Below are 72,089 nucleotides of genomic sequence, written 5' to 3' on the forward strand. Positions count from 1 at the left end.
TTCAACAAACTGCATAGTTTATATGAATGCGGTTCACTATTTGTGAGTTATAGCTCAATAAAGTTGATTTACAAGACAAAAGTTTTCCAAAACACATAGAATGAATGGAATGACCTGAAGAAAGGAACATTTATTGGAAGATGATATTTAGTACAAATCAGAAAAAAAGCAATATTGTTGGACACTTGTACAAAATAATTTCCTGCTTTAGAAATCAACATTATACAGAAGATGGAATAATTAAGTATGTTTTTTGTTAATTTTACTATGTGTTTCTTTGTAAATTCTTACTTCTGCTCCACATTTCTTTTTCCATTCCTTAGCTAAACAGATTGATATTGCTTTTTCTTCTTCTTTTATTGTCTCTCCATTTTCCCCTCCATTTCACACACTGAAAGAAGTTATGTTCTTTTTGACACTGCTGATTTCCCTTTTTTAATTTGGGAAAGAACTTTCAGGTATGAAATTAAAGCACTAGAGGTAGTATATGTAATACCATTAAAGCAGTTGGAAGTATGGACAAAAAATGAATTAAACATTTTAAATATTCTTTTCAGAAATCAGTGAAAGTACTCCCAATTTCATGGCTACATGAAATTTTGCTCACAAAAGCTCATGAAATCCAGACCTAATTTATTGCAGCTCCAAAGAGACCCTTACTAGTTTCTAGTTGCTTATCCTTAATATTAGCACTTTAAATCTGTAAATTGATTTTACATTCATTTTTCTTTCTTTGCTAATTAAGGAGCTTACTCGGAACAGAGTAAATTCTTTATTTTCTCCAGTTCACAGTTACTAGAAAGCTTTTAACAGAACAGCTTCTATTAGTTCTAGCTAATTTAATTTTCAATCTTATTATATCAAAGAATTAATATTAAGGAAGCAAATTAAATAAAGTCAACATCAGATTCTTTTGCATAATAATAGAAATGTATAATTGGAGATTTTTAGAAGAATTGCCATATATCTGGAAGTACATGTGTATATATAATCAGCATTTTTAATAGATGATTTTTTGGTTCATTATCCAAGTCTTTCACAATCCTGTTTTCTCAATACTGATATATCCTGGCATGTAAATATGAGGAAGTGTGTAGCATTCTGAATATATACCAAAACACTATTAATATTCTTTCCCATCACTATCAACACTTTATTTGAATTCTACCATTTGTGTAATAAGGCATCCATATGCTAACACCCTGAATGTGGACACCAATGAATCCAAATTATGAGTTGAAGACTGAGTGGAAATTTAAAACTTGATGTCCTGTTATATAGCCAGAAAATAACAAAATTGCAATGATGGTTTCTTGTTGATGGAGATGCTACTTTGCTACTTGGTTCTTGTTTCCACAGACTAACAACTATTTCTTCTCCCATGACTCACTTACTGCCCTCTCTTTTCTACCATATATCTTGAATTCTCAACTGTTAGATCAAAATTTGCTTGTGATGAGAGGGAGCCTTGGAGTTTTACATTGCTAGTACCCCATTTCCCTCTCTGACTTTTAGAAAGGAATAGCTTCAATGGCTACACATGAGGTCAAGAGTGACAAATCAACTCTCCCAGCTGCTGCATTGAAGGTTTAGGAATCCACTGGCATTAAAAAATTGGCACATTTGAAGGAATATCTTCAGTCTTAGCAAGCAACATTGGATATTCACCCTCCACACTGTCATTCTGCAAAAATAACTCAAAGCATTGCACAACTGATAAGGGACTTTCCAGTTTTGAAAGTGTGAGAAAATCAAATTCTTCATGCCATCAGTGACAAAGCAATGACATACAAAATTAAGTACAAGAAAACAGAAACTCTGTGATCTTATAACATGATGACATCACAATGGGGAAAAGATCCTCTACAGAGTGTGCTTTTTAAAATGGTTACAAGAAACTTGTGGCTGTTTTTAAAATTAGACTAGATTTTCTTTATAGATTACATCGTAGGAAAGAAAGTAAATTTCAGTTTGCACTATGATACTTAGTACCTAATAGGCTACAAAATATATTTGAGGATAATTTCAAATGCATTTTAGTTGTAATTTAACTAACATCTACAGATTAGTAGGGACTACATTGTACCCTACTTTAAGATACACTTTTCAAAGTGTGGGAAGAAAAGAATCATTAGAATATAAACCCTAGTAGGGATACTCCCTTTGCACTCATAATTTCTGTTTTAATTTTTACAAGCATATATACTACATGAGATAAAGAACACACTAAGGATATAAAAAATAAATTTTGAAATTATTAAAAAGATTTTTTAAATGGGAAATACCCAACATACCTAAAGAAGACTTCACACAACATTCTTCTCTGTGTCCACTACTCACTATTAGCAGGTATCTACTTGGAGTCAGCCCTATTTATACCTCATGAGTCCCACCAAAGTACTTAGAAGCAAATTGGAGACAGCAAAGCATTTTCTTTAAATATTTGAGCGCATACTCTTTTTGGGGGGTGAAGTGTGGTAGTGGGGTTTGAACTTAAGGCCTTCCACATGGTAGGAAGGGGCTCTACGAGTTGAGACACACCTCCAGTCCTTTTTTGCTTTAGCTGTTTTTTAGGTAGAGTCTAGCACTTTTGCTTAAGGTAAGCCTCAAACAATGATGCTTATGATCCATATCTATGCCTCTTGTGTAGCTGGAATTACAGGTGTGTGCCAACAAATCTTAGCTGTTGATTGAGATGATGGTCTCACTAAAATTTTTTCCTGGCTGACTTTGCACTGTGATCCTCCCAATCTCTGCCTCCTAAGTACCTGAAATTACTGGCATTGAGCCAGTACTCCCAGAAGTAATTAATTACCTTAAAGATAATGATTTAAAAAATATATAGCCATAATACCATTTGTCTACTAATATTTAATAATTATTTTATATTGGCAAACAATCAGATGGTATTTAAGCAAATTTGTCAACTTACTTCTCCAATTTCTCACTTTCCTGCCCAAAGTTTGAATCATGATCATTCTATGAGTTATAATGTCTGACTTGCTTCCTAAGTCCACTTCCTGTTTTTTGTTCATGATTTATTGGAAGAAATTCAAATAGCCCAAGTTTTAGCAAAGCATATACAGTAGTGAGTTTTTCCTCTACCCTACGGTGATATGAGAAGAAAAATACCTTTGCACACTTTGTGAGGGCAAAAATAAAGGATGGCAGCTTCTATTTTCTTCCATGTAATTATGAACGTTTCCTACTATGTTAATTTCCTGCATCAGAAAATAGCCACAGGTAAATATTTTGAATGACACCAGCACCATGGTGAATTCTCACATTTACTGACATACATAACTACAAGCTTCTCTCATAAAAAAGACAATCAGATGTACTTCTGTGTTTCAGGGAAGAAAAAGCAGAATTATGCTTGCATTAATAAACAAGGTAGGGACTACATAAATATTGAGATGTATGTTCAAGTTAATTGTGGGGGATGGCTGGGCTGGAAGTGTAGTGGTACAGTGTGTATGTATGCATAAGGCTCTACAACCAACTCCCCAACACACACACACAAAAAACTGTAGAGGATGGGCCTACTGGATGGGAAGAAGAGGTCCTGGGACCTCAACTGTCCACTGACTTTAGGCCATTTGCCTTACAATGTGACACATGTGAACAGTGTAAAAGTAAAATACATGGCATCTTTTAGTGTTGATACAAAATACCACTTTGGAGTGTTTTCTAGCATCATGGCCAGAATTCAAAATTTTAGGGTTGGCAGAGTGGCTCAACTAAAAGAAAACATGCATAAGAAGTGTAAGCCTTGAGTTCAAATCTCAATACTGACAAAACAATTCAATTTTAAAATTTTTATTTATAGAGGTATGAGGTACCTTGCCAAGATGAAGAAAGTATTCCTTGAAAGAAGCCCATTAAAAATATGCTAAAATGTTCTGACATAGAAAATCACAAAGCATACCTACTGCCAACACCATGGGTCTGCCTGACAGCCTTCCATAAACATGAGAGCCAAATTTTCAACCTTCATGATTGCTTCTTTCACAAAGCCCACCTGGAGACCAAAGTCAGAGGCAGAATATGGGATTTGTAACTATGTTTGGACACAGACACACATAATCTCACCTTACATAATCACAGAAAAGCCTCATCATTACAGTGATTGCCTTCTATGTATAAGAAAAGGCACTGGACTTGGAAACAAGCCCAGTAGGGATAGGGCACTACACTTTCTGTGCATGATACCTGCATGAGCAACTAGCAGTATAGAATACCCAAAATGACTAACTCCCATTCTTCAGTGGCCAGTTTCAGTCTCCAAAGGAGTTAGGAGCTTGTGCATATCACCATGTCTCACTTTGATTTTCTAATTTAAGAGTAATTAGTGAAATTCATAGGGCTAATATGAAGATCAAATAAGATAATAGATGAAAAATTCATAGGTCATTTCTTGACATGTGGTTTACATTATACATTTTTTTTCCTTTTTTGTAGTACTAGGATTTGAAATTAGGGCCTTACACACCATCTGGCCCATGGCCCCAGTCCTTTGTGCTTTAGTTATATTTTAGATAGTGCCTTGTGCTTTTGCCTAGGCTAGCCATGGACCATGATCTTCCTATGTCTGCCTCCTGTATAGCTGAGATTACAGATGTGTATCACCACACCTGACTTGTTATTTGAGAGAGTAATGTTTTTATTCACTTGAATGTCAGTCCTCCTATCTCTGACTCCCAATAGCTGGGATTACAGTGGTGAGCCATCACTAGTCTCCCTACTTTATACTACTTAAAATCAAAGGGGCCTTCCAAATGTTAATATGAATACTCTTCGGAATAATACTGTCCCACAGCTTCTTGGAATTGGACATTTAGAAAAGACATATTCTGAAAGGTTTCCTTTCCTCTTATTTCTCAAAAATTGATGTGCAGAAGTCATACATTATATCTCCAACTTCCACTAAGAAAAAGGTTCTCATGGCTTGCAAGTACTCTATCAACCTGAATGGACACAACATAAGTAACAAAAAGTATTTTAATATATGACATGGAGTTCTTGACCAGTGACAGGTATGTGCATTGTTATGTTTAGCGTGGACACTTACTAACATTAGAAATATTAAAGACATTTTCAATAAAGACTTTTCTAATAATAAAATTTTTTCAATAATAAAAGTAGCATATGTTTCTTTTTAATAACCAGAAAGAAATAATATATCATTATATAACATTATAGAAAATTGGGCATGGTCACAAAAATGAGACAAACAAAAAATCAAATCCTACCACTCATACCACATTTCCTCTGGTATATTTGGAATATTTAATTCTAGTTGTTTGGTTTATTTTAAAAAATTACAATGTTATACATCCTGCTTTTTTTTTGTAATAAAAAAAAAGACTCATGGTATACCACTTGACCCACACCCCCTGCCCATATTTTGGCTTTCAAGTTATAAAGACATTTTATGTAATTATAAATCTGTGCCCACCTAATTCCTATGAAATTTACAAAGATCACTTATAAATAAGGATATGCCATAGCTTAAGGAGACAGTTATCTATTACCAAGTAATGTTTTTCTTCTGACAGCATTTTTTTTTGTTATACAGTTATTTACATGAATACAGTGTTTGGGTTACTTCTCCATCCTGCCCCAGTCCCCACCATCTCCCCCCTCCCTCATCCCTTCCAGGCAGAACCTGTTCTACACTTTTATCCAGTTCCATTGAAGAGTAGACATAAGCAATAAGAAAGACAAAACACTTTTGCAAGTTGAGATAAGGACAGCTATACAGAGAGATTCCTAGCATCACTTTCATGTACAAAGGTATTACAACCTAGGTGGTTTCATCTCTACCTGATCTTTATACTGGTTCTTGATCCCCTTCTCATGTTAACATCTGTTTCTTTAAGGTTTTGTATTAATTCCTCTGGAGTGGGGACATCAAATGCTGTCATGTTTTGGGTTTTCTGTCTAACCCCATACCCCCTGTATACATTCTTCCCTTGTCATGTAACCCAAGTCCTACAACATTGTTGTATTTACCCCAGATCTAAAGACCGCATATGAGGGAGAACATATGATTTTTGGTCTTCTGTGTCTGTCTAAACTCGCTCAGAATGATGTTCTCCAGTTGCATCCATTTAAATGCAAATTATAAGATTTCATTTTTCTTCATGGCTGAGTAAAATTCCATGGTGTATAAATAGCACATTTTCTTGATCCATTTGTCAGTATTGGGGCTTCTTGGTTTTTTCCATAACTTGGCTAATGTGAATAGCACTGCAATAAACATGGGTGTGCAGGTGCCTTTGGAGTAACATGTATCTCATTCCTTTGGGTATATACCCAGGATTGGGATTGCTGAATCATATGGTAGATCTGTGTTTAGATTTTTAAGAAGCCTCTAAATTTTTTTCCAGACTGGTCACACCAGCTTACATTGCCACCAGCAGTGTACCAGGATTCCTTTTTCCTCACATCCTTTTCAACACATGTTGTTGGTGATGTTTTTGATTATGGTACTCTAACAGTGGTGAGGTGGAATCTTTGTGTGGTTTTGATTTACATTTCTTTTGTGGCTAGAGATGGTGAGAATTTTTTCATGTGTTTTTTGGCCATTTGAATTTCTTCTTTTGAAAAAGTTCTATTTAGTTCAGTTGCCCATTTCTTAATTGGATCATTGATTTTGGGAGAGTTTATTTTCCTAATTCCCCTGTATATTCTGGTTATCAGTCCTTTGCCTGATGAATAGATAGCAAATATTTTCTCCCACTCTGTGGGTAGTCTCTTTAGTTTACAGACCATTTCTTTGTTGTGCAGAAGCTTTTTAATTTTATGTAATTCCATTTGTCCCTTCTTTCTCTTAGTTTGGCATTTTTAGAAAAAAATTCTTTTGGGATAGATTCTCAAAGGATTAAATTTCACAACATGTTTAAAGAAAACATTGATGGTTAATCAATCTTCTTAAAACACAGTTGTTTACTACACATTTATTAACTATTCTAATTAAAATTTTCTTGAAATATAGAAGTTTAAAATGACTCTGCAGAAAGTTCTAGGTTTAATCCCTAGCATCCTGACTCCAAACTGTTCTTAAATTGACTACTGATGACTTCTAAAACTAAATTACTCCTTTTTATTGGTAAAATATTTTAAAAGTTTGCATGTGATTTCCACAGAAATGTATGATTTCCACAGATTATCAATATGAAAATAGAGGCAATATCTCAGAGTTAATTCAAATGTTTGGCAAGTCACAGATTCTGATAATCTGTCTATGCATATGTCACAACCTGAAAATATTTCATGAATGTCACTCAGCTCCAACTACAAACTTTAAGATAAAAGTGAGAGTGTTCTTGGCATTATATGAACTGCTATAAGCAGAATCTCTTAAATCAAAATGCCAGAGTTCCCCTTTTCTTTTTTGGCAAATTCACAACAATGAAACAAACTCTGTGGTTGGAACTCAGGGGCTCAACCTTGCTAGGAATGTGCTCTATCAGTGTCCCATTTTTACCTTTAGTCTGAAAATTATTCATTATTAGACAAAGAGGAAACATTTCCTCATAAAACACCATTTCAGAGTTGCTGCTGCCTTTAGGGACAGACACTTGAGTTGAGTTACAGTTCACACAGTTAATGCTTGCCATCAGACAACATGGCAGTATGGGGCATTAACAGTTTATTCCACTGTGGATAAAAGGCTAAAAGCAACCTAAGCCCAGATGTACACTCTGAGTCAGTGTTGTATCTTATGCCTACACTGACATTTAGAAGCATATTCTGACTGACAACAGCCCTTCAAGGAGTCTGTAGGCACAGACCATGCCTGTAAACTTTTACAAACCAGGAGGAGGCAAAATTATACATCTGAAGTATGTGAACATAGCATTTCCTTGTATTTTATTTTTATAATGTATAGTTTTCTGTATTTAATGCTGGAAAGCCCTACCTGGCAGAAATAAACAGTTTAAATAAACATTGTACAGATGTTTTATTTTAACCACTGAAAATCTTGCAGGTATGTATCACCTTGCACAGTTAATGGCTAGTACTGGGTGATGTACAGCATCCAGTTCAAGATGCCTTTCAGCAATGGATTGTACCTTCATTAGGCTCTTTCTGACTGTCTTTGACTCAGTAAGCACCCAAGGAGTGGAGTCTTCTCCATGTTAAAGATGGGAGTGTGTAAGCATTTTCTGTCTGCCTATAAAACACAAATATGAATTATATAAAATATGAGTTATGAGTTTACAAGTCAACAAATAGTAAGTAATTACATCTTAATAGAGCCTGGTATTTGATTTATGAAGGACTATCTATGCTCTATGTATCCTCTGTTAACTGCAAAGTTCATAGATAAATACAAGTTAAATGATACCTGAGTAATACCTATAGCGAGCACTGGAAAGTTACGTTACTACCATACTGCATAATGCTATGATAAGACTTCTAGGATCAAATTTCTTTGGAAGAAACACTGCCCAAACTGGCCTTGAAATGCTCATCACAGTTTCCTATTCACTTTAAATGGAAATATTCCAAAAAGGAAACATTATTATTTAAAGCAATTAATATAAGCTACGAGGGTCCACTGTCCTCAAGAGGTAAAAAGTGCACCAATTAAGAAATGCCACAGCATTTTTTAAAGGACTAGTCCTAAGGAACTGAGTGACAAGAAAGCATGTGGAACTTATCACTGCCTTTCCAAACACACTGCTAAAGGCTTCTGATGAAGACAGTTTTATCAATAAAGAGCAGCATGATTACTCATTCAATCATAGTGGTAATTTCCATGAAAATAAAAAAGTTTTGATCATCTTCAAGTTACAAAATAATTAGATATCTCAGTACAAAATGGTTGCTGGAAATCCAAGGGTTGAAGGAGACATGTAAGAAAGGAAAAGGTTACCTCTGGCTGTTGCCTAGCATGTGGTGCTCTCTCAAACCTCAGATTCTTAGAAAGCTGCAACCACTTTTTGGCCATAGTAATGTGCTTCAGGACAGTCTTGAGGAAGACATTATGGTGAGCTGCCTACTGGAGGGGTCTGGGTCACAGCAGAAATTGTACTAGCACTATCACTCCTTTTTCTTCATTTTCTGACACACCATACAGTGTAAGTTGCACACCAGTAACCTCTACAATTTCCTGGAGCAGTTTTGTTACTATGGAGATTCAAAATAATTTTTAAAATTTTTCTTCTATGGAAAAAACAGAATACATGTTCTATCTTAGTCTAGAGACATTACAAAACATGATAATATCAATAATTACTAAGGTAAAGCAAGTTTTAGGTAAAACAGAGCAATTTTGATCTGACCCAATTTAACATAAAAGAGCATCATGAATAAATAATTTCAGTGGGGTAGGAAAATATAAGTGGAAATTCTTTCTTGAATTGGAATTAAATGACATATGATTAATTTTTTCTTTAGATGATCCTTCTGTGAAGGTTCTCTAACTTTATTCCCCCATGTGGATTCTTTTTATTCCTTTTTGTTGCTAGACATTGGACACAGGGCCTTATGCATGCTAAAACACATTCTCCACCACTGAGCTACTCACAGTTTAATAACTGGATATATTTTAACAATAACATGATTGTCACGTATCACGTTAGAAGAATAGTGAGAATTCCATTATCACAAAAATTCTTACAGGCGATTGATGAGACATGACCCTGCAAGAGACGTAAGATCTACTTGAAGGAAAGCCAGTCCATCCAGTAAGCATGTCTTCCTTTTTCAGGCTGTAAGGACTTAAAACTTCCCTTTCCTATGCATTTCAATACTATTAGTAGAATGCACACATTTCAACAAACTGCATAACTGAAAATTGAGTCAAAAAAGAAAAAAGAGAGGTCCACTGCAGTATTGTATGATTCTGTTCAGAATCAATTAACTAAAGAGAAATTATCATAAATGAACTAAGGTTTTCTTTAACTGTTTTATAAAATATTGTACTAAGATGATTAAAAATTAGCTTATTATAACAAAAAATGTACTAGAGATATACATGTATTTGTTTCTTATCTTATTAACAGTTGAAAATGGTAATAGTTGAAATCATTTGATGTCATCCAGATTATATATGGGAAGCAGTATATACTTTAATTCAAAAATAAAATTTATTATGAAAAACTATGAACTGACATAAAACTTGGACAAATATATATTTAATTTGCTCATACCTGACATCATCTATAAAGATGCAACAGAATATGCCTAAGCTATACTGGCAATACAGCTCTGTTGCTTGAATACTGCTGCTCAGTACCACATGAAACATTTATTATTGACAGGAGATCAAATAAATGATGCCAGCACCCAGCATCTCCTGCACTCCCTGAATAACTTGACCCCTGCATGATGAACACCTTGGTGCTTTCCCACAGGTGCCCATGGATGATTCACTCATCTACAGTCTGCAAATAGGGCCAAACTGTTTCAATACAGAGAAAGAACAGGAGAAAAATCTCATAGTGATGACATACATGGTCACCACTCAGAGTTCCTATCACAAGATTAAGAAGAGGTTTAAACATTTCCAAAATATCCTTTTAAAAGTGATGCATCTTTTTCATATTTTTTTGAAAAAAAATTAAAATTTTCAAAATATATTTGAGATATTGATGAAAAGTTCATCTAAATATGAGAGAACAATATTGTTTGCCATTCATATTAGCACTCTCCAGATCATGAAAACCAGTCAGAGACACAAGAAACACCTGGGACAGCCCAGGCAATGGGTATGGCCACACTGTCTGCACAGTACCAGTAACAAAATGTTCATAAGGAAAGAGGAAATGATTTAATTCTCCTATGATTCAGAGTAGGAAAAACTGCACAGTTGGAAAAACCAACCTTCTTTGCACTGAATTGCAATACTGAAATGGCAAGAAAATGGAAGCACACCTATAGTACACACCCAAACAAACCTGGAGTTTGATAACATACTGTTGATAGAGTGTGAGGAAACAGGTATACATGTGAAATGCTGACTAGAATATAAAGAGCATCTGTACCTTCCTAAAGAGCAATGGACCAAATCTAGCAAAATTCTACATGCCATTACAAACTCTTTGACCTAACAATTTCATCATTAAGAATTTACCCCATGGAACACAAGTAACAGGTGTATAATTATAGAAATGTGTCAGTTGTTCACACTGCAGCTCTGTTGTTAACAACAAAAGGTGGAAACAACCTAAGTGCCCATTAAGGAGAACTGGCTATGATATAGACCTACAGTTTGTAACTCAATTGTTAGAGTGTCTGTCTAGCCAGAGCTAGAACACTGAGTTCAAACACCAATACCGCAATAGAACAATAACAAAGAGATATGAGAAAATCCTAATGTCACTTTATGGCATACTTTTCAAATTTTAAATTAGAAACAAATTTAAAGGTAGTAGTGCAGTGACTACCAGGTATGTGTTTATGTTTGTGTATTGCCTGTGTATGTCTATGCATTTCTGGAAGTATGTACAAGAGCTAAGGCCATGGTTTGCCTTTGGGGAGAGTAACTGTCTGGCTCAGGAACTTGAGAAAGAGTAAGAATTTTACCTGAAAATTTTCTGTATGTGTGGGTTATTTAGAAATGTGGATGGCTTAAAAATATAAATTTCAAATAACTCCCAAAAAAAGACATCCATAATAATTATTTCTTTCTCTTGTAGTTCTCTTCTTTCTTCCTTGCTCCCTCTCTCTTTCCTTCCTTCCACTTGAGTCCATGTCCTCCCTTTTTGCTTATTTTTCAGTTAACCACCTTTAGGTTATTTTTCAGCTAGGATTTTGTGCTTCTGCCCAGGGCCAGTCTTGTACCTTAGTCTTCCCACATGCATTTCGGAGACCACCACCATGCTCAGTCTGTAATTTTTGCATTTTTTATCAATGGAAAATTTCAAAGGCATTCAAATATTGTTGGAGTCTAAAGGTCAGGCAGTGGGTACTAGCTGACACAGTCCTTGGCTCCAGCTCGGAAAATCAAGAGTTTGCACAGCTCTCTTGCAAAAGTTCCAGAGCTCTATACTGACCTTCAGCCCTAGAAAATAGCTAACAACATCCTCATATTTGTTCCCTGGTGCAGGAAGATAAACAACCCTTTACCACCTAGTGAGACTTCCTGACCTCCCTTGATCTGATGACCTGAAGATAACCTTTACTGCTGACACACCTTGATGAATGAAGATTTGCCTGCTTTCACTTCCTTGTACTTACACATTAAATAAACCTGCTGAAATAGTTTGGAGCTCATGTTTCCCATCAGAAGTGTCTTTTCTCATTCCCCATCATCCACAATCAGGTCTCACTACCCACTTGCTTGGGACATGAGAAAACAGGAGGTATGAATCTTATGAAATAAAGAATATTTAAATACCATTATCGATGATCCACTTCTCAATTTCTGTAAGTTCCTCTTTGATGTTAATCAAGTATTTATAAAGGGCCCATATGATAGCCTGATATGTTCTAAAGGGAGCTGCAGTTGACTTCTTAGGTACAGAACCATGTCTAGGTAAGAGGCTTTCAGAGCTGTGCCTCATGACATCATCCATGAACTCCCAGAGTGAAAACACAACTGGGCCATAAACTGCTATTTGTTCCATCACAGATCATAAACAGATCTACATTGAAGGGAAGAGCAATTACTTGAATTTGGCCTTTTCTAAATGTTTGAATGGTGAAAGGTCAGTGGCTCTGAGCCTTGGCAACCAACTGAATCACCTGGAGAGCTTTGAAGACTACCAGAGCTTTAGTTTCTCCCTTCACAAATATAGCTTTCAATGTATGCAGGTGTGGACCCAGCTCAGGCTTTCATAGTTTAAGTGAACCTAATGAGCAATTCAGGTTAGGAGTCTTTATGACTGGCCAGCAGTGAGGGAGGAAGAAATGGAAGAGGAGGGAGGACATTCTGTTTCGAGCTTCTTTATGCAGTGCTTCTCCTTGTGTCAGCTAAGAAGTACCAGTAAAGGCTAAGTGGAGCTTCCAACCCTTCTTCAGAGTCTCGAGAACTTTCCTCCAAATTCTAAAGGTACTCGTAGCTACCTAGCCAATTTCCATCAAAAATCTGAGCAACCATTTTATAAATACTGACTTCTGAACTCCTAGCTCCTGAGACCTAAACCTTTGCTTTACTTCTGCTGTTTTGAGGGTGGTAACTAATAAGTTCAATTATTTTCTTAGTTATGGTAGTATCCCCTTTTGCTTTTTCAGCACTGCAAAACTTGTGCAACCTATTTCCTGTCTTAAAATGCTTGTGGAATGTGGGATACAATACATATATACGTGGAACTGTAATAACAACACTCTGTATAGGTATCTTAAACAAGTTTCTTTTTTCAAAAGCAAAGGACAGAATGTGTTTAGCAATGAAAAATGAAACACATGCTCCCTTTAAAAAAATAATGAGAAATTGCTGAAGAAATGAATTATAATTAAAAATATGTGTCTGAAAATATCATAATGAAACCCCACTGGTACAATTAATATATGCTGATAAACAATTATAAAAACAAGTAAATATTTAATTTTAAGACTGTAATTCAGGGAATTAACTAGATATTATATTAACTCTTCAAATCTAGATACTACATTTAAATGTTATTTGTTAAACAGGTCAAATTAAGGCCAATATATTCTGTTTTTTATTAGTGTGTATTACTTGAATGAAGGGGTTGCCCTGTAGGGTTTCATGCATGCATTTTTTTTTGCATTTGTCAGATTAATTCCCTCTATTCTCTTTTCTCCATCTCCCCTCCCCTCCTCACTTTTCAACAGCTTTCAGTGGGTTGCCTTGCACCACCTTCATTCATATACATGATGTATTTTCACATTTTTCCCTATCTCATCATTTGCTTTCTTTCTCTCCTTTCCTCCTCATCCCCCTCCCTAGAAATTTCCTCTATTATAGTCATAGTTATGTATATGTGCATGTATATCTCTCTATATATTTTAGGTCTAGATTCAGCATATGAGAGAACATGTGCTTGGTCCTTCTGAACATGGTTTGCTTTGCTTAACATGCTTACATCCGGTTCTACCCATTTTCCTGCAAATGTCATATTTCATTCTGTTTTATCACTGAATAATTCTCCATTGTGTAAATATATCAAATTTACTTTATCTTTTCATTGACTGAAGGGCATCTTGGCTGATTCCAATACTTTGCTATTCTGAATAGTACTGCAGTAAACATGGGCATGCAAATGTTTCCATTACATTCTGACTTACATTTGTTCTCAAGAGTGGTATCCGTGGGTCATATGGTAGCTCTATATTTACTTTAAGAAAACTCCATACAACTTTCTGTAGTGGTTTCATTAAGTTTATATTCCCACCTACAGTGTATAAGGGTTCCTTTTTTACAAGAACCTCCTGGCATTTGTTGTTTTACTTGTTGATGCTAGCTATTCTGATTAGGGTAAGATGGAATCTCTCTGTTGTTTGATTTGCATTTTCTTGATGGCTAGGGATGTTGAACATTTCTTCATGCATTTGGTGTTTATTTACACTTTTTTCTCAGAGAATTATCTGATAATTTCCCATTTATTAATTGGGTTGCTTTTTGGTCGTTGGTTCTATTTGCATTCAGATTTTTTAGCTCTTTATGTATTCTAGCTATCAATCCCTTGTCAGACATAAAGCAAACAAAGATTTTAAAATTATTATTCCAGGAAAAAACTGATAATATTTAAAATGCTTGAATCTAGATATTATATTTAAATGTTATAAATTAACAGGTAAAACAGAACTACATATTTACCCTATGGGATATTTCAATGACTAGTCAGTTATTATTTTTTTATATGCTTGGTTATTTAGGATTCATATAGAGACTAAGTGAAGAATTCAAATTTGATTAGTCTATATATTTTTCTTTTATGTCCACTGAAAATTTAATGTCTTTGTAAAAAAGATTAGTGACTATGATAACATTAAATTAGCACTTTTAAGAGGATGCATATAGTATTCTTTATACCTTGATAGTATAACTAATATACATGTGGGGTTCATTTTTTAAAAAACATACACTTATTTTGTTGTCAAGAGTCTTCTGAGATGGCTATACCAGATATCTCTATCCTTGCTTTACAGCGTAAGATTATCTTTTACCTGCAGAATTAAATAAAGCCTATCTTTTGTGCCTCTGTTACAGATGGAATATCAGTGTTTACTTTTAAATGGACACTAAAATAAAAATACTCAGTGTAGAACTATTTCAAAACAACAATGCACTAAAATAAACATTAATACTAATAGGGTCAAGGAACAAACACTAAAACTAAGAGTTTAAAAAGATAAATTCCCCATTCAAGAGAATTTAAAAGTAATTTGCAGCTATCTTATGAAATATATATGTAGGCAAAGATCGTGTGCAAGTGACTAACAATGTACAGAGTTGTAAAGACACCAAATTATTCTGGAGAAACACAACACAATAAGGAAGTAAAACATACATTAGGTGGTGAGGAGTGTGTTTTATATGAGGAATGCCACCTCTTTCCTAATAAAATTCCTTGAGACACTAGTATTACTTGGGTGATCAACCATACAGCAAGACCTTAAAAAAATCAACTTTCTTTAGAAAGTTAAAAATGATTATATTTCAAGTGCATTTTTCACTACATGTTAAATAAACAGTAATGGCATCATATTTGTCAGAAGCAGGCATTGGAATGCATCATGGCACAAAGGAATGTAATGGGGAAGACAATCAACATAGGGAAAATGTTTTCAAAATCTCTTGCCTTTTAAATAAGGCCAATGTTAATGGGCAAGTGATAAACTTGCTCACGGTTCTTTATAGTTAATAATTTTCAGTGTAATGAATTTATGGAAGTGGCTTTCTTGTGCTAATCCTGAAGATATCTACTTTCTTCTTTCAGAGTACACAATGCAAGCAGCCTATTATACTTTAGTGACACTGTAGTAAACTCATTTGTGTGCATTAGGTATTTAGAGAACAAGAATAATTCTTTAATAAAATAACTCTATTGCTACATGTTTTTCAGTCTTTAGAAATCGATACTCCTATGTTTTCTATACAACTTCATTAAAATATGTATGATAGGGAAACATCTGGTTTTCAATTAGCTAGATGATAAAGGATAAAACTCCGTTATATCATTGCACTTAATGAAGACAGCCAGACTTCATAGTACTTTAATAATAGGTTTTTATGAGTATTCAGTAAAGGAGGTAACCTTTTCATTTTTGTAATTGGAACAGAGTAATATAATATTGAGACAAATATTTTTAAGGCTCGAGGTTCTAAGTAAGACAAAGTACATCATTATAATAAGACAGCTGAATACAAATGATGGATAATTGTGAATTTCTCCCTTTCGTGAGCACATTTTAAATGAAATCAAACTATAAATTATTTTAATGTTATTTTTGTTCCAGTCTATATGAGATGTAAGAATTAGTGTTCTTGGCCAATAATAAACTGTAGTAGTAATTTTAGCCTAGTTCCTGCCCATTCCCAGAATTTCACTAATGAAATGACACTTGAATTCTAATTTTTATCTCTGTTGCATTTCATTATGTATTGTCTGTTAGTGGAGAAATAAGAATGTTGCCCTCACTGAGCATTAGTAAATGCAAAATAATGAGTCCCATAGCTAAGTCAAATTTCTTTTTATACTTGAAATTCAGGAAAATGTTCATATCAAGGAAATGATCTAAGTAATGTACAACATAAAGAAGTCTAGATAATGCATGATCTATAGCAGAGAAAGTATGCATCAGCATGCTTTAAATGTCATTTTGACTATGCTTCATGAATGTAATATGAAAAAATAGGGCAAAATATAGTAAGTTAGACAGCTAACATATTTCTTGTTTTATTCTTTGGCAAACAGTTACTCTCTGGAGAGCAAAGAGGAGAACCAGAGAAGAAGAGAAAAAATTTAAAAAGTTATTATTTCTCAACCAAACACAAATAAACCACACATTTTGTAACCATAGTCTCATAAGAACAAATGATTTTCTGGTAATTTGAGGTACCATGGAAGAAAAAGGTAAAGGACAGTCTGAGTTCACAATTCATTGCATGTTCTTGGATCAGACAAGATGATACCTTGGAAACTTGGCTCTTCTAACATCAACTCATTGGAATTCCAATTTTCCTCCTTTATATAAGTCATATTTCCAATGTCATTGGGTCTGAATAGTTGTTAGCAGTATTATTCATCCTCATCTCTTTTCTCAGATTTTTTATTATGCGTAGAATACTCAAATGTTTTTATATTGTTCTTGTGCAGTACAATGATACATACTTTGATGAAAGGGGTAAATTTAAGTATGATATATTTGAAATAATATAAGAACTTTTGTATATGCCACAATGTATCACCAGCCCAATAAAAATATATAAAAACTAAGTTGACAGTGACAGAGAGTTAGTTCCTCAGTGACAAAAAGTTAGGTCCTTTTCCTAGCCTTAGTGGCAAAAAACCCTGTATGCATAAATTGAAATGTAACAATATTCACTGCTGATCATCCTGGTTTTGTTCTAAATTTGTTTTGGTGCTGATTATATTTTACTTAATTTTTATTGTATGAGGGGTACATTGGGACATTTACAAAAGTTCTTACAATATATCATAGTTGAATTCACCCTCTCCATCACTCCTTATCCTCTCTCTCCCCATTCCTGGAATAGTTTCTATGTGTGGCCCAAGATTGACCCAGGGTTATTCCTGTAGTAAGGCTATAACTCAGGAGTGTGGAAAAGATGTTTTTGATCATTTAAAAATATTTCTTGTACATATAGCCATATGTACAGCTCAGACTGGAAGCAAAGATTTTACTTCTTCCCATTTCTAGCTTTGCTTTCTTCTCCAAGTCAATACACAGAAAGGTAAACATTTGCTTGGAGCACATCGGCTCTGAGTTGCTTCAAACTTAGAGCAACACAGAAAAAGATCAAACCAAAATGAGATGAAAAAGAGAGTAAATAGTATGTTTAAATTTCCTTTTAGGTCTGATGATTTATTCTTACTTAGACCCCCTCTTGATTCTTTTTAAGATTACTGTAATTTTCTTTGAAGGTCTGCTCAATTATTCCTATATTCATTTTTAGAGCTAGCATGTAGCATTTCTTTACTGGGACTCTCAAAGTGGGTTTAAATTAGTGGTAATTTACAAAAGTTCAGGTATGGGAGAAAGTGAACTAGAAATCTAGAAATAGTTTATACTTATGAGAGTTTTCTTATTATATATCCTACTATTAAATCTTAGTTTCAATGGAAGCAAGGAATGGGGACTATAAAAGGGTATGATGCTATTTAGTGATGAGATCCTTCAGCACAGTGATTTAACACATATATTTCATTCTTAGGGGAACTTTGTTGTTCCAAATATATAGATTTAGATGGATAATAAGGGACTATATCAAGTGTTTCTTATGTTCTTTATCTATTAATTTTTACTTTCAACTGAATTGGATTATCAGCATCAAATCAAATTATACCAGTATTCAATATTAAAAAAAGAATCATCTTTACCTTCTTCCAGTACAAAGCACATTCTTCATCTTTCTATCTAATGAAGAATCTCTTCTATTTTCAGGTGCCTGCAGAAGAAAACTATTATTCTGTGATATATTGTATGTAATATTGCTGAGCATAAAACAAGTGTAGGAAGATCACAGCACTGGTATTTTCTCTAATTATTTGAAAACTGGCTATTAGAATAGAATATTATGAACTGTTCTTGTTCCTGTTGTTCCTTTTCCTCTTAAGTTGTGTATGATCAAACTAATTCAGTTAATATGGTGAAATTCTGAGAGAGCTGTCTCTGTCAAAGTATAGAGAACTCACTAACAATCTTTCTCACCTGTTGATGCCTGATTTTTGTCCTCATTTTCTTTGATTCTCTGTTAATTGCTGTTCTTACCACCCCATTCTTCCTGTTCTGGTTAGATTGCTATGTTCATACTTCCCCAAGTGTACCATATTGTCTTCTCCATTGCCATACTTATGGTTATTTCCAGGGCTCAGTCCTCAGCCCACTGCTCTCATTTTTGCCAGGCTATATTGTCTATGATCATTGAGGTATTAGGGATCATCACATGAAACTGGCCTTACATCAGAGAGTGAGAATTCCAGTTCAGACTCTGCTGCTTACTTTCTCTGACACCTTAGGCAAATCAGTTGCCCTTTCTGGATCTTCATTTTCTCATATTTTAAGTTAAATTAATGATAGTGATGTTGACTTTCCATCATTTTTCTATGAAGTTTGTGTAAGTTACTATATGTAATATAAAATTAGACATTGTGTACTTAAAGTGGAGGGGAGGGATATGCAGATCCTTCCTGACTTGGAATTTGTAAAGAAGAAACAGGCTGTTCTCAGAGAAGTACTGCAATTGTTCACAAGTCCTTTTATATCCAACTGATAAAATGTTCTTAAGAAATCTCCATTTTAAAATGCATGGAATAATTTTAAAATATCATATATTGTGTGTATGAGGTTAAATAATTAGAATTACAGTTTTGAAAGCAAGTCTTTGAAGACAGGGACTATGATTTTCCTTTTACAATAATGTCCTTAATACACTGAGGTTAGTCAATAATTAGTGGATAAGTTAATGACTCAAATTATTTATAAATAGATTTCTATCTTTAAATGCTAATTATGAAATTTTAAATCCAACCCACTTCACTCAGTAAGCATTTCTAGACTACCTGCTTAGTAAAATGCACTTAGCTGTGCACTGTAGATGACACAAGATAAATACACAAATTATTCCAAGGAAGTCATTGTCATAGAAATCACAAAATATTTGAATCTAAAGGACCATAGGGATCTTCTAGTTCAGCACCCAAATTTTACAGACCTGAAAAAAATAAGAAATTGGGAGGTTTATAGCTTTTGTAAAGTTAAAAAGCTATTAAGTCAGAAATCCTGGAATTTGAACTATAAAATACAGTAAGAAAGATAAACATGTATAAAACTAACTTAATTAAATGTCAGACTATGAGATATGCTATGACAGAGACACAAACATTGCTTCCATGAGATTATGGAACTCTGTGTTACATGGTAACAAGAGTCCCAATCTAAAGATCATCCAACATCACCCTTTGCTTTGTGATCTTTTGAAAGTTTAAAATTGAGATGAAGATTTTCTATTTGTAAAATGGGAAAATAGCAAAGATAATGCAATATCATATCAATTTCTGATATAGCTTCAAAGTAATTATTATTTTTGTGATGAAGTTTTAGCATTCCATAAATATAAACAAATGACAAATCAGATTTCATTATAAGACAAATAAATGTGTACACATATTCGCACATGCATGTGCTTGTGTACACCCAAATGCACAAGTAATTTCTTTCAAATGTAGGCAGTTCTATTTTGTGACATGATATCTTATCACAGTCTAGTAACAGTTAAGAAATTCTTGCTTCGAGGAGTTAGAAGGCAGCATATCCATGGTAGACAAAAGCTTAGAAAAGAGATAAAACATTAGACTGGTGAGAAATGTATTTGAGAGAAGGAAGAAAGTTTAAAATTGAAGTGCAAGAGGACTTATCTCCTCTTGATAGATAGAAGCTTAGTCTAAAATAATCTTAACAGCAAAGGAAAAAATAAACCTGAATAAGTGAAGTGAAGAAATTCTTCAGTGAAGTGAAGAATGAAATTGAGGTCATGCTTTAAAGTCACGTAACTTCAATGATACAGTTTATATTGTCAGAAAACACAACTTACTGAAATTGGCAAAGTCATATGTCTTAAATATTTGTGTAAACTGTATTACAAAGTGTAATATGTTTGTACAAGTTATAAGTGGCATTTTATTCTTTTATAGAGTCCTACAATCTTTATTCATATGGTTTGTAAGACTGTAATTAAAATTATGCATCTTGTACTTAAAGTGGAGGGGAGGGCTAGATCTTTCCTGACTTTGGATTTGTAAAGAAGAAATAGGCTGTTCTCAGAGAAGTACTGTAATTTTTTACAATACTTTTTATATCCAAATGATAAATTGTTCTCATGAAACCTCAGCTCTAGAATGCATGCCATAGATTAAAAATAGATATATTGTATGTATAAGGTTAAATGATTAGAAGTAGGTGGCACATTGCACAAAGAGTGTGTGAAAGAGGTCAAACATGACCTCCAAGGTTTTAGGACCTGACAGAGCCATTCACTAATAAGGGAAACAGTGGAAAAGTATAAGTTTGGTTCTAACACAGTAATATGATTTGGGGACATGAGTAGACCTGCCAATTACATGCGTGGATACAGGCTATTGGAACTCATTTGAAATGGGAGGGCCAGAGTATAGGTTAAAGGTGATCTATCAAAATTAACTGCAAATTCTCTGATAATCATACTTCTGAGGGATCCATATTCCTTTAAATTTGAGGAGGTTCTCTGAAGTCTTTGACAAATAGAATATACTAGAAGTGATCTTTAAGGAAGTTTTCAGGGCTAGAACTTGAGAAACTGAGAGTTTCTAAATCCTGTCTTTTAGAATAGTCCCTCAGTTGGTGATAATTATGATGTAAGATGTCTGAGTATCTGGAGACAAATATGCTTATTAGGAAATCCAAGCTTCCCATGTAGAGAAGTCATGAGCAGGAAGAAAGATGCTCAACTAACCTTCCTGATTTCAGTCACCTCTACCCATGTACCCAGTATGTGAGTGAAGAAGCCATCCTGGAATTTCTTATGACATAGTAGTGGAAAGTTCTGTAAAACCATCACCTGAGACACCATGGGAACCAGGAAATTCACCTATCCAACTGATAGGTCTGCTTAGGTAATATCTAGACAATAGCACAAAGTGTCAACTGTTTTCTGTTAGTTGCTAATAACAAGAAGCAAATAGAAAAAGATAATGCAAAAATTATTTACTGTCCATGAGGAATTTAATGGCAATATATAGGAGCTAGGTCTTGCTGACTTACAAAATAAAATTATTTTATATTCCCAATCTCTTTTAGTAGAACATTTCCAAAGTAATGCAGAGTATTAGGGCAACAATCTACTTCAGTGTGATATCAGAAAAGCATGGTTTCTAGGTACAAATGACACCAAATGTATGATGAGAATACAGGTGAAAATTACACAGGAGAAAATCTCCTATGTAAGTGCATGCCTTGTGGATTGTCTTCAATAGGCAATATGGTTTCTAAGAATCTCAGTGGGCCACTTTGAAGGTCATCTTCTCAGCACTGAATTTTTTTAAACTGAAGTGCATGTTTATTTCACTTCAAGAATATATACACATTTTAAGGCACCAAAACATGGTTTGTTTTACTGTATTTAAAGACATCATAATTTTTGTTGATGAATTAGTTAGAACAAATATTCATATTATTCATATTTATTTGATGACAAAATTAAAATCATCTCATTTTTCCTGAAATATTTTAAGTAAACATGAAATATCTCTGTTTTTGCCATGGATTTTTTGTGTACATCAGTGAATTAATTCAGTTAAGTCACACTAATTGATGGCATGGCTATGATTAAAACAGATCTCACCAACATCACAGGTTCAGATGCTAATTTTTGTTATGTGTAAAAATAATTTTTAATAATTACATTTATAATTTAAATACAATATGACAACTTAAGTACAAGTCTAAGGAATTTATTTTAACTTTCTCTAAGTTAGTTTTCTTGTTTCTTAAAATAAACAAATCTACCCATCTCATACAGTGGTTGCCAGAATTAAAAGAATTAATGTCCAAAAATAACTTTTACTTATCATGTAGGAAGCACCTAAAACATGCTAGATATTTTTAGCCTGTAGGAGAGGAAAGCATCAGTATTTGGTACCTATTACATGTAGTAATAGAGATGAAGAGGGTGGAACAGGTTCTGCCTGGATGCAATGAGGTGGCACAAACAATGTATAAACATGTAAACAAATATGAAAATGATAAAATCAAAGGAAAAAAATTATACTAGCTGTACCCAAGAACTTATTGTAGGTAAATCCTTTTTCCTTTAGTGACATGAATACTAGAGCAAGGAGCATAAAAAACAATAGGTATCTATTTCTCTATTTTTTTTCTTCCTCATCTCTGATATTATAACTTAATGTGTAAATTATTAATTTTTTCCAGAATCCTGGTTATACTCCTTACTAAAGGTCAATAATAATGATGTTATTAATTTTATTTGACATTTTCTCAATTCTGATTATAAGTCAAATACTTGCTTATAGATACTTTTATATGCTAAAAATGATACGTAATCTACAACACTAATTTTCTGGGATGAGGTTGTTGCTCATCCCAACAACCTGCCTAGCAAGCACTAGACTCTGAGTTCAAACCGCAGTACCACCAATGGAAGAAAAAAATCTGTAATCATCTTTGTCATATAATTTGTAGCAAAGTATCAGAACTTACCTAGTATCATTTGCAAATATTGTTTTAAAGGCTATAAATATATTTAAAAATTTTTACTGCCTGTTCAAAACTCTGCAATATATTTTATTCTTGCTCTGGACCAATTTCAAATAATACAACACTATTTCACAAAGGTGTGGGCAATTTTTAGTTTGTTCCCAATTAATAGCCCCCATTCTTTGTGTCATTTTGGGACCATGCTTGCCTTCTCCATTACAGCCATTAACTTATTAATAAAAGTTTTCAGTTTCCAACTTGATATTTCAAAGCCCATGTCATAATTTAGTTTGCATGCTGGCCTTGATTCTGGAGACTGGTCTTCCCTCTTAATATGCTTTATAATCTTTAATTGATAGTTATCATTACCTATGGAGAAAGAGAACAATGTCAAAAAAAAATAAAAACCTTTAGTAAGTGTGAAGTTCTAAGTAAACGTGCTAGGAGTTAAGTTATCTTTGGTATTTTTTCTAGTTGTGGGAATAGGATATCTCAAATTCCTTCTGTTTTCTTTGATTTTCCCCAAGAACTCTTTTTTTTCTCTTTTTTTACTTTTGGAATATTTTTATATATTTGAAAATATTTTTAAGGTTTTAAATATTTTTATTCATTTATTCACATGTGAATACATTGTTTTGGCCATTCCTCCCCACTGACTCCCTCTTCCTCCCTCTCCCCCCACCCTGCCTCCCTTCCAGGGTGTTCTGTCCTCTTCTCCAATTTTGTTGATGAGAAGAAATAAACCATAAGAAAGATAAAGAGTTTTTGCTAGTTGAGATAAGGATAGCTATACAGAGAGAGTCCTAGCATTGCTTCCATGTACAAATGTGTGACAGCCCAAGTTGATTTATCTCTACCTGACATTTTCACTAGTCCCTGATCCCCTTTCAATATTGACCTCTGTTGCTAAGGTTTGTGTGTTAGTTCCTTGGCAGTTGGGACATCAAGCACTTTCATGTTTTGAGTTTCATTACTATCCCCATACCTCCCTTATGGGCTCACCCCTCAGCCTGTGACCCAAGCTCTACAACATTACTATATTTTCCCTAGATCTAAAGTCCACATTGAGGGAGAACATAGGACTTTTGGTCTTCTGAGACTGGATAACCTCATTGAGAATGCTGTTCTTCATTTCTATTCATTTATTTGTGAATGATAAGATTTCATTCTTCTTCATGGCTGAGTAACATTCCATTATGTATAAATACCAGATTTTCTTAATCCATTTGTTAGTAGAGGGGCATCTTGGCTGTTTCCATAACTGGGCTATTGTGAATAGCACTGCTATAAACATGTGTGTGCAGGTGTCTCTGAAGTAACATGTGTCTCATTACTTTGGGTATATCCCCAAGAGTGGGATTACTGGATCATAGGGCAGATCTATATTTAGATTTTTAATAAGCCTCCATATGTTTTCCAGAGTGGTTGCATTAGCTTGCATTCCCTCCAGCAGTGTATTAAGGTTCTTTTTTCCCTACATCCTTGCTCACACCTATTGTTTGTGGTGTTTTTGATGATGGCTATTCTAACAGGGGTGAGGTGGAATCTTAGTGTGCTTTTGATTTGCATTTCTTTTTTTTAAATTCTTTTATTATTCAAATGTGCATACAAGGTTGGGTCACTTCTCCTCCCTGCCCCACCCCCTCCCTTACCACCCACTCCGCCCCCTTCCTCTCCCCGCAACCCCCTCAATACCCGGCAGAAACTATTTTGCCCTTATCTCTAATTTTGTTGAAGAGACAGTATAAGCAATAATAGAAAGGAACAAGTGTTTTTGCTGGTGGAGATGAGGATAGCTATACAGGGAGTTGACTCACATTAATTTCCTGTGCATGTGTGTTACCTTCTAGGTTAATTCTTTTTGATGTAACCTTTTCTCTAGTTCCTAGTCCCCTTTTCCTATTGGCCTCAGTTGCTTTAAGGTATCTGCTTTAGTTTCTCTGTATTAAGGGCAACAAATGCTAGCTAATTTTTTAGGTGTCTTACCTACCCTCACCCCTCCCTTGTGTGCTCTCGCTTTTATCATGTGCTCAAAGTCCAATCCCTTTGTTGTGTTTGCCCTTGATCTAATGTCCACATATGAGAGAGAACATATGATTTTTGGTCTTTTGAGCTAGGCTAACCTCACTCAGAATGATGTTCTCCAATTCCATCCATTTACCAGCGAATGATAACATTTCATTCTTCTTCATGGCTGCAAAAAATTCCATTGTGTATAGATACCACATTTTCTTAATCCATTCGAAGTGCTGGGGCATCTTGGCTGTTTCCATAACTTGGCTATTGTGAATAGTGCCACAATAAACATGGGTGTGCAGGTGCCTCTGGAGTAACCTGTGTCACAGTCTTTTGGGTATATCCCCAAGAGTGGTATTGCTGGATCAAATGGTAGATCGATGTCCAGCTTTTTAAGTAGCCTCCAAATTTTTTTCCAGAGTGGATGTACTAGTTTACATTCCCACCAACAGTATAAGAGGGTTCCTTTTTCCCCACATCCTCGCCAACACCTGTTGTTCGTGGTGTTGCTAATGATGGCTATTCTAACAGGGTGAGATGAATCTTACTGTGGATTTAATTTGCATTTCCTTTATTGCTAGAGATGGTGAGCATTTTTTCATGTGTTTTTTGGCCATTTGAATTTCTTCTTTTGAGAAAGTTCTGTTTAGTTCACTTGCCCATTTTTTTATTGGTTCATTAGTTTTGGGAGAATTTAGTTTTTTAAGTTCCCTATATATTCTGGTTATCAGTCCTTTGTCTGATGTGTAGCTGGCAAATATTTTCTCCCACTCTGTGGGTGTTCTCTTCACTTTAGAAACCATTTCTTTTGATGAACAGAAGCTTTTTAGTTTTATGAAGTCCCATTTATCTGTCCTACCTCTTAGTTGCTGTGCTGCTGGGGTTTCATTGAGAAAGTTCTTACCTATACCTACTAACTCCAGAGTATTTCCTACTCTTTCCTGTATCAACTTTAGAGTTTGTGGTCTGATATTAAGATCCTTGATCCATTTTGAGTTAGTATTGGTATAGGGTGATATACATGGATCTAGTTTCAGTTTTTTGCAGACTGCTAACCAGTTTTCCCAGCAGTTTTTGTTGAAGAGGCTGCTATTTCTCCATCATATATTTTTAGCTCCTTTGTCAAAGATAAGTTGATTATAGTTGTGTCAATTCACATCTGGGTTCTCTATTCTGTTCCACCAGTCTTCATGTCTGTTTTTGTGCCAGTACCATGCTGTTTTTTATCATTATTGCTTTGTAATATAGTTTGAAGTCAGGTATTGTGATACCTCCAGTATTGTTCTTTTGACTGAGTATTGCCTTGGCTATTCGTGGCCTCTTGTGTTTCCATATAAATTTAACAGTAGATTTTTCAATCTCTTTAATGAATGTCATTGGAATTTTGATGGGAATTTCATTAAACATGTAGATTACTTTTGGGAGTATAGATATCTTTACTATGTTGATTCTACCAATCCATGAGCATGGGAAATCTCTCCACTTCCTATAGTCTTCCTCAATCTCTTTCTTCAGAAGTTTATAGTTTTCCTTGCAGAGGTCATTCACATCTTTTGTTAGGTTTACAACTAGGTATTTGATTTTTTTTTAGGCTATTGGAAAAGGAATTGTTTTCATACATTCTTTTTCAGTTTGCTCATTGTTAGTGTATACAAATGCTAATGATTTTTCTATGTTGATTTTATATCCTGCTACCTTCTATAGCTATTGATGATGTCTCGGATGAAGCCTACTTGGTTGTGGTGAATGGCCCCCGAAAACAGGCAGCAATACTTATTTCTGACAAAGTAGAATTCAAACCTATCTTGATCAAATGAGATAAGGAAGGACATTCCATACTAATAAAAGGGGAAATAGACCAAAAGGAAATAATAATCATCAACCTGTATCCACCCAATATCAATGCACCCAATTTCATCAAACATACCCTTAAAGACCTAAAAGCATATATTAACTCCAATACAGTGGTTGTGGGGACTTTAACACCCTATTATCATCAATAGATAGGTCATCCAAAAAAAAATCAATAAAGAAATCCAAACAAAAAATCAATAAAGAAATCCAATATACAATAGATCAAATGGACCTATTTGATGTCTACAGAACATTTCATCCAACTTCTACACAATACACATTCTTCTCAGCAGCCCATGGAACCTTCTCCAAATTAGATCATATCCTAGGGCACAAAGCAAGCCTCAGCAAACATAACAAAATAGAAATTATACCGTGCATACTGTCTGATCACAATGCAGTAAAAGTAGAACTCAACAACAAAAGTAAAGACAAAAAACATGTAAACAGCTGGAAACTAAAGAACTCATTACTTAGTGAACAATGGATCATTGATGAAATAAAAGAGGAAATTAAAAAGTTCCTGGAAGTCAATGAAAATGAAAACACAACCTATCTGAACCTGTGGACATAGCAACAGCAGTCCCGAGAGGAAAGTTTATAGCCATGAGTGCATATATTAAAAAGATTGAAAGATCCCAAATCAATCACCTAATGATACATCTCAAACTCCTAGAAAAACAAGAACAAGCAAATCCCAAAACAAATAGAAGGAGAGAAATAATAAAAATAAGAGCTGAAATCAATGAAATAGAAAACAAAAAAATCATACAAAGAATTAATGAAACAAAAAGTTGGTTCTTTGAAAAAATAAACAAGATTGATAGACCCCTGGCAAACCTGACTAAAATAAGGAGAGAAAAAACCCAAATTAGTAGAATCAGGAATGCAAAAGGGGAGATAACAACAAACACCATGGAAGTCCAGGAAATCATCAGAGACTACTTTGAGAACCTATATTCAAATAAATTTGAAAATCTTAAAGACATGGAGAGATTTCTAGATACATATGATCATCCAAAACTGAACTATGAGGAAATTAATCACCTGAATAGATCTATAACACAAAATGAAATTGAAGCAGCAATCAAGAGTCTCCCCAAAAAGAAAAGTCCAGGACCTGATGGATTCTCTGCTGAATTCTATCATACCTTTAAAGATCTGATATCAACCCTCCTTAAACAGTTCCATGACATAGAAAGGGAAGGAAAACTGCCTAACACATTTTATGAAGCCAGTATTACACTTATCCCAAAACCAGGCAAAGACACCTCCAGAAAGGAGAACTATAGGCCAATCTCCTCAATGAACATTGATGCAAAAATACTCAACAAAATAATGGCAAACAGAATTCAGCAACACATCAAAAAGATTATTCACCACGACCAAGTAGGCTTCATCCCAGGGATGCAGGGGTGGTTCAACATATGAAAATCAATAAACGTAATATACCACATTAACAGAAGCAAAGACAAAAACCACTTGATCATCTCAATAGATGCAGAAAAAGCCTTTGATAAGATCCAACAGCATTTCATGATAAAAGCTCTAAGAAAACTAGGAATAGAAGGAAAGTTCCTCAACATTATAAAAGCTATATATGACAAACCTACAGCCAGCATTATACTTAATGGAGAAAAACTGAAACCATTCCCTCTAAAATCAGGAACCAGACAAGGATGCCCACTATCTCCACTCCTATTCAACATAGTACTGGAATTCCTAGCCAGAGCAATTAGGCAAGAAGAAGGAATAAAAGGAATACAAATAGGTAAAGAAACTGTCAAAATATCCCTATTTGCAGATGACATGATCCTATACCTTAAAGACCCAAAAAACTCTACTCAGAAGCTTCTAGACATCATCAATAGCTATAGCAAGGTAGCAGGATATGAAATCAACATAGAAAAATCATTAGCATTTCTATACACTAACAATGAGCAAATGGAAAAAGAATGTATGAAAACAATTCCATTTACAATAGCCTCAAACAAAATCAAATACCTAGGTGTAAACCCAACAAAAGATGTGAATGATCTCTACAAGGAAAACTATACACTTCTGAAGAAAGAGATCGAGGAAGACTATAGAAAGTGGAGAGATCTCCCATGCTCATGGATTGGTAGAATAACATAGTAAAAATGTCGATACTCCCAAAAGTAATCTACATGTTTAATCCAATTCCCATCAAAATTCCAATGACATTCATTAAAGAGATTGAAAAATCTACTGTTAACTTTATATGGAAACACAAGAGGCCATGAATAGCCAAGGCAATACTCAGTCAAAAGAACAATACTGGAGGTATCACAATACCTGACTTCAAACTATATTACAAAGCAATAACAATAAAAACAGCATGGTACTGGCACAAAACAGACATGAAGACCAGTGGAACAGAATAGAGGATCCAGATATGAAGCCACACAACCATAAGCAACTTATCTTTGACAAAGGAGCTAAAAATATACGATGGAGAAATAGCAGCCTCTTCAACAAAAACTGCTGAGAAAATGGTTAGCAGTCTGCAAAAAGCTGAAACTAGATCCATGTATATCACCCTATACCAAGATTAACTCAAAATGGATCAAGGATCTTAATATCAGACCCCAAACTCTTAAGTTGATACAAGAAAGAGTAGGAAATACTCTGGAGTTAGTAGGTATAGGTAAGAACTTTCTCAATGAAACCCCAGCAGCACAGCAACTAAGAGATAGCATAGATAAATGGGACCTCATAAAACTAAAAAGCTTCTGTTCATCAAAAGAAATGGTTTCTAAACTGAAGAGAATACCCACAGAGTGGGAGAAAATATTTGCCAATTATACATCAGACAAAGGACTGATAACCAGAATATACAGGGAACTTAAAAAACTAAATTCTCCCAAAACTAATGAACCAATAAAGAAATGGGCATGTGAACTAAACAGAACTTTCTCAAAAGAAGAAATTCAAATGGCCAGAAAACACATGAAAAAATGCTCACCATCTCTAGCAATAAAGGAAATGCAAATCAAAACCACGCTAAGATTCCACCTCACCCCTGTTAGAATAGCCATCATCAGCAACACCACCAACAACAGGTGTTGGCGAGGATGTGGGGAAAAAGGAACCCTCTTACACTGTTGGTGGGAATGTAGACTAGTACAACCACTCTGGAAAAAAATTTGGAGGCTACTTAAAAAGCTGGACATCGATCTACCATTTGATCCAGCAATACCACTCTTGGGGATATACCCAAAAGACTGTTACTCCAGAGGCACCTGCACATCCATGTTTATTGCGGCACTATTCACAATAGCCAAGTTATGGAAACAGCCAAGATGCCCCAGCACTTCGAATGGATTAAGAAAATGTGGTATCTATACACAATGGAATTTTATGCAGCCATGAAAAAGAATGAAATGTTATCATTCGCTGGTAAATGGATGGAATTGGAGAACATCATTCTGAGTGAGGTTAGCCTGGCCCAAAAGACCAAAAATCATATGTTCTCCCTCATATGTGGACATTAGATCAAGGGCAAACACAACAAGGGGATTGGACTTTGAGCACATGATAAAAGCGAGAGCACACAAGGGAGGGGTGAGGATAGGTAAGACACCTAAAAAACTAGCTAGCATTTGTTGCCCTTAATGCAGAGAAACTAAAGCAGATACCTTAAAGCAACTGAGGCCAATAGGAAAAGGGGAACAGGTACTAGAGAAAAGGTTAGATCAAAAAGAATTAACCTAGAAGGTAACACCCACGCACAGGAAATCAATGTGAGTCAATGCCCTGTATAGCTATCCTTATCTCAACCAGCAAAAACCGTTGTTCCTTCCTATTATTGCTTATACTCTCTCTACAACAAAATTAGAAATAAGGGCAAAATAGTTTCTGCTGGGTATTGAGGGGGGGGAGCGGGAGGGGGTGGAGTGGGTGGTAAGGGAGGGGGTGGGGGCAGGGGGGAGAAATGAACCAAGCCTTGTATGCACATATGAATAATAAAAGAAAAATGAAAAAAAAAGTGAAGTGGATCACAGTTTCATTAGTGAATAAAGTCAGATAATGAAGTAGGACATAATTATAGACATCTGTGTGGGCAGTATCAAGCAGAAAACAGGGTAATATAATGTCCAACATTCCCAGAAATTGTGATCACCTCATTAATTCAAAAATGATGTATTTAATTTAGCACAGTATTACAAAAGAAAGTATGGAAATGGGCAAAATTTTAGAAAAATGTGCTCACTTCAGCAACACAGATGCTAAAATTAGAATAATATATAAATAGGATGACCAATGCACAATGATGACATGCAAATTCACGAAGTGTTCCATATTCTTTCTTAATTAGCCATAAAGAAAAATTGTGGATTTGTGGGAAGAGAGATGGAATTGGTGATCATCATGTTGATTAAGACAATCCAAACTCAAAGAGCCAATATTTTGCAGGTTCTCACTTATTTGTGGAACCTAGTTGTAAGATGATGATGATGATGATGATGATATTATAATAATAATAGCCATGGATCATGAATATGAAAGTGGGTTGCTCTGGAAAAATCAACATGCGAATGTAGGGGAGAAGAAAGGATGCTAAGGGGTTAAGAGGATTGAAGTATGCTATGTGTATATACATTAAACAGTATAATGAAACCCACAAAGCACTGTTTGAAAAATGGGGAAAGGAGCAAGGGGCAAAAGGAAATATAATGTAGGGGGTGAACTTGTTCAACGTACACTGTATACATGTATAGAATTCACACAATAAAACTCCTCATGTTATTAATGTGTGCTATTTCAAAAATAGTACATATTTTTAAAAAATTTCTGAATGTCTAAGTAAGAGAATAACAAATATGACTTTTGATTTAAATGAACTGGAGAAGCATAGTTCTGGTATCTGTGCCATAGTCAATTGAATGCATTCAGATTCCAATGCTCAAAATAAATTTGCTACTAGTGAAATCAGTTCCATTCATTTAAAAAAAATGAAAAAATGATGAGAAGAAATACTGTGATTATTTGGATCCCAGGATCAAATTCTTACTATTTTTACTGTAACTTGCAATTCATTAAGTGAAGAAGTGTGGGTCAAGTTTATTCCTTCATTGTACACTACTAAGAAAAGAAAATAAGATTTCATAGTTATAAGCAAACATTCTATAGTATATTGATTATCATATTCACAAATACTTACATTTTATTCTTTGGATAGGTATTGATGTTTATGAGCCACAGAGATGACTGAATTCATTTCTCCCAAATATTGAAGGACTGAAATTGATGTATGTTAAGAGAATGAGGTAAGAAATTTGAATTCAGCCTAAGGCAGATAAATATTTTCCCTCTATATAATGTGTCTTTCAGAATGGATATTCTTCATTTTGTATAAATGATTGATTCCTAGTATCTTTTCTCTTCCTGGAGATGGAACCATAATGGATTCAGAGAGAGAGAGAGAGAGAGAGAGAGATATGAAAACATGAAAAATGTGAAAGAAAGAAAAATAGTAAATGAATAAAAAGGTTCTTTGAGTTTTTCCACTATGCATCAGTATGAAATATTGCACATCTTATATCCATGCAAGAACGTTCGCAGTTGACTGTATTTGCATTTCCATGGACAAAAGTTTTTCTTTCATTGAACACATTCTTGATGTGATAATTTTAATAGGAAAGCATGAGAGCCAGGTCCTCTCACAGTTTCTCTCCTATTCTTTTCTAATCTGTTTGCTCTTAGTCTTTTAAATATGGAAACATCTACTTTAATGTGGTCATCGATTTCTTATGAAGTAACATTTCAGAGAAATATGCCAAGGCTTATGTTCAGAGCTGATAACAAAGTTGTGCTTTCTGAAATGAAATTTATAAGATGGAAGCATTGCTGTTACTCTTTCCAGAACTCTTCTGTTCACAGGACAGAGAGAATACCATCATGTGCCCAAATGAAAAGATAAATGCTACTTTTGGGCAAGTGAGACTTTGCGTAGGAGGACTTTGAATAAGTTAGCACCAACATGAACATTTTTTAGTAGATTAATTCAGACTTAACTATAATATCATTGAATCTGCAGTTCATGGGGTTCAGGCCTGACAAGAAGTAGCATTTAAAGGTGTGTAATCCAAGCATGCAAAAAGAATATTACAAGCACCTCACTTTCAAACTACAGGTATGCAGAATCTCACAAGGAACCCAGGTTATCACCTTAACCTTAGAAAATTTCCTCATGCTTCAGTGCAGAGATTTCTACTCCAGAGCACTTCAGGAATTGGTGTCCTTTCTTCAAACTCCTCCAAATGTCTCATGCTGCCCTGAGGTCATCATTATAAAGATTGACTTTTAATGCCTGAGCCTATGTTTTTCTACTTTTCAACTTTTTATTAATATAAAAATTAGCTGTAAGTGTAACAAATGACTCTTCTGCAAAAGGTATTGAAGGGTGAAGAGGTCTGGCATAAGAAAATTCCTTCATACACTTATACATGTAAAATGATAAGCACTAACTAAAATACAGTTTGGTGTTTTCAGTTCTGGTTTGGGTGAGAGGAAGACATCTTCCACTGTGGTGTTCTGTTAAGGCCCTAAAATTTCCAAGTTCAAACCATTTCTATGTGAGATCTAAGAAGTATCTCCAGGCTTCTCTGCTTATGATTTTTGGATAGATAATCTGGCTTGGATTTCCAATATATTCTTGATCTCCAATTTGCCTCAAGGTGCATCCTGTTAGTCTAACATGTTCTTAGAATTGGAATGTTAAATATGGTTTGAAACATTTTGATAAATCACATTTCAGTTTATTTAACTGAAATTCTTCTACAGTTTCCAGGTAGAGTGGAAACAAATAAAACTTGATACAGAATTTTGCCTATTCATTTGGTGCCATTTCACAAAAATTGCTCTGTTGTGGCTCATAAGTTGTCACTTTTCATTATATTAAGGATGTTAGTCTTTGTGACCCTGAGTGTTTCCACTCTCCAATTCACTCAAGCCTTTTTCCCTGGGGCTTAAGGAAGGCAGGATTTGAATCACATATCATCAACCTCTAAAGCATGTGTTCCACTAGAGTAATGTGTTCTACTTACAAAAGTAGAAATAAATGTTCCTGAACAAATTGTTGTTCATATTCATAATTATATTTTATTTTAATTAGCTTTATTTAGGAACAATTAACATACAATAAATTTATACAAATAAGCACTTAATTTGGTAAATTTTGATATAAGAATACACCAGTAGTATCATCAACACATTCAAGCTAATAAACACATCCATCACCTGGAAAATTTCCTGCTGTTTCCTTTCATTTCTTCCTCCTACTCCTTTATTCCAGTGGATTGCCATGTAATCCTAATCCAATTTCTGTCACTTTAGCTTTGCATTTTTGAGAAGGTAATATAAATAGAACCATGCAATATATATTTATTTTATCTGCCTTCTTTCGCTTTGCAAAACAACTTTGAGATTCATCGATATTATTATGTGAATTAATAGCTCATTCTTTGTGATTCTGTATCAATAGTTTGTGTACCAATAGTTTATGTCTTTCATTAATGATTATAATGCTATTGTGTAGGTATGTTAGTAAGCTTTTTATTGCTGTGACAAAATATCTAAGAAAAAGAAGTTAAAGGAGAAAGGTTTATTTTAGCTCATTGTTTCAATGAGCTAAAATAATGATGGTTTCAGTCCATTGTAGGCAGACCCAATTACTTTTAGTCCCATGGAAAATAGAAACATCATGATGAAATGTCATGATGGAGGAAAACTGGTCACCTCTTGGTTGCCAGAATGCAGGGAGAGAGAGTCCCTTCAAAAGTACGCTTCAGTGACTTTCTTTCTTTTTGTTGACCTTACTTCCTAATACTTCATTTGGTTACAAATTTAACAATGAATGAAATTACAGCCTCACTATACAATTACATCTAAATAGTGCCCCGAGCTGGAAACAAGGCCTTCAGCACATGAGCCTTTGAGGCTGTTTTTCATCCAAATCATAAAAATAATATAGATAATATTAAAAATTCCTGTTTTTATTTAGTTGTTTCCTACAGTTGTCTATTGCAAATAAAGCTTCCAGCAATATTTACATACAGCTCTTAATGTGGAAATATGTATTCATTTTCCCTGAATAAATATTTAGGAGTATGATGTCTATTGTAGTGGTTATATATTTAACTTTTGGAAAATTCTAAACTGTTTTCTGAAGTACTTGCTCTACTTTACATTTTCAAATATGTAAAACAAAATGTCCTTTCATCCTCTTCACAGTGTCTTTCAAAGATGTTTTCAAGTTTGATGAAGTTAATTTTATCATCTTTTTGCTTTTATATATCATGAGTTTAGCATTGTATTTGAATTTGGCCAAAGTCAAGATTGCAAATATTTTCTCCTATGTTTTTCAGAATGCATGTCAGTTTTTATCAGTGATAATTTCCCTAATTACTACTTTAGATTCTAAATCCTGTCTATTTCCATTCTCTTTGAAATTCATTCTAATTTCCCTCTTGATATGGTTTTTTTTTTTTGGCATAGGTTATTTAGAAGCATATAACTTAATGTACAGTATTTGGGATTCTTTCAAATATTTTTATGCAATTGATTTATATTTTATTTCCTCTAAATTCAGAGAATGTAATTTCTTTGACTTTAACCTTTTTCCTTTTTATTTCTATGTTCACTTTTGTTTTTGTTTGTGGTGCTAGGATTGAACCCAGTGCCTCTTGTGTGCTAGTCAAGTGCTCCACTACTGAGCTATATACTCTATGTTTAATTTATTGAATTTGGTTTTGGGACACAGTTATGTTACTTTGATTTTGTTAGGTCCTTTTACAGTTGTGGTATTTGAACTCAGGACCTCATGCTTGCTGGGAAAGGTTTCTACCACTTGAGCCACCCCATCAGAGCAGAGGGAAGGACTCTTTACTAGCCATGATTATTGCCTCAGAGGACATTTGGAAATTTCCACAGATATTTGTGATGGCCAGAGCTGGGGTTTAGGTGCAGCTAGAATCTACTGGGTATATACCAGTTGTGCTACTAAACACTTTACAACACAGAGGGCAGCCTCCAGCCACAAATAATTTTTCAGGACATTAATTTTTGCAACATTAAGCAAGTCTGATATCTGGTCAAGGATATTTTCAGGCATAGAAACTTTTGAAAAAGTATCTGTCTTATTTGATTTTGTTCTTTCAAGTTGATCATGTCTACTCTGCACCTGCAGTACTAAAACACCTGAATTTTTTAATTCTACTCTAGAATTTTAAGTTAGCAAAACCACAAAAATTGGATGCTGTTCTTCCATAGTCAACTAGAGGAGAAGAATTTCAGGGTTCCCAACATGTAGAAATGATAGTGGTTGAGAAAAATGAAAAATTAATTAATTTGATTTGAAATTGTAACCATGTATCAAATTATAATACTCTGCTCAGTAAACATGTACAAATTTTGTCAAATTTTTAAAATGCTAAAAGATATCTAATCAAAAGAACACACTACTACTCTTGGAATTCACTTCAACTCCATTACTTGGCCTCAGAATAACTCTTGATGCTCTCTCACACCAAAAAGTAAGGCAGTACCATGTAGAACTTCACTATTGATAAGGAATTGGTAAAATTATGAAATATAAATTAAAAAGCTGCCTTAGCTTTTACTAAACACGTTTAAATTTCAGTCAATTGTGGAAACCCAGTTATCAAAACAATGGCCAAAATCTGAATTCATGGACTTAATTTTTTCCCACTTTTTGAAAATTTTTACATATTTTATTATCAAATTGTGGCATTTGGGAGTACATTGTGATATGTACAAAAAGTTCTTACAGTATATCATAGTGAATTCACCCCACTATCATTCTCCTTTATACTCCCTACCCCCATTCCTAGAACAGTTTTAACAGGTCTCATTTTTCCATATTCATATGTGACTACATAATTATTTCCACCATAGTCACCCTCCTACACCCTTTCCTACATCAACCTCCCTCCCACTGCTGCCAACCCCTAGACAGGCTATATCTCACCTTTCTGTTCTATTGTTGAAAAAAGACATTTCTGTTTAAGACAGCTATGTAGAGAGTTTCACTGTGACATTTCCATGTGTATATGTGAATTATAAACCAAATTGGTTTATCCCCTTTATTTTTCTCCTGTTTCCCTCAGATTCCTTCTTATAGTGAATTCAACAGGGTTAAACATTTTATATTCCTTTTAGCACAGAATGTACATCTATATTTACATTCTTTTTTCTTGATTAGCTTTGATAGACTTTGCTAGCATTTTCAAACAGTAAGCTTTAGGATGTGTTCGCTATCTTTCAATTTCTTTTCTATATCATTATTGTTAGCTCATATACTTTTTAGCTATTTTCTCCTAATATCCTCAGTGTATTCTTTAGACATCTTACTAACTTTTCACTTAGGTGGTAGTTTAATGATTTTTAATTTTTTCTAATTAAGTATTCAAGTCTATGAATTCTTTTTTAAGGACTGCTTTAATTCCTCTTGATAATTTTGATATGTAATTCATTCATTTATCCTGCCCTAATGTTCCAATTTTAAGGTTATCAGGCCAGAGCCCAGTGCAGGTGGTAATATTTCATTCAAAAATGCCTACTGTACTTTTGGTTAATGATTCACTTATGTGTGTATTGATATACCTGAATTATCCTTTAAACATTTCTGTTCCCCCTCTTCTAAAAGTTCTTAGTTACAGTGACTTTCAATTTTTAACTAAAAATTTTGTTTACAGTACTGGGGTTTGAAATCAAGTCTTCAGGATTGCTAGGTAGGCACTTTGCCACTTAAGCCACACCCTCAGACCTCAGCCCTCTTTTTCTTTACATACTTTTCAGATAAAGTCTTGAGTTTTTGCCTGGTGCTGCCTTCAACCAAGATTCTCCTACCTACACCTCCAGTTTAGCTAGAATTACATGTGTGCAACACCACCCTTGTCTTATTTGTTGTGATAGGGTTTTGTTTCTGTTTTTCCTTGGCCTCCCTCAGACCACCATCCTCCTGAACTCTGCCTCCTGAGTGTACAGGCATGAGCCACCACACCTGGCTTCCAATTTCAATTTCTAAGGCTGTAGGTATAAAGAGATGGAGAGAGCAGAACATGATTAATCAATTGGAAGGGAAGGGATAGAGTCATACATTTTAAGTTTTAATTTTCTTCAGTGGGTGGTAAGGGAGGGGGTGGGGGCAGGGGGGAGAAATGAACCAAGCCTTGTATGCACATATGAATAATTAAAAAAATGAAAAACAAAAACAAAAACAAAAACAACAAAAAAAATTTTTCTTCAATGCTTTGTACAGGATTTAGCCAGGTGTCTCTGGAAAAAAAAACTACATTATTCTGTATGGAAAGAATAATGTTATGTAAGCATAGCACAAAAAGGATAAAGTAAGAGAAGCTAAAGGTGTATTATAACTTGTGGAGTTTGGATCATAAAAATTACTGAGTGTGTTTTGATTTTGAAGAATGTTGGATAGCTGGTAAGAACTCTGGACAGTTGCATAAGCATGGGGAGTGTAGAGACAAAATAGACAAATGAAATAACTTCATTTATTTTATATTTTAAAAACATTATTCTCACAGCTATGAATGAAGTTCAAATAGTAGAGACTGGAGGTAGATCAACTAAATGTCATTTCCAGTAGATTTCTGTGAAGTATTAAGACTGATTAAAAGAACTCTAATGCAGGCAAAGTAGTTTATACACTCATCAGATTATACAGGATCAGAAAAATAATTGAACACTTGGATTGGAAGATACATAGAAAGACCTGTAGCCTCTCTCAGGATATTTATTGTCTGTACTTGGAAAGCATAGTGCTACCCTTACATAGCTAGGGAAAGCAAGAAAAGAGGCAGGTATGGAAGTAGGTGAGATTTGTTTTGAGAATGCTAAATAATGCTTGCTAAATAAAGGCCTGTCTAGAGGTTCCCAGTAGATATCTAGGATTGTGTACCTGTGGCCCAAAAGAAAATTCTAAACTGCAGGATAGGGAAGGGAATTGGAATTACAAATTGGAAAGCTGTTTGGGAATAGATGAAAAATGAAACCATGATGTAACATAAGTAGATCTCAGGCAAGAAAGAGGTTTAGAAGAGATTCTTGGGAACACATGCATTTAAAGCATGGAAGAGACTGAAAATGAATGGATGGTAATAGGAGAAAAAATAAAGTTTGAAAGAGTTGGGCTTCTTTGATGTTTTTCAGAGTGGTGTGGAAGATAAGGAAATAATAGTTCTGAAGTTCCTAAAAGTATTAGGTACTTTAGACAGGTAAAGTATACTGTTAAAATAATAAGTTGGGAAGAAATTAAGTTGATACAGTTCCAGTGGTTAGTTCCTATGAATGTAAAACAAAACACAACTCAATGTATGTATACTTTTGTATAAAAACAAAACTTAAGCTCTTTTGATCACAGGTGCACAACAAAATGTTAGTTTAAAAAAAGGGACTTTCCACTGGCAAGATTTGAGTAAGTCTACTGCTCTACTTTAAGTAGTCCATATTTCCTTTACCTTGCCATTTCACTGGTCCAATAAAGGCCTTCTTTTCAACCTTGGGTGTAGCCTGAATCACTTCTGGTTTAGTGCTGCCTGATTTGTGAACAGTTGATCAAATGAACTCTTTGAGATTTTAATGTGCCAAATTTGATCTTTTTTAATGAGTTTGATGAGAGCCTATTATTAATAGTTTGTAATTAACATGGCATGGGTGAAAAGATAAATAATTTCAGTGTTATGATGAGAGCAGATACGAGATGTGCAGTAGGATGCAAATATAAGTGGGAGCTTAAAAAGACAAAGTGTAGATTTATCTTTAGAAAAATATTGTGTGAAAATGAATGGAATGGGGCAGGACCTGGAATAATAAAGAGGATAAAATGGAAGGTACTTAAGTAGTATGGGTACTTAAGCATTTTTTGTAGATGGAATTGATGTGACAGTGAGTGAAGATGTGGCAAAAAGGACAATGGATGACGAAGCCACATCCATTAGGTAGAGGTGGAGAACAGATCAGGAGGCAGGGAATATATACAGGAAAAGAAGAGGAGTGTACATTTTTTTAATAGTAGAATAGTGGCCATCCAAATGGATGTGAAATGATTGTCATTGTTGTTTTTGTTCTCAATTTCTTGATGACTAGAGATGTTGAAAATCTTTTTATATAAATTTCTTGATCACATGTCCTAGGAAAAATGTTTATTCAACTATATTACCCATATTCTAATCAGTTTTTTATGTCATTGAGTGGTAGGACTTTGCAAACATTTCCCCCATGTTAAAAGCTGCTCATTCTCTCTCTGCTATTTTGTTTTGTTTTGTTTTTGATGCAGAGTTTTATATTTTGGTGTAATTCAGTTTGTCTATTTTGGCATTTGTCTCCTGTTCTTTTGGTGAGATATCCAAGAAATACTGCCAAATCCACCTCTTCTAGTAGTTTTAGAGTTTTAGGTAATATGTTTAGGCTTTCACTCCATTTTCAGTAAATTTTTCATACATGGATTAAGGTAAGGATCCAACTTCATTTCTTTGCATGAGAGAATCCATTTCCTTAATGCTATTTGTTGAGTAAACAATGCTTTCCCCATTGTGTAGACTTGCACCTTTGTTGACATTCATTTGAACATATCTGGGAAAGTCTATTTCTGCCCTGTTTATTTTGTTCAACTACTCTGTATATGTATCTTTATGTGAATACAGCACTGTTTTCAACATTGTGGCATTGCTACATTTTGAAACCATGAAGTGTGGGCCTCCAGCTTTGTGTTACTTTCTTGAGATTGATTTGGGTATTAAAGGTTCTTTAAAATACGATATAATTTTAGAATCTTTCTTCTGTTTCTGAAAAAAAATTCCACTAAAATTCTGATGGAGAGTGTATTGAATCTGAGAATTTTCTTGGTTAGTAAAGGGCAATTTAATATTACTTTAATGAAAAAATATAGGATATTGGGATATTTTTTCATTTATTTCTGCCTAGTTAAATTTGTTCATCAATATTTTACTGTTTTAATGTACAACATTTTTGCCATTAAGTATTATTTTGATGTTGTTGTAAATTACTTTCCTAATCTACTTTTCATAATGTTTCATTGTTAGTTGTATTAACACACATTTTTTGTGTTAATTTTTACTGACCTCAACTCTTGCTTGGACTTTACAATTGGTTTTTCATCTTCTGTCCTTGTCCAACTTCTGTCTCCCAACAGTATGACAGCCTGAAGGATCCTATTCCAAAATATTTAACATGTTTGCAAACATGTCTCATGACTCCTCTGTTCAGAACAATATTCTTGCCACTCATGTCCTAATAGTAACAGTCAAATTGTTTTTTGTTTATCTTAAAAAGCTCTTCATAGTCTCACACACAATTTTGTACAGTTACCTGTATCAACTCATTCTTACCTTTCCAGTAAAATGTGCCTGTAATACTGAAATTGGTTGAGCGTGGTCAATCTGGGCTGTTTCACAACCTATGATTTGAGGCTGGAGTGCCATTTTCTCAGCTATCCACATGACTGTAACTCTTCCTTCCTGCTCATGCTGTCAAAATTTCAGTGAGGCTTTCCTTAGCCAGTTTAAAATGTCAGTACCCATCCCATTCCCTGTTTTATTTTTTGTTGAAGATCATTGTTTTCTAACATGCATGTGTTTTAATTATTTACATTGTTTATCACCTGTCTTGTTTTAAAATCCAGAACATAAGTTCCATAATTGTGTTTTATAATTCTGTGTCACCATTGCCTACAACAGTACTTGGCATGTAGTACATATTCCACAAATAAGAAATGCAGTTTCAGAATGGGTCCTGCTGCAGTAGAACCCATTTAATCTCATGTATATCAAAGGAAAGGGGAGCAAAACAACTACTTAGTAACAGATGGGATAATTACATAGGGTTTAAAGCAGCCACTTTGATACTTGATAAATGCCATTCTGATGAAAAGACAATTTTTGGAAAGTAGGCCTTTGTGGCTTTGAATGTATGGCCATGCTCAGAATTTAAGTCATCAAAACTTTCCAATTAAATTCACATAAAAATTCAATGTCTATAGATTGCTCGAGGTTTCTGCTCTTAATCATATTTGATCCAGTTTTCAAACTAACTTTTCTAATGCTTATTGTTTTTTCTCTTTTTTCAGGAATATTTCCTCTTAGAACTTTAAATCATATTTGTCTCTGGAATCAACCTAACAATCCTTCTTGGACACCTCTACTCATTCCAGCAACCCTGGTCCTGAATTGATATCCCAGTCTTGCAGCTGTGCCTTGTTGCTTCATCACAGTGTGGACCATTCAAAAGGAATCAACTCATTGTCTGGGCATCCATAGATTGCACAAAGGAGAGCATAGAATTCATCCAACCATACACTAATATGTAAATAGAATGTATTTAGTAGAAAGGTTGCACATATTAGACTACTAAATCTCTAAAGGGAAACCAGCATTTTTGCCTTTAAGAAAACCAAGACAAACAGAAACAAAAGATCCACTCAGAGGCTTGCAGGGCTTGGATGTCAGAGCTGAGGTGAAGTGAGGCGAGATTCTTATTAAGTATCTACCAGACTTCAAGATTTCAGAAGATAAGTGAAAGCGTATATTACAACGTTAAGACAAGGCTGTATGCAAGTGGACTGGATAGACTGATTTTAAGACACAGGTCACTTGTTAAGAAAAGTAACACAAATACAGGAAAAACCTGCACATCTGCTCTAAGGGTGGGATAATGTCACAGGTTTCAAACACTTATTCCTTTGATGACCTGAAGTACTTCATCAATTTTGCATCTTTGGATGCTGAGGAAGATACTGAAAATGTAGATCCATGGTTTGACAAGAAGGCCAGTTTACAGGATAACTTTCCTGGGAAGAATGGATTAGGAGAGCTTTTTCAAAGCAAAACATTCTTGAGAAATGCTAAAATTCAGGAAGATACTGTCACACCTCTGAGACCAGTTAGTTATATATACTACAAAGAGAAAGAAAAGGAAAAAGAAAATCTTATAGAACATTCTATTCCATCAAATGCTTGTTCTTCCCTCGAAGTTGAGGGAACCATATTAAGAATACTCCAGCCCAGCCTCTAAGATCAGTTAGACTCACTACTCAGAAGGATTTGGATCAGAAAGAAAAATGCCATGTTCAAATGAAAGTAAAGAGATGTGCCACTCCTGAAATGATCAGTGAAATTCCAACTTCCAAAAAAATGAAAGTAAAGAAGACAAAGGAAGAGGAAGAATGTAGAGTTCAATATATTTCCAAAAAGAATGAATCTTCCCTGGAGAAAACCAAGGCAGACATAATGGGCCTTGTGTGCCACCTGTAAGGCAGAAGGTTTTGAAAAATACTGAGGAGAAAGAGTTGGAGAAGAGAATGAAAATGCAGCAGAAGGTGGTGGAGAGGTGGAAAGAGAATGAAGAATCTAAGAAACTTGCTCTTGAAGGAGCAGGGCAGCTCATGAAGAAATCAGTTAGCCAGGTAACCAAACCTGTTGACTTCTACTTCTGCACAGATAAGAGAATCAAACAACATCCTAAGAACGAGGAAGAGTATAAGGAAGTGAACTTTATATCTGAACTGCAAAAGAATCCTCCATTTCCTGCCTGAGTGACTAAAGGATGTACCATTATGAAGCCTTTCAACGTGTCCCAAGGAAAGAAGAGAACATTTGATGAAGCAGCTTCTACATATGTGCCTCTTGCACAGCGGGTTAAAGCCTTCCATAAAGGAAAACTTGACAGATACCATTTGAGAAGCAAGAAGGAAGATATTAGTCTGTTACTCTCTAAATCTGTGACCAAGATCTCCAGAGACCCACAGATTCCTGTGCTGCAAACCAAACAGCTCACAAGTCCTTTGACTTGCAAAAGTGCAGTGGAACAAGAGGCTGAGGAGGTTGAGAAAAATGCAGCAATACAAATTCAAAGCATAGGAACTTGATCCTAGAATTCTTGAAGGTGGGCCCATCTTACTCAAGAAACCCCCAGTGAAACCACCTGCCCAGCCTGTTGGCTTTGATTTGGAAATTGAGAAAAGAATCCAGGAGCAAGAGTCAAAGAAGAAATCAGAGGATGGAGACTTCAAATTTCATTCCAGACCTTCCCCTACTAAGATCATGGAAGATGTGGGTGTTCCTGAAATGAAGGTACTTCTAATCACTGTCCACAAATCACCAGCCTTTTCATTGAAGAACAGAGTCCAAATGCTCAGCAGAGAAGATGAGGAAGAGGATGAACCAGTAGTGATAGATAGAATTTCAAGTCTCTGTGTCAGCACAATGGAATTTCTATTTCTCCTTGTCCCTCCACTTTTTAAAATATATATGTTTTCTTTATGAAGTAAAGATGATTAAATCTCAAAAAAAAAAACAGATTTACTCAATAAAGTTTCCTGACCTCATAAAGTTTGATCAGTGTAAGAATTCTAAGCTCTCCTACTGTTTTATGCAATCTTCCTTCTCTGAGCCTAGGCACAAATTTTCCGTCCTTCACCATGGCTCTTAGTCTTCTTATCCACTAAAACTTAAAATGAGAAAAAGAAATAATAGCTGTAATATAAGGAAAGAGATGCATGTTTATTTCTATCATTCTTTTAAAATGACTTTCCTATGTAGACAACTTGAGCTATTCCTCTTATCAGTAGGCACTATTTTAGGACTATAGTTATACATGAAAACATAAATATACTTATTTATCTGAATTTTTAATTTTTAAATTTAATTTTATGATCATATTTTTACATATTTCTGAAGCATCATGTAAAAGTTCGATTCATAAATATACTAGTTCATTGTCAACCCCGCATAGCTGTCAACTTAAACTTTGTCATTTGTTTTTGGCAAGTACATTCAAAATATTGACATTTGGAGATGTACTTTAGATCATCTGTCTTTCTTATAAGTACAATGGTAGTGGCAAGACAGGGAAATCAACAGAGAAAAGAACTTCCATAAGAGAGATACATATAACATAAAATTTCCAGTATTTTTCATATGCCTTTTAAAATACATATTTTTCTTCCTGTTTGAGTTTTATCAATTAACAGAAATTAAACTCAGATTTTTAAGGGAGCCTAACATGTAACAATTCTCAGTGCTGTAGAACTTTCATTGTTCTGAGTCTGGTAACATATGCTACTGAATCTGACCAAGGAGCCATTTGCAGGGTGAACATAGGATTCATCTTCCTGATTGACATGTTGTCCTAAGTGAAATGGTTGCCCCCATTAGTATTGAGAATATCTGTATTGCTATTCCATGAGCCCTTATCAGGACCCAAGACAGGCTGTGCTCTCCAAGGGCCTAACAAAATAATGCTTTCTGGAGAATACATCCTCCAGTTAGGCTTGGGGGCCTTAACAAGAGATGCAAATTTAAAAGTTACATCCCACAAAACTATTACTAGGACTCTCACTATTATATGAGAGAAAAAATGTTGGTTGTAATTTCATTTCCTTAATATCATTGTTTCTTTCAAACTACTAATACAATAGTGAGTGATTTACATCTTTATATTTATTAATGAAAGATTAAGGTTATTATGCAACATGACTTTTCTGTATTATTGCAACATTTATACTTGAACCCTTACTTATAATTTTCTAGGACATAGGCCCAGAACTTATGATATTTTTTTGAATTTTAGTTTAAATCTACAAGTCATAATTATATATGGCTATGTGATACTACTTTGTAGAACAATTCAACCAAGCTAATATAGAAATTATCTCATATACTTACAATTTTAATAGAAGATGCTGATATACTTTATATGTACAGCATTTAGAGCAGGTTTTTGTAGTATACATATAATACAATAAATTTCCCATATTTAAGCATTAAATTTTCTATTAAAATATAACCATGCACATGATGTATAATAATGAACTTATCTTTCACCGTTAAAATTTCCCTCCTTTTCCTGTCTTGTCCCCATCATTCATTCTTGTCATTCTGACCCCAAGCTGCTTTTGATCTACTTTTAATTACATTGGATGAGTTTGCATTTTATATGAAATCATAAAATATGCATTCTTACTGTCTGGCATCATTAGTTCACATTGGTTGATTCATTCATTTCCTGGTGGATATTTGTGTAATTTGGCCTACTATAATACCATTTACAATATCACCATTTTACATTTATATTTTACAGTGGTCTATTTTATTACCTTAGACTAAGATGCTCCTATTTCTGCCTCCTGAGTAGCTAGGATAACAGACATGCACCAGCAAGCCTGACTTGTTTTTTGTTTTTGTTTTGGAGATAAGATTTTACTAATTTGGGGGTTGAGGGCTGGGTTTGGCTCAAATCAAGATCCTCCTATCTCTGCATCCTAAGTAGCTGGGATTACAGTTTTATGCCACCATACCCAGCCCAAAACTTTATAGTAATTCTTTAAATTCAACAGGCAATGTCCTTTAAAATTGTTTCATTTTTCCCCAAAATTGTCTCAGGTATTCCTGGTATTTTGTATTTTCATTTGCTTTGCAAAATTTCCATGTCAGTTCAGAAAATAATATAAATTCCTATTTTTAGCTTATGTTTTAGAAGTTATTTTTAAATTGAATTGCATATATTTATTGGGTGCAGTGTGCACTGGGTTTCCACTGAGCACCCAATCTGTAGAAAAACCTGAGGCTAACTGACAGGTTAATATTAAATCCTCTGATGCATTAATATATCGCTCCAATTATTTAGCCTTATTCTGATCTCTCAGCAGTGCTTTCCAGGGTACATATCTTGAATATTTTCAGTAAATTTTATTATAAAATATTTCAGTCATTGTATGACATTGAAAATAGTATGTTTCACTAGTTGCAAATTCCAATTACTCATTTCAGGTACACAGAAGTATCACTTTTGCTAAACAACTTTGCAGAACTCAGCTATTAGTAGTAGTAGCTTTCAGTCAATTCCAAAAACTTCATACATAATCATGTCTAGAACATATAAAGATAGTTTTATTTGTCTATTTTGAATCTAAATTTAAGTTTTTCATTTTATTGCATTTTTCTTAGCTAGATCATTTAGTAGAATGTTGTACAGAAGTGAGATCAGATGCCTTTGACTTATTTCTAAGCATACAGGAAAACACTAAGTTTACTATAATGAAATATGACAATTGCTATGGATTTGTCATAGGTGCCTTTTATTGGTATAAGTAGTTTCAGTTACATTTGATTCCTTTCTATCTCTTGTCTACTGAGAATTTTATCAGAACTGGATGTATGAATTTTACAAATATTTTATCATTTTTTTGAGTTTATTCATATGTGTATACAATGTTTGTGTCATTTCTCCTCCCTATCCCTCACCCCCTCCCTTTCCCTCCGTCCCCACCCTCTCAACTCCTACCTCCTCACTTTGAGGCACAGACCATTCTGCCCTTATCTCTAAATTTGTTAAAGAGAGTATAAATAATAATAAGAAGGATGAAGTGTTTTTGCTAGTTGAGATAAGGATAGCTATACATGTAGATTCCTAGCATTTCTTTCATGTACATATGTGTTACATTCTAAGTTGATTCTTCTTCTCCAGTTCCTGATCCCCTTCTCCTATTGGCCTCTGTTGCTTTAAATTTTCTGCATTAGTTCCTTTGCAATAAGGACACCAAATACTATCATGGTCTTTGGGTTTTTTATGTATCCTCACACCTCCCTTGTGTGCTCTCGCCTTATCATGTGACCAACGTCCAATCCCCTTGCTGCATATACCCTTGATCTAAAGTCCACACATGAGGGAAAGCATACAATTTTTGGTCTTCTGAGCCTCACTAACCTTGCTCAGAATGATGTTCTCCAGTTCCATCCATTTACTTGCAAATGATAAAAATTCATTCATCTTCATGGCTGCATAACATTCAATTGTGTATAAACACCATAGTTTCTTGATCCATTTGTCAGTAGTGGGGAATCTTGGTTTTTACCATAACTTGAGTATTGTGAAGAGAGCTGCAATAAACATGGGTGTGCAGGTGCCTTTGGGGTAACATGTGTCGTATTGCTTTGGATATATCCCCAGGAGTGGGATTGCTGGATCATATGGCAGATCTATGTTTAGATTTTTAAAAAGCCTCTAAATTTTTTCCACAGTGGTTGCACCAGCTTGCATTCCCAACAGCAAGGTTTCCTTTTTCCCGACATCCTTGCCAACACATGTTGTTGATGATGTTTTTGATGATGGCTATTCTAATAGGGGTGAGGTGGAATCTTAGTGTGGTTTTGATTTGCATTTCCTTTGTGGCTAGAGATGGAGAACATTTTTTCATGTGTTTTTTGGCCATTTGAATTTCTTCCTTTGAAAGAGTTCTATTTAGTTCAGCTTTCCATTTCTTAATTGGTTCATTGAGTTCAGGAGAGTTTAGTTTCTTAATTCCCCTGTGTATTCTGCTTATCAGTCCTTTTTCTGATGTATAGGTAGCAAATATTTTCTCCCACTCTGTGGGTGGTCTCTTTAGTTTAGATACCATTTCTTTTGATTTTTTAGTTTTATGAAGTCCCATTTGTCCATTCTTTCTCTTAGATGGGAAGTTTTAGAAAAAATTCTCTTGGAATAGATTCTCAAAGAATTAAATTTCACAACACATTTAAAGAAAACATTGATGGTTAATCAATCTTCTTAAAACACAGTTTTTTGCTATACATTTATTAACTATTCTAATAAAAATTTTCTTGAAATACAGAATTTTAAAATGACTCTGCAGAAAGCTCTATGTTTGAGCTCCAGCATCCTGACTCCAAACTGTTCTTAAATTGACTACTGATGGCTTCTAAAACTAAATTATTCCTTTTTATCTGTAAAATTTTTTAAAAGCTTGCATTTGATTTCCACAGCAATGTATGATTTCTACAGCTTATCAATATGTGGATAGAGACAATATCTCAGCATTAATTCAAATGTTTGGCAAGCCACAGATTCTGATGATCTCTCTATGCATATGTCACAACCTGAAAATTTCTCATGAAAGTCACTCAGCTCCAAATGAAAACATTAAAAGTGTGAGTCTTCTTTCATTATATGAACTGCTATAAACAGAAATCTCTTAAACCAAAACCCCAGAGCTCCCCTTTTCTTTTTTGGCAAATTCACAACAATGAAACAAACTCTGTGGTTGGAACTCAGGGCCTCAAATTTGCTAAGAAGGTACTCTAGCAGTGTCACATTTTTACCTTTAGTCTGAAAATTATTATTAGACAAAGAGGAAACCTTTTTTTATAAAACATCATTTCAGAGTTGCTGCTGCCTTTAGGGACAGACACTTGAGTTGGTCCTTCTATTACCATTTACACAGTTAATGCTGGCCATCAGTGCCATATGGCAGTATGGGACATTAACAGTTTATTCGACTGCAGCTAAAAGGCTGAAAGCAACCTAAGCCCAGAGGCACACAATGAGTCAGTGTTTTGTCTTGTGCCTACACTGACATTTAGAAGCATATTCTGACTGAACAGCCCTTCAAGGAGTCTGTAGGCACAGACCATGCCTGTAAACTTTTACAAACCAGGAGGAGGCAAAATTATACATCTGAAATATGTGAACATAGCATTTCCTTGTATTTTACTTTTATAAAGTATAGTTTTCTGTATTTAATGCTGGAAATATGTACCTGGCATAAATAAACAGTTTAAATAAGCATTGTTCAGATGTTGCATTTTTACCACTGAAAATCTTGCAGGTGTGAATCACCTTGTGCAGTTAAAGGCTAGCAGTGGGTGATGCACAGAGTCCAGCTCAAGATGCCTTTCAGCAATGAACTGCATCTTCATTAGGTTCTTTCTGTCTTTGACTCAGTAAGCGCCTGAGGAGTGGAGTTTCTCTATGTCAAAGAAGAGTGTGTGTAAGCATTTTCTGTCTGCCTATAAAGAAACAAATATGAATTATATGAAATATGAATTATGAGCTTATAAGTCAACAAATAGTAAGCAATTACATCTTAATAGAGCCTGGTATTTGATTTATGAAGGACTATCTATGCTCTGTATATCCTCTGTTAACTGCAAAGTTTATAGATCATTACAAGTTATAATTTACCTGAGTAATACTTAAAGCAGAGCACTTGAAAGTTACCTTAATAACATACTACATAATACTATGTTCAGACTTCTAGGATCAAATTTTGTGGGAAAAAACAGTGCCCAAACTGGCCTTGGAAAGCTCAGTACAGCTTATTATTTACTTTAAATGGAATTATTCCAAAAAGGAAAAAATATTATTTAAAGTAGACTTGATAATTAATATTAACTACCAGGGTCCACTGTCCTCAAGAAGTAAAAAGTGCACCAATTAAGAAATGCCACAGCATTTTGTAAGGACAAGTCCTAAGTAACTGAGTGACAAAAAAGCATATGGAAGTTATCACTGCTTTGCCAAACACACTGCTAAAGGCTTCCAATGAAGACAATTGTTTTATCAATAAAGAGCAGCATAATTACTCATTCAATCATAGTGGTAATTTCCATTGAAATAAAATGTTTTGGTCATCTTCAAGTTACAAAATAATTAGATATCTCAGTATAAAGATAATAAATGGTAGCTGTAAATCCAAGGGTTGAAGGAGACATGTAAGAAAGGAAAAGGTTACCTCTGGCTGGTGCCTGGCATGTGGTGCTCTCTCAAACCTCAGATTCTTTGGCAGCTGTAACCACTTTTTGTCCATAGTGACCTGCTTCAGGACAGTCTTGAGGAAGCCACCAAGGTGTGCTGCCTATTGGAGGGGTCTGGGTCACAGCCAGAAGTTGCACTATCACTGTCACTCTTTTTTCTTTATTTTCTGATACACCATACAGTGTAAGTTGCACACCAGTAACCTCTGCAATTTACTGGAACATTTTTGTTCCTATGAAGATTTGAAAGAATTTTAAACTTTGTCTTCCCTGGAAAAAACAGAATACATGTTCCTAGCTTAGTCTAGAGACATTACAAAACATGATGATATCAATAATTAGTAAGGTAAAGCAAGTTTTAGGTAAAACAGAGCAATTTTGATCTGACTCAATTTAACCTAGAAAACCATCATGAATAAATAATTTGCATGGGATAGGAAAACATAAGTGGAAATTGTTTCCTGAACTGGAATTAAATGACATATGATTAATTTTTTCTTTAGATGACCCTTCTGTGCAGGTTCTCTAACTTTATTCCCCCATGTGGATTCTTTTTATTCCTTTTTGTTGCTAGGACAAAGGGCCTTATGCATGCTAAAACACATTCTCCATCACTGAGATTCTCACAATTTAATAACTGGATGGATTTTAACAATAACATGATTGTCATGAATCACGGTAGAAGAAAAGTGAGAATTCCATTATCATGAAAATTCTTACATGAGTTTGATGAAACATGATCCTGCAAGAGATATAAGATCTAGTTGAAGGAAAGTCTGTCCATTCAGTAAGCATGTCTTATTTTTCCAGGCTGTAAGGCCTTAAAACTTCCCTTTCATGTGCATTTCAATAGTATTAGCAGAAAGTACATGTCTCAACAAGCTGCATAACTGAAAATTGAGTCAAAAAAGAAAAAATAGAGGTACACTGCATGTTTGTATGATTCTGTTCAGAATCAATTAACCAAAGAGAAATTATCATAAATGAACTAAGGTTTTCTTTAATTGTTTTATTAAACATTGTGTTAAGATGATTAAAAATTAGCTTATTTTAACAAATGTACCTTGTACTAGTTTCATATCTTATTGATAATTGAAAATGGTAATAGTTGAAATCATTTGATGTCATCTAAGTTATATATGGGAAGCAGTATATACTTTAATTCAAAAATAAAATTTACTATGAAAAACTATGAACTGACATAAAACTTGGACAAATATATTATTAATTTCCTAGTACCTGACATCATCTATAAAGATGCCACAGAATATGCCTAAGTTATACTGGCAACACAGATCTGTTGCTTGAAAAGTGCCCCTCAGTACCACATGAAACATTTATTTTTGACAGGAGATCAAATAAATAATGCCAGCACCCAGCATCTCCTGCACTCCCTGCATAACTTCAACTCTGCATGATGAACACCTTGGTGCTCTCCCACAGGTGACCATGGATGATCCACTCATCTACAGTCTGCAGGTAGGGCCAAACTGGTTCCATCTAGAGAGAGAACAGAAGGAAAATCTAACAATAATATCATACATGGACACAATTCAGAGTTCCTATCACAAGATTAAGAAGAGGTTTAAACATTTCCAAAATACCTTTTAAAAAGTGATACATCTTTTTTATATTTTTTTCAAAAATTTTAAATCTTCAAAACATATTTGAAAAATTGATGTATAATTCGTCCAAATTTGGGATAACAGTATTGTTTGCCATTCATATTAGCAACCTCTGGATCATGAAAACCAGTCAGAGACACAGGCATTACCTGGGACAACCCAGGCAATGGGTCTGGCCATCATCTACACAGTACCAGTAACAAAATGCCCATAGGAAGGAGGAAATGATTTCATTCTCCCATGATTCACAGTAGCAAAAACTGCACAATTGAGAGAAACCAACCTTCTTTGCACTGAATTGTAATACTGAAATGGCAAGAAAATGGAAGCACACCTAGAATACATACCTAAAGAAACCTGGAGCTTTCTAGATTATAGTCTATTTATAAATAAGTTTGTACTTTTAGCATCTTATGATGAGTAAAAATACCTATGAAATTAAGTGTAGCATTATAAACCTTTTATCTCCATTTGTAATCTTCCTACCTTGATGTCTTGAGTGGTAGGATTGCAGACATGAGCCATTAAATCCAGTATAATCTTAACCATTTTAAGTGTATGTTCACGTATTAATCATTTTTAGTATATGTTTAGAGGAATTAAATACATTCTCAGTGTTGTGAAAAAGATCTGTGGAAGCTTTTATGATACAGCACTGAAACTCTGCACCCTGCACCCACAGAACAACTTCCTATTTCCTTCCTGTAACTCAAGAAGTTAAGGTTTATCACCTCATACCCTAAACGTGTGTTTTTATGTAGAAAAGATTTATTATAATGTCTATATAAGCCTGCTGTGTATTTTTTTTAACTTGCTTTGTCCTTTACCCATTGTTTTGGAAGGTAAATTTAAATCTCTGACTTTGTATACCATGAATTAAACATTATTCAATAAAGAATCCACCATTCACTTTACACCATTAAATTGGCTCAGAGGCCTTTCCAGCACTGTCATATTTAAGAATGGCCTTGTACAGGGTGTTGAGTAGGTAAGATGCCTGGACAACATTCTGAGGCAAGTTCTGCTACTCTGGTACTAAACACCTTGTACAGAAACTTGAACTGAGCCAAGTGAGGTGACAACTTGTACAACATTATTGCAAGAGTTTTTGTGGCATCTACAAACATCAATAATCCAAACGCAACTGTAAGGAAAAATGTGCATCCAAAATTTGATACACATGCCAACAATGCAAAGCCAGTCTCTTGAGTTATGGAAAGACATGGTCAAATGGAGGGTGGTGCATTTTAAACTCACATCACAAGCAGCTTATTTTCCTAAGGAATGAACAACCCAAGACTGTTCACCAAAATGGAAAGAAGAGTAATTCTTAAAGACACTCAACTTCACTTACAACGAAGAGTACAAATTAAATCTATACAAGTTAAAGCAAACCTCCCGTGCCACAGTCCATTGTTTTAGTGAGGGGAAGAGGAGGTAATGGTTACAAAGGAGTGGCTTAAGGAAGTTTCCAGCAAGGTAGCACAGTGACATATCCTGAACATGGAAGTGGTTGTAAGTATCTAGCATGTGATAAAATGGCAAAGATCCAAAGATACTACATATGCCCCCTTCTCAAAACAAGTAATTCTGGTGAAACCACTGTTGGATCTGTAGTGAGACATTTGGCTTGTGCCATGTCACTTTCCCAGTTTTGACCCTGTATTGTAATTATGTAAAGTTTCACACTGGGGAAAGCAATGTGATAGAAACACAGGACAACTTTATTGTAGGCTTTGCAATAGGTGAAAATAACAAGAAGTTGAAAAAATGGGGGTGGACTATATTGATTGATTACTTTATACTAGTTATGTTGGCAAACACCAAAAAGATTGATAACATACTGTTGGTAGAGTGTGAGGAAACAGGTATACATGTGGAAATGCTGACTAGAATATAAAGAGTTATCTGTACCTTCCTAAAGAGCAATGTGACTAAATCTAACAAAATTCCACATGACATCACATACTCTTTGACCTAACAATTTCATTATTAAGAATTTGCCCCATAGAAAACAGGTCACAGGTGTATAATTATTAAAATGTGTCAGTGGTTCTCACCACATCTCTGTTGTTAACAACAAAAGATGGAAACAATCTAAGTGCCTGTTAAGGAGAACTGGCTATGATATAGACCTACAGTGAAACACACAGTTTGTAACTCAATTGTTAAGAGTGTCTGTCTAGCCAGACCTAGGACACTGAGTTCAAACACCAATACCTCAATAGAACAACAACAAAGAGATATGAGAAAGTCCTTGTATCATTTTATGGCATACTTTTCAAATTTTAAATCAGAAACACATTTAAAGAGAGTAGTGCAGTGACTACCAGGTATGTCTTTATGTGCATTGCTAGTGTATGTTATGCATTTCTGGAAGTATGTACAAGAGCTAAGGACCTGGTTTGCCTCTGGGGAGGGTAACTCACTGAAAGAGGAAGAATTTTACCTGAAAATGTTCTTTATATGTGGGTTATTTAGAAATGTGAGTGGTTTAAAAATATAAATTTCAAATAACTCAAGAAAAAAAAACATGAATAAGAGTTACTCATTTGAGTTGTAGTTCCCTTCTTTCTTCCTTCCTCCCTCTCTCCTTTCCTTCCTTCCACTTGAGTCCAGGTACTCCCTTTATGCTTATTTTTACATTAACCTCCCTTTAGGTTGTTTTTCAGGTAGGGTTTTGTGGTTTTGCCCAGGGCCAGCCTTATACCTTAATCTTCCCTTATGCATTACCAGGAACACCACCATGCTCAGTCTGTAATTTTTCATCTTTTATCAATGGAAAATTTCAATCACAGGAGTGGGATTGCAGGATCATATGGCAGATCTATGTTCAGATTTTTAAGAAGCCTCCAAGTTTTTTTCCAGAGTGGTTTTACTAGTTTGCTTTACCACCAGCCGTGTATGAGGGTTCCTTTTCCCCCACATCCTTGCCAATGCATATTATTCATGGTGTTTTTGATGATAGCTATTCTAACAGGAGTCAGGTGGAATCTTACTGTGGTTTTGATTTGCATTTCCTTTATGGCTAGAGATGGTCAGCATTTTTTTCATGTGTTTTTTGACCATTTGAATTGCTTCTTTTGAGAAAGTTCTATTTAGTTCAGTTGTCCATTTCTTAATTGGTTCATTGATTTGGGGAGAGTTTAGTTTCATAAGTTCCCCATATATTCTTGTTATGAGTCCTTTGTCTGATGTATAGCTTGCAAATATTTTCTCCCACTCTGTGGGTGGTCTCATTAGTTTTGAAACCATTTCTTTTGTTGTGCAGAGCTTCTTTATTTTATGAAGTCCCATTTGTCCATTCATTCTCTTAGTTGCTGGACTCCTGGGGTTCTATTGAGGAAGTCCGTCCTTATACCTATTAGTCCTGCTCTTTCCTGTATGAACTTCAGAGTTTTGGGTCTGATTTTAAGGTACTTGATCCATTTGAGTTGATACTGGTACACTGTAATAGAGATGGATCTAGTTTCAGTTTCTTACAGATGGATAACCACTTTTCCCATCAGTGTTTGTTGAAGAAGCTGTCTTTTCTTCATGGTATATTTTTGGTTCCTTCATCAAAAATAAGGTGGTTATAGTTGTGTGGATTCATATCCATGTCCTCTGTTCTGTTCCACTGGTCTTCATGTCTGTTTTTGTGCCAGTAGCATGCTGTTTTTGTGCTATTGCTTTGTAATATACTTTGAAGTCAGGTATTGTAATACCACCAGCATGGCTCTTTTTGCTGATTGTGGCCCTTGCTATTTGTGGTCTCTTCTGTTTCCAAATGAACTTAAGGGTAGATTTTTCAATCTCTGTGATAAAATTCATTGGGATATTGATGGGAATTACATTAAACATGTAGATTGCTTTTGGTAGTATAGCCATTTTAATTATGTTGATTTTTCCAATCCATAACATGTGAGATCTTTGCAATTTCTGTAGTCTTCCTCGATCTCATTCTTCAGGGGTTTGTTATTTCCCTTGTAGAGGTCATTCACATATTTTGTTAAGTTTACTCCTTGGTATTTGATTTTTTTGAGGCTACTGTAAATGGAAATGTTTCCATGTATTCCTTCTCAGTTTGTTCATTGTTGGTTTATAGAAAAGCTAGTGATTTTTGTAAGTTGATTTTGTATCCTGCCACTTTGCTACACCTGTTTATGGTGCCTAAGAGTTTTTGGGTAGAGATTTTTGGGTCTTTGATGTATAGGATCATATCATCTGAAAACAATGATATTTTGACAGTTTTTTACCTATTTGTATTCCTTTAATTTCTTCTTCTTGCCTAATTGCTCTGGTTAGAAATTCCAGTACTATATTGAAAAGGAGTAGGGATAGTGGACACCTTTTTCTTGTTCCTGATTTTATTGGAAATGGTTTCAGTTTTTCACTGTTAAATGTGATGTTGCCTGTAGGTTTGTCATATACAGTCTTTACAATGTTGTGGTACATTTCTTCTAGTCCTAGTTTTCTTAGAGCTTTTATCTTGAAGTGGTGTTGAACCTTGTCAAAGGCTTTTTCTGAATCTACTGAGATGATCAAGTGGTTTTTGTCTTTGCTTCTATTAATGTGAGGTATTACATTTATTGAGTTGCATATGTTGAACCAACACTGCGTTCCTGGAATGAAGCCAACTTGGTCATGGTGAATGATCTTTCTGATGTGTTGTTGGATTCAGTTTGCCATTATTTTATTGAGCATTTTTGCATTTATATTCATTAAGGAAATTAGCCTATACTTCTCCTTTTGGAAGGTGTCTTTTCCTGGTTTTGGGAAAAGTGTAATACTGGCTTCATAAAACAAGTTAAGCAGTGTTCTTTCCCTTTCTATTTCATGGAACAATTTAAGAGGGTTGTTATTAGTTCTTATTTAAACATCTGATAGAATTCAACAGTGAATTCATCATGTCCTGGACTTTTCTTTTTTGGGAGACTCTTAATTACTGCTTCAATTTTGTTGTGTTATGGATTTATTCAGGTGATTAATGTCCTCTTGTTTCAGTTTTGAATGGTAAGTATCTAGAAATCTGTCCATTTCTTCAAAATTTTCAAATTTATTAAAGAATAGGCTCTCACAGTAGTCTCTGATGTGTTCCTGGATTTCAGTGGTGTTTCTTGTTATCTCCCTTTTGCCTTTTTGATTTTCCTAATTTGAGTTTTTCTTTCCTAATTTTAGTCATATTTGCCAGGGTCTGTCAATTTTGTTTATTGTTTCAAAAAACTAGTTTTTTGTTTCATTAATCATTTCTATGTTATTTTTTGTTTCTGCTTTGTTGATTTCAGTCCTTATTTTAATTATTTCTCTCCTTCTGCTTGATTTGGGGTTTGCTTGTTCTTGGTTTTCTAGGAGTTTGAGCTGTACTATTAGATCATTGATTTGAGATGTTTCTGACTTTTGAATATATACACTCATGGCTATAAACTTTCCTCTTAAGACTGCCTTTGCTGTGTCCCACAGGTTCTCATAGGTCATGTTTTCATTTTCAAGAACTTCCTGGAACCTTTTAATTTCCTCTTTTATTTCATCAATGACCCATTGATTATTGAGCAATGTGTTGTTCAGCTTCCATTTGTTTGCATGTTTTTTACTGTGTTTTTTTTGTTGATTTCTAGTTTTAATGCTTTGTGATCAGATAGAATGCATGACATTATAACTATTTTCTTATATTTGCTGAGGCTTGCTTTGTGCCCAAAGATGTGATCAATTTTGGAGATGTTTCCATGAGCTGCTGAGAAGAATGTATATTCTGCAGCAGTTGAGTGAAATATTCTGTCGGCGTGGATTAGGTCCACTTGGTCTATGGTGTGATTTAGTTCTAGAATTTCTATATTGATTTTTTTGTTTGGATGACCTATCTATTGGTGATAGGGGAGTATTAAGGTCTCCCACTATCACTGTGCTGGAGTCTATATATGTTTTTATATCCTTCAGAGTACGTTTGATGAAATTGGGTACAATGACGTTGGGTGCATATAGGTTGATAATTTTTATTTCTTTTTGGTGTATTTTCTCTTTTATTAGTATAGAGTATCCTTCCTTATCACATTTGATCAATGTAAGTTTGATGTATACTTTATCCAAGATAAGTATTCCTGTCCTTGCCTGTTTATGGGGGCCATAGACTGGTAGATCATCTTCCAGCCTTTCACTCTCAGACACTGCTTGGTTCTGTCAATGAGGTGGGTCTCCTGTAGGCAGCAGCTTGTTGGATCTTCCTTTTTAATCCATTTTAACAATCAATGTCTTTGATGGGAGAATTAAGCCCTTTAATATTTAGTGTTATGATTGATAGGCATGTGGTGATCCCTGTAATTTAGTTGTCTTAATTGTTTAAGGGTTTGATAGTGTGTAACTGAATCAATGTTACTCTCTACTTTCTTGCCTTTACTTCTCCTGTTGTTTGGTACTGTCTGCCCTTTCATGGTTTTGTTTGCTTTCACTTTTTGTGTGCAGAATTCCTTAGAGAATCTTTGGTAGTGGTGGCTTTAATTTCTGCTTAACATGGAAGAGTTTTATTGCTCTATCTATTTTGAATGATAGTTTTGCTGGGTAGAGTATCCTAGGGTTGAATTTACTTTCATTTAGTGCCCAGAACACCTCACTTCATGCTCTTCTTGCTTTTAAGGTTTCTGTTGAGAAATCTGTTGTGATTCTGATGGGCTTACCTTTGTATGTTATTTGTTTTTTTCTCTCTTATAGCCTTCAATATTCTTTCTCTATACTCTCTGTTTGTTGTTTTGATGATAATATGTCATGGGGTAGTTCTATTTTTGTAAAGTGTGTTTGGTGTCCTGGATGCTTCCTGTACCTGAATGTTCATAGTTTCCTGTAGATTTGGGAAATTTTCTGATATTATTTTGTTGAATTTATTACACATTATTTTTCTTGCACCTCTTCTCTATCTTCAATGCCTATGATTTTCAGGTGTGGTCTTTTGATGGAGTTGGTGAATTCTTGCATATTCCTTTCAAAGGTCTTGAGTTGCCTGACTAGTCATTCTTCAGTTTTTCCTTTAAATACCATTTCATCTTTGAGTTCTGAGATTTTGTCCTCTGTTTGTTCTAGTCTGCTGGAGTGCCCTTCCATTTCATTTTGTATTTTTGTTTCATTCTTTTTTCTCAGGTTTTTCCATATCATGAATCACTTCCTCTTTAATATTGTCAATTTTCACCCTGAGTTCATTTATATCTCTTTTTTTTGTGTTCTTTGTTTCACTTTGGTGTTTATATAGGGCTTCTATGGTTTATTTTATTTGCTCTTGTGCTTTCTCATATTCTTTATTTTTGTTGTCTTGGAATTTCTTGAGTGCCTCCTGTACATTTTGATTGACCATATTGAGTATCATCTCTATAAAATTCTCATTGATTACTTACAGGATATCTTCTTTCAGAGTGTTCTGGTGGGTTTCGTTGTGTTTCTTCGTATAGTTTCTCTTTGTTTTGTTGGAGTCTGAATCTGGCTATCCATTTTCTTCATTTTCCTCTGGTTCTTGTACTACTTTGTTATTGGGAGGAAAATGGTTTCCATCCCCTTTTCATCTTCCCATTATTCCACTTGGTGCTGTTACTGTCCCTGAACTGTGTGTAATTTAGTATCACCTACCATGTAATAGTAAAAATAATTTTGTGTAGAATGGAAGATTAAGAGGCAAAAGAGAGCAAAAAAGAAAAGAAAAAAATAGAGAAACAAATAAATTAACAGGGACAGATAGTGAACTTATCAACAGTGAACTTAACAAGCATTAGAAAGAGAAAAAAGAAAAAAGAAGAGAGAAAAAAAAAAGAAATTCCAGGTTCAGATGCAAAAAAGTCATAGTCTTAATAATTCTGGTGTTACTCCTTCAGTATCCAATCCTGGTGTTGGTATTTGAATATCAGCTCTGTCATTGTCTCACCAAAAGAAAAAAGAAAAAAGGTAATAATAATAGTAATAATAAACAGAAAAAAATAATTTAAAAAATTGAAAAGATATATGAAACTATAAAAGAATAAAAATTTCAGGTGCAGAAACCATGACGTTTCAGTCTTAGTTGTCAGGGTGTTGCTCCTTCAGCATCCAGCCCTTGTATTGGTATTTAAGTAGTAGCCCTGTCATTATCTCACCAGGTGGTTTGGTCAGGAGAGAGCTTTGTGAACCACTCTCTGCCAGTCAGCTGCTGAAGACTTTATTGAAGTTTGCTGGGGGAAGACTTAACAAGCCCATACTCCCACAGGCTTTGTTTATTTAGAGTTCTCAGGGGAGCCTGCCCCTCCCCTCTCCTCAGGTTGAGAGTCCTACAAGCCAGCTACAGTCATGGGCTTCATTTCAAAGTTTGTGCTGGGAACTGCACTTCCCCAATTCTCCAGGAGAGCATCCTGCATGTCAGCCACTGTTGCAAAGTTTGTTCATTCAAAGTTTGCTGGGGGGAGCTGCCAAACCCACATTCTCTGGCAGGTTTTGTTTGTTTAGAGTTCATGGTGATGTTTCTTTTTAATGTGTTGTTGAATTGAGTTGGCGGTATTATGTTGAGGATTTTTGCATCTGTTTTCATCAGGGATATCGCAGTATAACTATCTTTTTTTGATGCATCTTTATCTGGTTTTAGTTTTACGTAATACTGGTGTCATAGAATGAATTTGGTAGTATTCTTTCCCTTTGTATTTTTTGGAATACTTTGAGGAACATTGTTGTTTTCATATTCAGCAGTTAAACTATCTGGACCTAGGCTATTCTTTGTTGGGAGGTTCTTTATAACTGTTTCAATCTCATTGCTTGTTATAGATCTATTGAAGTTGTATGTCCTGTTGGTTCAAATTTGGTGGGTCCTACATGGTGAGAAATTTACCAATTTCTTCATGGCTTGATAGTTTGCTAGAAAATAGGTTTTCAAAATATTCACACAACATTCTTGTATCAATTTCTTTTTTTTTAAATTTTGTTATTCATATATGCATACAAGGCTTGGATCATTTCTCCCCCCTGCCCCCACCCCCTCCCTTACCACCCACTCCGCCCCCTCCCTCTCTCCCCCCACAACCTCAATACCCAGCAGAAACTATTTTGCCCTTACTTCTAATTTTGTTGGAGAGAGAGTATAAGCAATAATAGGAAGGAACAAGTGTTTTTGCTGGTTGAGATAAGGATAGCTATACAAGGCATTGACTCACATTGATTTCCTGTGCGTGTGTGTTACCTTCCAGGTTAATTCTTTTTGATCTCACCATTTCTCTAGTTCCTGGTCCCCTTTTCCTATTGGCCTCAGTTGGTTTTAAGGTATCTGCTTTAGTTTATCTGCATTAAGGGCAACAAATGCTAGCTACTTTTATAGGTGTCTTACCTATCCTCACCCCTCTCTTGTGTGCTCTCGCTTTTATCATGTGCTCAAAGTCCAATCCAATTGTTGTGTTTGCCCTTGACCTAATGTCCACATATGAGGGAGAACATATGATTTTTGGTCTTTTGAGCCAGGCTAACCTCACTCAGAATGATGTTCTCCAATTCCATCCATTTACCAGCGAATGTTAACATTTCGTTATTCTTCATGGCTGCATAAAATTCCATTGTGTATAGATACCACATTTTCTTAATCCATTCGAAGTGCTGGGGCATCTTGGCTGTTTCCATAACTTGGCTATTGTGAATAGTGCCACAATAAACATGGGTGTGCAGGTGCCTCTGGAGTAACCTGTGTCACAGTCTTTTGGGTATATCCCCAAGAGTGGTATTGCTGGATCAAATGGTAGATCGATGTCTAGCTTTTTAGTAGCCTCCAAATTTTTTTCCAGAGTGGATGTACTAGTTTACATTCGCACCAACAGTGTAAGAGGGTTCCTTTTTCCCCACATCCTCGCCAACACCTGTTGTTGGTGGTGTTGCTGATGATGGCTATTCTAACAGGGGTAAGGTAGAATCTTAGTGTGGTTTTAATTTGCATTTCCTTTATTGCTAGAGATGGTGAGCATTTTTTCATGTGTTTTTTGGCCATTTGAATTTCTTCTTTTGAGAAAGTTCTGTTTAGTTCACTTGCCCATTTTTTTATTGGTTCATTAGTTTTGGGAGAATTTAGTTTTTTAAGTTCCCTATATATTCTGGTTATCAGTTCTTTGTCTGATGTGTAGCTGGCAAATATTTTCTCCCACTCTGTGGGTGTTCTCTTCAGTTTAGAGACCATTTCTTTTGATGAACAGAAGCTTTTTAGTTTTATGAGGTCCCATTTATCTATGCTATCTCTTAGTTGCCGTGCTGCTGGGGTTTCATTGAGAAAGTTCTTACCTATACCTACTAATTCCAGAGTATTTCCTACTCTTTCCAGTATCAACTTTAGAGTTTTTGGTCTGATATTAAGATCCTTGATCCATTTTGAGTTAGTATTGGTATAGGGTGATATACATGGATCTAGTTTCAGTTTTTTGCAGACTGCTAACCAGTTTTCCCAGCAGTTTTTTTGAAGAGGCTGCTATTTCTCCATCGTATATTTTTAGCTCCTTTGTCAAAGACAAGTTGGTTATAGTTGTGTGGCTTCATATCTGGGTCCTCTATTCTGTTCCACTGGTCTCCATTTCTGCTTTTGTGCCAGTACCATGCTGTTTTTATCATTATTGCTTTGTAATATAGTTTGAAGTCAGGTATTGTGATACCTCCAGCATTGTTCTTTTGACTGAGTATTGCCTTGGGTGTTCGTGGCTTCCTGTGTTTCCATATAAATTTCACAGTAGATTTTTCAATCTCTTTAATGAATGTCATTGGAATTTTGATGGGAATTGCATTAAACATGTAGATTACTTTAGGGAGTATCGACATTTTTACTATGTTGATTCTACCAATCCATGAGCATGGGAGATCTCTCCACTTTCTATAGTCTTCCTCAATCTCTTTCTTCAGAAGTGTATAGTTTTCCTTGTAGAGGTCTTTGAAATCTTTTGTTAGGTTTACACCTAGGTATTTGATATTTTTTGAGGCTACTGTAAATGGAATTATTTTCATGTATTCTTTTTCAGTTTGCTCATTATTAGTGTATAGAAATGCTAATGATTTTTCTATGTTGATTTTATATCCTGCTACCTTGCTATAGCTATTGATGATGTCTTGAAGCTTCTGAGTAGAGTTTTTTGGGTCTTTAAGGTATAGGATCATGTCGTCTGCAAATAGGGATATTTTGACAGTTTCTTTACCTATTTGTATTCCTTTTATTCCTTCTTCTTGCCTAATTGCTCTGGCTAGGAATTCCAGTACTATGTTGAATAGGAGTGGAGATAGTGGGCATCCTTGTCTGGTTCCTGATTTTAGAGGGAATGGTTTCAGTTTTTCTCCATTAAGTATAATGCTGGCTGTAGGTTTGTCATATATAGCTTTTATAATGTTGAGGAACTTTCCTTCTATTCCTAGTTTTCTTAGAGCTTTTATCATGAAATGCTGTTGGATCTTATCAAAGGCTTTTTCTGCATCTATTGAGATGATCAAGTGGTTTTTGTCTTTGCTTCTGTTAATGTGGTATATTACGTTTATTGATTTTCGTATGTTGAACCACCCCTGCATCCCTGGGATGAAGCCTACTTGGTCGTGGTGAATAATCTTTTTGATGTGTTGCTGAATTCTGTTTGCCATTATTTTGTTGAGTATTTTTGCATCAATGTTCATTGAGGAGATTGGCCTATAGTTCTCCTTTCTGGAGGTGTCTTTGCCTGGTTTTGGGATAAGTGTAATACTGGCTTCATAAAATGTGTTAGGCAGTTTTCCTTCCCTTTCTATTTCATGGAACTGTTTAAGGAGGGTTGATATCAGATCTTTAAAGGTATGATAGAATTCAACAGAGAATCCATCAGGTCCTGGACTTTTCTTTTTGGGGAGACTTTTGATTGCTGCTTCAATTTCATTTTGTGTTATAGATCTATTCAGGTGATTAATTTCCTCATAGTTCAGTTTTGGATGATCATATGTATCTAGAAATCTCTCCATGTCTTTAAGATTTTCAAATTTATTTGAATATAGGTTCTCAAAGTAGTCTCTGATGATTTCCTGGACTTCCATGGTGTTTGTTGTTATCTCCCCTTTTGCATTCCTGATTCTACTAATTTGGGTTTTTTCTCTCCTTATTTTAGTCAGGTTTGCCAGGGGTCTATCAATCTTGTTTATTTTTTCAAAGAACCAACTTTTTGTTTCATTAATTCTTTGTATGATTTTTTTGTTTTCTATTTCATTGATTTCAGCTCTTATTTTTATTATTTCTCTCCTTCTATTTGTTTTGGGATTTGCTTGTTCTTGTTTTTCTAGGAGTTTGAGATGTATCATTAGGTGATTGACTTGGGATCTTTCAATCTTTTTAATACATGCACTCATGGCTATAAACTTTCCTCTCGGGACTGCTGTTGCTATGTCCCACAGGTTCAGATAGGTTGTGTTTTCATTTTCATTGACTTCCAGGAACTTTTTAATTTCCTCTTTTATTTCATCAATGATCCATTGTTCACTAAGTAATGAATTCTTTAGTTTCCAGCTGTTTACATGTTTTTTGTCTTTACCTTTGTTGTTGAGTTCTACTTTTACTGCATTGTGATCAGATAGTATGCACGGTATAATTTCTATTTTGTTATGTTTGCTGAGGCTTGCTTTGTGCCCTAGGATATGATCTAATTTGGAGAAGGTTCCATGGGCTGCTGAGAAGAATGTGTATTGTGTAGAAGTTGGATGAAATGTTCTGTAGACATCAAATAGGTCCATTTGATCTATTGTATATTGGATTTCTTTATTGATTTTTTGTTTGGATTTCTTTATTGATTTTTTTTTGGATGACCTATCTATTGATGATAATAGGGTGTTAAAGTCCCCACAACCACTGTATTGGAGTTAATATATGCTTTTAGGTCTTTAAGGGTATGTTTGATGAAATTGGGTGCATTGATATTGGGTGGATACAGGTTGATGATTATTATTTCCTTTTGGTCTATTTCCCCTTTTATTAGTATGGAATGTCCTTCTTTATCTCATTTGATCAAGATAGGTTTGAATTCTACTTTGTCAGAAATAAGTATTGCTGCCTGTTTTCGGGGGCCATTCACCACAACCAAGTAGGCTTCATCCGAGACATCATCAATAGCTATAGAAGGTAGCAGGATATAAAATCAACATAGAAAAATCATTAGCATTTGTATACACTAACAATGAGCAAACTGAAAAAGAATGTATGAAAACAATTCCATTTCCAATAGCCTAAAAAAAAATCAAATACCTAGTTGTAAACCTAACAAAAGATGTGAATGACCTCTGCAAGGAAAACTATAAACTTCTGAAGAAAGAGATTGAGGAAGACTATAGGAAGTAGAGAGATTTCCCATGCTCATGGATTGGTAGAATCAACATAGTAAAGATATCTATACTCCCAAAAGTAATCTACATGTTTAATGAAATTCCCATCAAAATTCCAATGACATTCATTAAAGAGATTGAAAAATCTACTGTTAAATTTATATGGAAACACAAGAGGCCACGAATAGCCAAGGCAATACTCAGTCAAAAGAACAATACTGGAGGTATCACAATACCTGACTTCAAACTATATTACAAAGCAATAATGATAAAAACAGCATGGTACTGGCACAAAAACAGACATGAAGACTGGTGAAACAGAATAGAGAACCCAGATGTGAATTGACACAACTATAATCAACTTATCTTTGACAAAGGAGCTAAAAATATATGATGGAGAAATAGCAGCCTCTTCAACAAAAACTGCTGGGAAAACTGGTTAGCAGTCTGCAAAAAACTGAAACTAGATCCATGTATATCACCCTATACCAATACTAACTCAAAATGGATCAAGGATCTTAATATCAGACCACAAACTCTAAAGTTGATACAGGAAAGAGTAGGAAATACTCTGGAGTTAGTAGGTATAGGTAAGAACTTTCTCAATGAAACCCCAGCAGCACAGCAACTAAGAGATAGCACAGATAAATGGGACTTCATAAAACTAAAAAGCTTCTATTCATCAAAAGAAATGGTTTCTAAAGTGAAGAGAACACCCACAGAGTGGGAGAAAATATTTGCCAGCTACACATCAGACAAAGGACTGATAACCAGAATATATAGGGAACTTAAAAAACTAAATTCTCCCAAAACTAATGAACCAATAAAAAAATGGGCAAGTGAACTAAACAGAACTTTCTCAAAAGAAGAAATTCAAATGGCCAAAAAGCACATTAAAAAATGCTCACCATCTCTAGCAATAAAGGAAATGCAAATTAAAACCACACTAAGATTCTACCTCACCCCTGTTAGAATAGCCATCATCAGCAACACCACCAACAACAGGTGTTGGCGAGGATGTGGGGAAAAAGGAACACTCTATTAATGTGGTTTATTACGTTAATTGTTTTTCATATGTTGAACCACCCCTGCATCACTGGGATGAAGCCTACTTGGTCATGGTGAATAATCTTTTTAGTGTGTTGTTGAATTCGGTTTGCCATTATTTTGTTGAGGATTTTTGCGTCAATGTTCATTGAGGAGATTGGCCTATAGTTCTCCTTTCTGGAGGTGTCTTTGCCTGGTTTTGGGATAAGTGTAATAATGGCCTCATAAAATGTGTTTGGCAGTTTTCCTTCCCTTTCTATTTCGTGGAGAAGTTTAAGGAGGGTTGGTATCAGTTCTTCTTTGAAATTCTGATAGAATTCAGCAGAGAATCCATCAGGTCCTGGACTTTTCTTTTTGGGGAGACTCTTGATTGCTGCTTCAATTTCATTTTGTGTTATAGATCTATTCAGGTGATTAATTTCCTCTTGGTTCAGTTTTGGATGCTCATATGTATCTAGAAATCTGTCCATTTCTTTAAGATTTTCAAATTTATTTGAATACAGGTTCTCAAAGTAGTCTCTGATGATTTCCTGGACTTCCATGGTGTTTGTTGTTATCTCCCCTTTTGCATTCCTGATTGTACTAATTTGGGTTTTTTCTCTCCTCATTTTAGTCAGGTTTGCCAGGGGTCTGTCGATCTTGTTTATTTTTTCAAAGAACCAACTTTTTGTTTCATTAATTCTTTGTATGTTTTTTTTGTTTTCTATTTCATTGATTTCAGCTCTTATTTTTATTATTTCTCTCCTTCTATTTGTTTTGGGATTTGCTTGTTCTTGTTTTTCTAGGAGTTTGAGATGTATCATTAGGTCATTGATTTGGGATCTTTCAATCTTTTTAATACATGCACTCATGGCTATAAACTTTCCTCTCGGGACTGCTGTTGCTATGTCCCACAGGTTCAGATAGGTTGTGTTTTCATTTTCATTGACTTCCAGGAACTTTTTAATTTCCTCTTTTATTTCATCAATGATCCATTGTTCACTAAGTAATGAGTTCTTTAGTTTCCAGCTGTTTACATGTTTTTTGTCTTTACCTTTGTTGTTGAGTTCTACTTTTACTGCATTGTGATCAGATAGTATGCACGGTATAATTTCTATTTTCTTTTATTTGCTGAGACTTGCTTTGTGCCCTAGGATATGATCTATTTTGGAGATGGTTCCATGGGCTGCTGAGAAGAATGTATATTGTGTAGAAGTTGGATGAAATGTTCTGTAGACATCAAATAAGTCCATTTGATCTATTGCATATTTTAGATCTTGGATTTCTTTATTGATTTTTTGTTTGGATGACCTATCTATTGATGATAATGGGGTGTTAAAGTCTCCCACAACCACTGTGTTGGTGTTTATATATGCTTTTAGGTCTTTCAGGGTATGTTTGATGAAACTGGGTGTGTTGACATTGGGTACATACAGGTTGATAATTATTATTTACTTTTGGTCTATTTCCCCTTTTATTAGTACAGAATGTCCTTCTTTATCTCGTTTGATCAATGTAGGTTTGAAGTCTACTTTGTCAGAGATAAGTATTGCTACTCCTGCCTGTTTTTGGGGGCCATTGGCTTCGTAAATCTTCTTCCAGCCTTTCATCCTTAGCCTATGCTTATTTCTGTCGGTGAGATGGGTCTCCTGTAAGCAACAAATTGTTGGATCTTCCTTTTTAATCCATTTCATTAAGTGGTGCCCTTTGATGGGTGAATTAAGTCTGTTAACATTAAGCGTTAGTACTGATAGGTATGTGGTGATTCCTGTCATTTAGTTGTCCTAGTTGTTTGAAGGTTTGATTGTGTGTATCTAAGTTGAGGTTACTCTCTACTTTCTTGCTTTTTCTTTTCCTGTGGTTTGGTGCTGCCTGTCTTTTCATGGTTAAGTTGCATTTCACTTTCTGTGTGCAGAATCCCTTGAAGAATCCTTTGTAGTGGTGGCTTTGTGGTCACATATTCTTTTAGTTTCTGCTTATCATGGAAGACTTTTATTGCTCCATCTATTTTGAATGATAGTTTTGCTGGGTAGAGTATCCTGTTGTTGAAGTTATTTTCATTCAGTGCCTGGAAGATCTCACCCCATGCTCTTCTTGCTTTTAATATTTCTGTTAAGAAGTCTGCTGTGATTTTGATGGGTTTACCTTTGTATGTTACTTGTTTTTTCTCTCTTACAGCCTTCAATATTCTTTCCTTATTTTCTGAACTTGTTGTTTTAATGATGATATGTCATGGGGTAGTTCTATTTTCATCTGGTCTGTTTGGTGTCCTGGAGGCCTCTTGCATTTGTATGGGAATATCTTTCTCTAGATTTGGGAAATTTTCCGTTATTATTTTGTTAAATATATTACGCATTCCCTTCACTTGGACCTCTTCTCCTTCTTCAATGCCCATGATTCTCAAGTTTGGTCTTTTGATGGAGTTGGTGAGTTCTTGCATTTTCTTTGCACAGGTCTTGCATTGTTTAATTAATAATTCTTTGGTTTTTCCTTTAATTACCATTTCGTCTTCAAGTTCTGAGATTCTGTCTTCTGTTTGTTCTATTCTGGTGGATTGGCCTTCCATTTTGTTTTGCAGTTCTGTTTTGTTCTTTTTTCTGAGGTTTTCCATATCTTGGGTGTTTTCCTCTTTTATGTTGTCTATTTTTGTCCTGAGTTCATTTATCTATTTATTCATCGTGTTCTCTCTTTCACTTTGGTGTTTATACAGTGCTTCTATGGTTTCCTTTATTTCTTCTTTTGTTTTTTCAAATTCTCTATTTTTGTTGTCTTGGAATTTCTTGAGTGTCTCCTGTACATTTTGGTTGACCCTATCTAGTATCATTTCTATAAAATTCTCATTGAGTACCTGTAGTATGTCTTCTTTTAAATTATTCTTGTGGGCTTCATTGGGTCCTTTGGCATAGTTTATCTTCATTTTGTTGGTGTCTGGATCTGAGTACCTGTTTTCTTCATTCCCCTCTGGTTCCTGTACTAATTTTTTGCTGTGGGGAAACTGGTTTCACTGTTTTTTCTGTCTTCCCGTCATTGTCTTTGGTGTTGTTACTGTCCCTGTACTGTGTGCAACTAAGTATTTTCTAGCTTGTAATAATAACAATGGTAATATTTAGAATGGAAGGATGAGCTGAGATGGAAAGCAAAAAGTTAAAGAAATGGGAAAAACAAATACACAGACTGGAGGGAGAAAACAGAACAAGGTGTCAGACAAGAAGATTTCAAAGGTATAAAAAGGGAGCTTTAGTGTACTAATCGACAGTAAGCTGAACAGACATTAGAGAGACAGAGAAAGGATTGAAAATCACAAATAAAAAAAAGGTAAGAATAAAAATAAAAAATAAGTAAATGAGAGAAAAATCTATTTATAAAAATGTATTAAAATAAAATGAAAAAATAGAAAATTTTAAAAAACAAAAAAACCTCCAAGTTCAAATGCAGTGAAGTCACAGTCTTCAATCCTGGAGATGGTGCCTCAGATGTTGTTCTGTAGTTGTCTCATCGAAGGGGACACATAAAGAAGAACAAAACTACACACACATGCACATGTGTCCCAAGTTCAAATGCAATACAGTTTCAGTAAGTTTTTCAGCTTGTAGGTGTAATTCAGTTGTTCTCTCATCAAAGGTAGGGAGACAAAGAGAAAAAAAAAGAGTCTGGAGACAGTTCTGAGTATGGTTTCTGCAACTGTGGCTTGCCTGCCCACTGTTGTCAGCCTTCTGTTGCTGGAGGCGTTGTTTATGCAGAATTCTGGGGTGAGCTTAGCGCTCACCTGGACCCACAGGCTTTGTTGCTCAGATTTCTCCTGTGCGTGAGCCTCTGCTACAAGCTTTCCCCTTTCCAAGCACTGGGAAAGGTGACACTGCACCTACGTTCTCAGGCCTGCATGTTTATTTACAGTTCATGTGGGAGGTGGGTCTTTCCCCCTCTCCTGTGCAGTTCACCTCCCACTGCCACTTTCACAAGCTTTCCTGCTCCTGATTACTGGGTGGTGCTGCTGCTCCTGCCAGCCACCATGTTTGTTTTCAGCTCATGTGGGAAGTGGGTCTTCCCTCCTCTCCTGTGGAGTTTTCCTCCCTCTGCCACTCTTACCAGCTTCCCCACTCCTGGTTGCTGGGCGTGCACCCCCGCTCCTGCCAGAGGCTCTCCGGCCCTCCCTGCTTGTTTATTTATAGTTTATTTACAGTCCCGGGAAGGATTCTCTTCCCCCAATCTTTGGTGCTCAGAGTGCCCCACCCTCTTTCCTGCATGTCTTATTTGTTCTTATTGCTTATTACTCAGTTTCTCTTTTCCTGGTGGAGGTCCGTATGTCCAGGGGACTATGCTGCTCTGGCCCAGGCTTGTCTGTGGGAGTACCATGGTACCATGAAGCTCACCTGGTCCGTGTCTTCCCAAGCCATCTGGGTGCCGGTTACTGGCAGCCCGGGGGCCCTCCTCATTTCTCTGTTTAATGTGAGGTGGAGATTCTCTGCACTGGCTGGAGGTGTGGAGGGGTCAAAGTTATGCCTTTTCTCAGTGATTATGCCTGCAAAGTGTGTCTCTGGTGTCACTCCAAGATTTCACTATAGGAGGCTTGCTTTCTGCTTCCTCCCTCTAGCCACCATCTTGGAATTCTCCTTGTATCAATTTCTGAATTTCATTGGTTGGCATGGTAATATTTTCTTTTTCATCTCTAATTTTATTAATTTGGGCCTTCTGCTTTCTTTGGTTAGTTTGGCTAAAGGTTTGATTTTTTTAAAAAATATTTTCAAAGAACCAAGTTTTTGTTTCTTTGATTCATTGTATGGTACTTTTGTTTTCCATTTTATTAATTTCTGCCATAATTTTTATAATTTCTTCGTATCTTCCACTTTTGGGTTTGGCTTCTTCTTGTTTTTCTGAGTTTGAGATATATGATCAGGTTGTTTAAGATCTCACAGGCTTTGTGATATAGATGCTCATAATTTTAAACATCCCTCTTAAGACTGCCTTTGCTATGTCCCACAGGTTCTGATAAGTTGTGTTTTCATTTTCATTTGAATCTAGGAATTTCATACTTTGTATACATGTATATAAATGGAAAAGTGAGACATGTTGAAACTATTCTAGGAATGGGGCAATGTGGGAAAAAGAATGATGGAAGGGGTGAATTCAGTTATATATTTCATATATTCTAAGATCTTTTGTAAATGCCACAATGTACCCCATCAGAACAATAAAAAAGTTATTCCTCAATGACCAACTGATCTTCCAAAAGTGTGATGTTCTATCTTCATGGGTTTGAATGACTTTTGTAGTTTTTCTTGACATTTATTTCTAATTTTATCCCATTGTGGTCTGTTAGGATTCAAGGGATTATTGT

The 72,089-nt window shown here is 35.0% G+C and overlaps 1 non-coding gene and 1 pseudogene across 1 annotated transcript; both read left to right on the forward strand.

The window, feature by feature from the left end:
* The first annotated feature begins 12,747 nt into the window (after positions 1–12,747).
* Positions 12,748–44,636, forward strand: LOC109679216 (targeting protein for Xklp2 pseudogene; annotated as a pseudogene).
* Positions 31,455–31,557, forward strand: LOC141425265 (U6 spliceosomal RNA). The gene has a single exon (XR_012450339.1). It is a non-coding gene; the product is annotated as a U6 spliceosomal RNA (small nuclear RNA).
* Positions 44,637–72,089: the final 27,453 nt, after the last annotated feature.

Source organism: Castor canadensis, chromosome 7 (genome assembly GCF_047511655.1).
Source record: "Castor canadensis chromosome 7, mCasCan1.hap1v2, whole genome shotgun sequence".
Classification (NCBI taxonomy): domain Eukaryota; kingdom Metazoa; phylum Chordata; class Mammalia; order Rodentia; family Castoridae; genus Castor; species Castor canadensis.